This window comes from Chenopodium album, chromosome 8 (assembly GCF_948465745.1).
Source record: "Chenopodium album chromosome 8, dcCheAlbu1.1, whole genome shotgun sequence".
NCBI classification, from domain to species: Eukaryota; Viridiplantae; Streptophyta; class Magnoliopsida; order Caryophyllales; family Amaranthaceae; genus Chenopodium; species Chenopodium album.
This window is the reverse complement of record NC_137841.1, coordinates 42,796,598-42,868,686: the sequence shown is the minus strand read 5'-3', so window position 1 is coordinate 42,868,686 and position 72,089 is coordinate 42,796,598. Positions and strand designations below refer to the sequence as shown.

Below are 72,089 nucleotides of genomic sequence, written 5' to 3'. Positions count from 1 at the left end.
CTAAACATGCAAAGAGAAAAGATCTCCTCCAATAAACATGAAAAGACTCAGAAAATGGTCTACCAATGTAATGGCGTGCAAATAATTCTTTCAGATTTACTACAGTTCCGTCTACAATATTTGTTAGATCCCTGTCAATAGGAGTAAAGAAATGCTCAAAATCTTTCTAATAATATTCGCTCATATTCGGAATTACTGCAAGATCCATGGAAGGAAAGCCTAGAATAGCACCAAATTCTTTTGGTAAAGGACTAATTTCATCATAGCCTAGTCTAAAGCAATGAGTATCTGGATCCCAATATTCTAAGGCGGTATGAATAAAATCTATATCTATGTCTACCCCTTTAATACCATAAATACCTCACAGGTGAAAGAAATCAAGCGCTTTTTTCTCCTTAGCAGTCAAAGATCCGCACCACTCACGATTAAAATCACTAAAAATTTTAGACATGATTGTTGTAAGATAATTAAAGCTATAACTATTGTTTTGATCTGTTCGAAATATACAAAACTCGGCAGATTTGGGGGCTATTTATGCACAAAACTGACACAGTTTGTTTCCTGAAAGGGTTTGGAGAAAAAAGTGCAGCGCCAGACAATAAGAATAGCGTATGGCGACGAGGCCTATTGCCTGGCGACAAAAACCGCTTCTGGCGACATATGTCAGCGTTTGGCGACAAAGAGTCGGCTCGACGTCAGCTTTTCTCGCTGTGCAAGTCATGTGTTTTTTTAATTACGACTCGGTTTTGTGCATTGACTTTACATTTTTTTTCCCTTTCAAACAATTTTCGATTAATTTAAGCTTATTTTAGTAAAAGTTTAATTTTTTTTTTCTTTTGGGGGGAGAAAGTTGGATACCTCCATTAATAATAAAAATGACGGAAATTTTTTCCACAAAAATTAGCCACAATTTTTTCACTCACTCACATGCACATAAAATGAAAAATAAAAGGGCAAATATAAAATAAGCATAATAAGTTTGTATATACAATGTGTCTAACATAGAAGTCATATAATACTAGCTAGCAAAACCCAATAAGTCAAATAAAATAAATAAATGTACAACTAGGGTGCCGAAGGACGCAAATGGGGAGGAACTCCTAAAGTGTCAAAGAACAAAGTAGATCGTGGAGTATGTCTCTCACTGGCTCCAGAATCGCCGACAGTCGGGATCGACATAGTAAGGCCAACCCATCCAGGCTCACCTTGATGCTGAATATCCAACGGCTAAGGCTGCGGTGGCTGTTGCGACAACGAGCAAACCTTATACGTCCCACCAGCCCCTAAAGGAGTCGATGTCACGCCTCCTTGGCTTGTCGGCCTAGCTTATGCCCCCTCTGACAAAGAGCATGAATCCCCTGGTCTCTTAGCTGGAGTCGTCTCTAATCGGCCACCCTTACCTTTGGAAGAGGTATGATGACGCCTCGAGTCGAACTTGGACCTCTCTCTCTTAGCCTCAGGTCTCGTCCTAGTGTGCAGAGGAGGAACAGGCTGTCCCTGCAAAACTAAATCATGTCAGATGCTAAATGAGTAAATAAACCATGAGATAAGGATAAGAGAAATACCTTTACACTGTCGTCACAGTGACAAGAAGCTCGATCCCTTAATCTAACTAGCTTGTAGCAAAAGGCGTCCAAACCCCTCGCCATCCTCATTACTAGCATGCAAGAGAATTGTCATGAGAAGAGTTCGTAAAAATCAAAGATATATGTACAAGTAAAACGGTAAATAAATAACTCACTCAAGTCTGGTGTCGAGGTATCGACCGCTCAATAAATTAGTGATCTGAAGGAGGCAGAAGAATCATCTCCTCAACAGGGCCATACATCCCTTGATAGGTGATGGATATGATTGGAGCAACGAACTCCGCGTGCGCATCCTACAAAATAAACTAAGTAGTTAATACCTACTTGGGGGCTATACAAGAGACAAATGTAGAAGATGAAGAATACCTCCTTTGCTCACTCTAGCAAAGCAGGTTGTGCAGCCAAGAGTGGCAGCAATGCCTCTATGTAGCATAGCTCCGCACGGGCGTGAGTTTTCCAAGGTGTGCCCTCTGGTGACCTACTCGCCAACGTCCTCAATCTTGCCTTATCGAACATATGCCAAGTCGTCATCCCATAAGCTAAACACTTAATTAGTTTCCCCTATGATTGTTGTGGTTAGAGGTTTCCTTATGGGTGTGATATAGTTCAAAGGATTGAACGTATCACTTCCCATATGATCCTCAACAATGTGAAATATCTGTAATGGGGATACATTGTTGTTGGGTTTAGGCGTGGGAATTTTCCCATCGTGTACTAGATCTTGTATCTTGTGCTTTAATACATAGCAACGTTCAGTATCATGCCCCATGCCAGCGTGACAAGTACAATAGGCATTGCCATCCCATTGAGCGTATCTTCTTTCAGGCGGAGTGGGTGGCGCTAGCCCTGTTGGTGCAAGCAAATCTTTTTAACTTAATTTTTCTAACAACTCTTTGTAACTCACAGGAAATTGTGTAAATCTTCTTTCTTTTGTCCATCTTCTTCGAGGATCATTACTGTGATATTAGTTTGCACTATTATATTGTGTGGAAGTCGCAAATATATCAATAGAGGATGAAGTGTTGTCATTCCTCTTCTTGTAGTTATTCTTAGGTTGATGATGATGAGGCTTATTTGAATTTTGTTTAGCAAAATCATCTTCAATCCTTGTAGCTACGGAATAAACCTTTTGAAAAGTGCCAAATCCAAGGTAGCGTAGATGTTTGTTGTACTTTTCATGACAATTGTCAATGAAATTTTGTACTAACTTGAGGTCATGTGGCCATTAGGAAAGGTGGGCCGCCTTTTCTCTCCATCTACCATAGAAAGCAAGGAAACCTTCATCGTCGTCTTGCTTAAGCATCTCGAGTTCACGTAAAGTCGATTTGAACTCTACGTTACTCTCATATTGGGTGATGAAATCCAAAACTACATCTTCCCATGTTGTCTTGAATTTCGCATTTAGCCCATAGTACCACTCTCTTGCGGCTAGGTCTAGAGATAAATGGAAAGTTAAAGCGTAAAGCTTAGGATCAACTCTCTTTAATGCCATGCTTCCTGTAAAACACATTAAATGATTTTTTGGATTATTGGTCACCTTGAATATTGGCAAGTCCGTAGCTAGGAACGTTTCTAGTAAAGAATGTCCTGTCGGAGGAGCAAACTTTTCTGCGTCGAAGTACTTGTTCCCCATCGTAGAACGAAGGAAAAGCTTCTCCAACGACTTTTCTTTGATGGACAATTGTTCCATCTTTTGTTACAGGGATAAAGTTTCGGCATTTTTCTTTTTAGCCTTTTCAAGTTTCTTAATTCTTCTCTCCTCGGCTTCTTGAGCTTTTTGTTCTTACAAATGAGCAATCTTTTCTTGAAGTTCCTCTGTGGTTAACATTGTTATTGGACTATAATTAGTTGTTGAAGGAAGGTGGTTTGAAAGGAGTGGATTGTTTGATGGTAAATGTAGAATGCGAGCACCCGAGAATCTTCATTCCAAAGCTTGGAAACCGGCCCTAAAAGAAGTACGAAAGGATAAGTAAATCGATACGCTTGTTTAGAGACGAAAGAAGATGAAAGGAAGAAAAACGCAAGATGTATTTAAATGGATAACACCACCATTAAATAATTCTTTGATAAAGATATTGTTTGAACAAATCAATTTGTTTTTCGAAATAGTAAAAAGGTTCGTAACAATAGGCGCATGTAAGTAACCAGGTTGCACGCGGAAGGTGTGCGCATCCCTGGCTCTTGTGCTGGATGTGGTCGCGCAACCTGCTCGTGCAATGTTTTTAGTTCGAGTAGTTTTTTTTGTTTTGTATTTCATTTTTTCTCGATTTTTATATGTTTTTTTTTGTTATCCCTCGAATACGACTAGAAATGACGAATGGACAACTTCGTAATTGGGAACCTAATCCAAAATAAAAAATAAAAAAAAGAACAAGGCTATCCTAAACACGTCACTCATAGTCATGTAATCACATAAGAATACAATAAGCCAAGGTTCACACAATGCTTTTCTAAGGTCGTAAGCCTGGGTGTTCAAAGGTACCATATCTTAAGGAATGATGCATATATCAAACACTCAACGTTTTGACTCATGACATGGCCATTCCAACATTGTGTTGGCGATATGGGTGGGATGATTGTTATTTATTTCGGGATAGAATTCTAGTGTTGGAAACCCCTAGTCAATGAGCGAATTCCCAAAGGTTATAGTGTGCTATGATTATGGACGATGCAATGTTGTTTGTCTGGTTTTTAATTTTGTGAAAAAGGAAGGTATTCTGCTTTCAAGTCTCGCACTCTATCTTGAGATTATCCAAGTTAAGTCTCTTTACAACCCATAGGCAACCAAGTGTTGGAAACCTTGGTCCATAACTAAAAATTAATCTTGTAACCTCTAAGTCCCCAGTGGATTCGCTACTGTAAGGAAGGTGTAGACATCTACTTTTGGCCTCCTGTCCCGACAGGAAGTGCAATGACCACTTCGTGTTGGATCAAAGTGAAGAATACTTATGGATGACTAGTTAAGCCACAAAACACAAAAGACTAGCCCAAATAAAAAATAAAAGACAAAATAAAGGTCCAATTAACTAAACCCGATCATAATTAGGCTGAAGCCCGTGCTTAAAACCTAATAATGACGGATTTAGGAGCGCCTAGGTTAAATCTTAGTGCTGCCGCAGAAAAAGCCGCGCGCATCTCAAACACTTGTGCTGGGCTACCGCGCGCAACTATTTCAGTTGCGCGCGACACCCAGCGCAACCTCCTGAGTTGCACTACGGAAGATTCAGAATTATACGGAAAATATAAAATTGAATCTTACCATAAAGCCGCACGCAAGACAATTAGTTGCGCTGCCCATAGCAGCGCAACCCAATCACTTGCGCTGGGATGCCGCGCGCAACTCATCCTATTGCGCGCGACACCTGCTGCGGCAGAATGCTCGAAACCCTAAACCTAATCATTCCCTATAAATACGATCTTAGAACGAGGCTTAAACAGACAAAAAATAACCTAAAACTCTGGCGAAATACTTGTGAACTTGAGCAACCTAGCCCCTCTTCTCCTAAACACTCACCCTTTTGATACTTTGTTACTACGGTGGAGGTTCCCCAACAAGAAGGAGTCCATAAGTGTTCTAAACGGAGATCTAGCAAAGAGAAGTAGTAAATTCCCGAGCACTTAGTTAAATCACATTTATTATCTTGTTTAAAAGAACCTTAATTAATTAATTAGTGTTGTTTGATCACCTTTAAAATAATTTAATAATAAATTGCACATAGTATCTTGCATTAAATAATGATTAGAATTGAATTAAATAATTGTTGGTTGATCACTTAAGCCAAGACGAATATTGTTTATTTTCTTGTCCTTTTAAGGAATTTGATTAACTAAGAATAACGACATTATGATGAAATTCCTACCGGAATTAATGCTTGTAAATAAAATCAACTAACATAGTTTTAGGTATCGCGTTGCATATATTGTTTGGTGATGAAATTGTAAAAAAGAAAGAGCTAGTAGAGGCAGCACTAGGGCTAGGATAACGATTCCCCTCTAAAAGGAACGTTATGTTAGTACCCTCGCTCCCAAACTCATTTCTTGTTTATAGACCAATTTGGGCATGGGTAAACTTATGATTTGTGCTAATTATTCCATGTACTCCACATGGAAGAAAGGCATGAACGAGGTTTATGAGTTTTTCCTAAAACTCATTGGCGACTCCCTACTTGTTTCTTACAAAAAAGCATAATGATAGAATCAATTCTAATTCAAGGTCCCCCAAACAGTAAGGAATTCAAATCCTACGACACCCTAACAAGTGTAATGTCCAAGGCTTTTAAGTGGCCATGGGCATTTAAGGAGAGTATCCCTTACGATGGGAGCACCCTCCTTACAGTGGCGACTCCACCGGGACTTAGAGGTTACATGATTAATTTGTAGTTATGGTCCAAGGGTTCCAACATTAGGTTGCCTATGGGTTGTAACGAGAATTAACTTGGTTAATCTCTAGTTAGAGAGCGAGACTTGAACGCATAATATCTTCCTTTTTCACAAGAGTAAAAGCCAAACAAGCAACATTGCATCATGCATAAGCATAGCACACTTAAGCCATTTGGGATTGGCTCATTGACTAGGGGTTGCCAACATTAGGTTTCTATCCCGAAATCAATAACAATTATCCGACCCATATCACAAATAAAATGCTGGGAGGGCGATGTCATGAGGCAACACGTTGAGTGATTGATTTGTGCGTCGTTTCTTAAGATATGGTACCTTTGGACACCCAAGCCTTTTTGACCTTAGAACAACATTGCGTGAATCTTGACTTATGGCATGCTTATGTGATTATGTGACTATATGCAACGTGTTAGGATAGTCTTCTTTTTCTCTTTTTAGTTTGGTCTAGGTTCCCAATTACAAAGTTGTCTCGTTGTGATTTAGCGTCATATTCAAAGGATAACATAAAAAAAAAACTCAAATAAAAAAAAATCGAAGAAAAAAAACGCTCGAATTAAAAAAAAAATTCTACGAGCAGGTGGCGCGCACAACTCAGTTATTTGCGCGACCCCTCCCTGCGCAAGAGATTCCGTTGCGCGCAACAGCCGCGCGCAACTGAGTCACTTGCGCGTGCCCACTATAAGAGTCAATTCTGATTTCTTAAAAAAACAAATTGACTCGTCCGAACAATATCTTCATTGAAGAATTGTTAAGGGTGATGTCATCCGTTTTTATATATTTTGCGTCTTTTCTTTTTTTTTTTCCTTTTTAAACAAGCGTATCGATTTACTTATCCTTTCGTACTCCTTTAGGGCCGGTTTCCAAGCATGGGAAAGAGGACCCCCGGGCACTCGCATTCTACTTTTACCACCCAAAGATAAACCCCTTTCAAACCACTTTTCTTCGTTAAATAATCATAGTCCAACAACAATGCCAACAATCAAAGAACTTCAAGAAGAGATTATTCATTTGAGAGTGGAAAAAGCTCAAGAGGCCGAGGAGAGAAGAATTATAAAAATAAAAAAAGGCTAAAAGAAAAAATGCTAAAACCTTAGCTTTACAAGAAAAGATGGAACAATTATCCATCAAAGAAAAGTCGTTGGAGAAGCTAGTTCTTCGTTCTACAACGGGGAACAAGTACTTTGACGCAGAAACGTTTGCTCCTCCCCCAAGACTTGCTTTACCGAAAAAGTTCGTAGCTACGGACTTGCCAATATTTAAAGTTACCAATAATCCAAAAAATCATTTAATGTGTTTTACTGGCACCATGGCATTAAAGGGATTTGATCCTAAGCTTTATGCTTTGACTTTCCTTTTATCTCTAGACCCAACTGCGAGAGAGTGGTACTATGGGCTAGATAAAAAATTCAAAGCAACGTGGGAAGATGTAGTTCGGCTTTCATTACCCAATATGAGAGTAACGTAGAGTTTAAGTCAACTTTACGTGAACTCAAGATGCTTAAGCAAGGCGACGATGAAGGTTTCCTTGCTTTCTTTGGTAGATGGCGAGAAAAGGCGGCCCACCTTGCCCAAAGGCCACTTGAACTCGAGTTAGTACAAATTTTCATTGACAAATGTCATGAAAAGTACAACAAACATCTACATTACCTTGGTTTAGACACTTTTCAAAAGGTCAAATTTGTGGATACTAGGATTGAAGATGATCTTGCTTAAGAAAAAGCAAACAAAACTCATTATCATCATCAACCTAAGAATAACTACAAGAAAGGGAATGATAATGCATCATCCTTTATTGATGTATTTGCGACTTCCACGCAATATAATAACACAAATCGATATGAAGATGGACAAAAGAAAGAAAATTTACTCCATTTCCTGAAAGCTATAAAGAATTGTTAGAGAAATTAAATGAAAAAGGCTTACTTGCAACAATAGGGCCAACACCACCCACTCCACCAGAAAGAAGAGTTCCTCAATGGAATGGTAATGCTTGTCGTGCTTATCATAGAGGCGTTGGACATGATACTGAACGTTGCTATGTTTTAAAACACAAAATACAATATTTAGTAGACGATGGGAGAATTCTCACGCCTAAACATAACAATAAGGCATCCCCCTTAGGGGTGTTTCACATGGATGAGGACCATATGGGAAGTGATATGTTCAATCCTTTGGATTATATCACACCTATAGGAGAACCTCTATCCACAATACTCATAGGGGCAACTAATGAAGTATGTGGACTATGGGATGACGACTTTCAAGACTTATATGTCTCTAAGTATCCCACCGTCCCACCTTCATCTTGTTTACAAAATGAAACAAATGGAGTGCTTGATTGGGATCATTTCTTAGGGAAATCGCAAGATTTATCAAATCTCTCCTTGGATGAACAATGGCATCAAGCACAAATCATGGAACATCTTGAAATGGAGGCATATCCAAAGCCTCTAGAAGAAAGTTGGTTTATGAGTCCTACAACTAACCCAAATGATATAAATCATTTAACTCGTTATGGGCGAGTCTACCAAGCACCACCACCAAATGGATCTTTGACCACACAAAATCAAACTCAAGGTCAAGTACAAAATCCCCCTCCACTTGAGGTGGAAGATCCATTGGTCAAACAACTTTGCCCATCCAAGGCGAATGTTAGCATTTGGGAACTCCTAAGTAATTCTAAAGAACATAGGAATTCTCACATGAACACTTTAACAACTTTGTCTGTAAGCACAGACACAAACCCTCAGGATCTCGTTAGCTTGCTTATTAGCGAAAAATCTGACAAGTCAATCATTTTCACTAATGATGATTTGCCTTCAAAAGACATTACCCACAACAATGTATTATACTTAATTGTGGGATGCAAGGGATACAATATGCCTATAACTTTAGTAGGCAATGGGTCAGCTGTAAATGTATGCCCATTACGATTGGAAAAATACTTAGGCCTAAATCCAGAAAAAGATTTTCAATCAACAACACAAAGCATTAGGGCCTATGACAATTCGAGAAGATCAGTGTGTGGAACTGTTAAGTTACCAATTACCACAGGCCCAATGAAAAAGATGGTTGAATTCCATGTTATGGACATTAAACCCACATCCAACTTTTTGCTTGGACGTTCTTGGATATATGAGCTTGGTGCAATACCATCCTCACTTCATCAAAAGATTAGGTTGAACTATCAAGGGCTTCCTATGACTATACATGCATCTCCACTCAAAAGAGCAATAAATGATCAATCACTCTTAGAAATAAACCATGATAATGATGAAGAGGACATGTGGGGATTCGTTGTGGAGCCAATATTCACAATTGAAATGGAAGAAGACTTTGAAGAACCATTCAAGCTTGACCCATATTCCACTCGGATAGTAAACAACATCTTACTCAAGAGTAGTTACTTTCCTGGGATGCCTTTTGGAATAGGAATGGAAAAATCTCTTTTACTTCCATAGAAAAGCTTCTCCTTTGGATTGGGATATAAACCAACCAAAGAAGAATTGGAGTCTCACGATGAAAAAAACAAAGCACGTAGAGACGATAATAAGAAAGGGATAATCACCTTACTCCCATCCTATCAACAAACCCTTAATGGGCAATTCATTTGGGAGGGAGAAAATTACCCATGCTACGACTTTTCAAAACCCTTAGTTTTGGAAGGAATCAAGAAGCCCGGATTTGAAATATTTCATGATTGCTTCTTCTTGGATGACGATCTTAGTGTCGTTAAATCAAAACGTCCAATTCCAGGGTGCTATGATGGGCACGCATTTAACTTGCTATTTGGACTAGAGCAAAATCATGTTTCTACAATGAGCAATCAAAACTTTTGACCCAACTTCGTTGATCACCCTTTCAAAGAAAGCATGGATGGAGGAAATCTTTCAAATGGACCAATCACAAAGGCGATAAGCTGGAAATCGTCACAGGCGAAAAGAAGATGTTTGAAGAATCGGACAATGAATCTATTATAGAATCTAGGGAAGCTGAAAATCTAGGCCTTGTGGCCATTATTGATTCTTTATTTTCTAGTTCTAAGGAAGAAGATCCCAAAAAGGAATCTTCTCTTGATGTACTCTCTTTTGATTTTAGTAATATGAGCTCTATTTTCAAGTATATGACTTCTCTTGAATCTTTCAAATGTTATAACAATCAATCTAATGAAGATGATAACATTAATAAATTGGTTGAAATAATGAATGAACGACAACAAAAGAACCCTATCGTTGAAGAAACTGAAATAGTTAATATAGGAACTCACGAAAATAAAAGAGAAGTAAAAATTAGCTTAATCTAAATTCGGAAGAGCGATCGACCCTCATATCGATGCTCAAAGAATTCGAAGACGTGTTTGTTTGGTCATACAAGGACATGCCTGGAATAGATAGGGAAATTGCGGAACATACCATTCCCTTGAAACCTACCTCTAAACCAGCAAAACAAAAACTTTGACGAATGAAACCGGATGTCGCATTAAAAATAAAAGAAGAAGTACAAAAACAGTTAAACGTAGGTTTTATTTGCATATGTAATTCCCCAGAATGGGTAGCAAATATTGTCCCAGTCCCTAAAAAGGATGGACAAGTTCGCATGTGTGTCGACTTTAGGGACCTAAATAAAGCTAGCCCTAAAGACAATTTTCATCTACCAAATATTGATATATTGGTAGATAACACGGCTAAACATGCAATGTTATCCTTTATGGATGGATACGCAGGTTACAACCAAATTTTAATGGAAAGAGAAGACGAAGAAAAAACATGCGTTATTACCCCTTGGGGTACGTATTGCTGCACAGTCATGCCATTCGGTTTAAAAAATTCAAGAGCTACGTACCAAAGAATGGCTACGAATCTCTTGCATGATATGATGTATAAATAAATAGAAGTGTATGTGGATGATATGATCATGAAGTCCAAAGATAGAATGGGACATATAAAATCTTTACACAAATTTTTTCACTCGCATAAAAGAATACAAAATGCAATTGAATCCACAAAAATGCGTCTTCGGAGTAAATTCTGGCAAGTTACTCGGATACGTGGTAAACACAAGTGGCATAAAGATCGATCCCTCTAAAATAAAGGCAATTGTTGACATGCCTCCCCCTCAAACAGAAAAAGAAATTAGGGGATTCCTTGGCAAACTACAATACAATAGTCGATTTATCAACAAATTGACTATGACTTGTGAGCCAATATTAAAAAAATTGAAAAAAGAGGAGAAACATGAATAGGACGATCAATGCCAAAAGGCCTTTGAGAAAATCAAAGATTATCTCAAAAGCCCATTAATTTTAGCACCACCAGTACCCAAACTACCTCTTAGGCTATACATTACAGTTACAGACACACCCACATGTGCCATGTTAGCACAAGAGGTAGAAAAAGTCGAGCGTGCAATATATTTCATAAGTAAAAAATTCATCCAATATGAAACAAAATATAGCACCTTGGAAAAGACAAGCCTAGCATTAGAGTGGGCAACCAAAAAGCTACGACATTATATGTTACCACACACTACTCATTTAGAGAGAAAGTAGAGATTGTAATCTTTGGATTTAAATTATAATTCAACATTTTTTCATCAATCAAGTTTGTGATTGTTCTTCAATATCAATCAAAGTTAGTAAGATTTCTTTTTTTTTGAATTTACTTCAATTGCAATTTACTTTTATGTTTGAATGTTTGGTTTGGATTTTGATTTAGTTTTCAGAATTTGTTGATTGATTGTATTTCCTTTAGATTTAGATTGAGATGAATATTTTTGAGATTGAATTTGTTCTAGTTTTAGATATCACCGGCATTAGTGAGTAGATTAGTTGCTAGGGAGAAGGGGAAGCATGCTTGATTGATGATTTTTGTTATTTGATGATTCTTGATTGACTGATTGTTGCAATTAAATTGGTTAACATAGTTGTGCATGTGATTAATTAGACTAGGAGTGATCAACCTATAAGATTAATCTAGATTGCATTGCAAATTCCAATGACACAAACAATTGATTTAAGAATTGCTCTAATTAATTGAATTTGATTGTGATTCTCCTTGTTAATCATTCATAGTGAACCCTAGTTTGGTTTATAGGAGATAACCCTTGAATTCCTTTAATTTCAATTTTTGTTTGTCCTTTGCAACGTTTGAGTTAATCAGGTGATCTATCAACTAACATGATTTTTAAACTTGCATGTGGAACCTATATCCCTAGTGTTTAGCAATTTGATAGAATTCTTGATTCTTGTTATCCTAGGTACCATACTCAACCTTTGACAATTCTTCGAAATAGCTTAATGTTAGACTATAACATGGTTTTGATTCATTCCTTTGGGTTCGACCCTTAGCTTGCCATATACTCGTATAAGGTTTGTTAAGTGTTTAAAAATATAGTTTGACTTAGGGAGAATTAGATAATGACCTAGTTCCAACCCTTGTCAAAATGGCGCCTGCGGCTCTGAGAATAAGAGGAGAGCCCTCTCCGAGCCTTCTCCAAGCCATCTCCGTGAGACTTGAAGCTCCTTTGCTTGGCTTTTTTTGCTCCTCTTGAATCCTTTGCAAAGCTAAGTCTTTAGGCACCTACAAGAGAAACCAAGGAGAGATAATAGAAGAGAAAAAGTTCAATATAAAAGGAAAACACGAAGAAATTCACATAAAGGAAAGTAAAACATGAGAGAAGAAGAAATAGAGGAACTAGAGGAGAAATGATCTAAATGGCAAAAGAAAAGCATGAAAATAATAGAGAAAATATCCTAAAACACTACCTTACGAGTGCCATAAATGACACTTATCAAATTCCCCAAAGCTAGACTTTTGCTCGTCCCGAGCAAAACAAAAGCTACAAAATAATAAGGATGGCTTATTTAGAAAAGAGAAAGGGAAAAGAAGAATATACACTAAGACTCATTAACGTAGGAATCACAGTTGTTTTTAGCTACAACAAGCCCTTTAAACCCCAAAGTCGCCTATGAGGACGAGTGAGGTCTCATAAGGGTATCCTAAGAGCTTGACCCACAACTCTTTGAAATAAAATGTGGCAAAATCATTTAAAAAGAAATGAAAGTAAATAAAAAAAGTTCAAACAAATAGCTCTTTACAAGGACTTTCACAATTAGTCAAATGCAAATGCATGAAAACTTTTCTATAAGGAATGGGTATGCATGCTTTAAGATATTCACGGTTGATTGAAACATAAGGTATGCTAAGCTTAGAGAACTAATGATGCACCATCCACTTTAATCCCAAACAATCTAGCCGTGTTCTCCCTATGGTTTCAAATCTTCCACTAGTGAGCCTCCCTATGGTTCCTCGAAGGAACCAACAAAAAAAGAGTAGAATTTTCAGGGTTTCCCGACATCTTTACCTTGCATCCCTTTTCCTTAGGCTTTAATTCATAATACCCTCCCTCGGTATATGACTCAACCACTACGTCAAAAGGACTTTCCCAAAGGTTGGAACGTAAGGGAAAAAGGTTAGGGGTAGGCTAAAATTTTAAAATTTGGTGGTTTCCCTAAAAGTGAAGCAAAGAACGGGCCCTTTCTTAGAATCACAATCAAGTAATCACCCAACAAAAACAATCTAACACCCCCAAGCTTATTCAAAGCTATATCCATAAGTATATATACAAAAAGCGTAAACGCTTCTCCCCCAAGCTAAAAGGAAGCATTGTTCTTAATGCTTGAAAAGGGCAAAGAAATTACATCAAAGGATTTTTGAGATTTTCTCATTTTTCACTTTTTTCTTTTTTATTTTTATGTTTCCATTGCTTTCAAAGCAATTGTCCATGCCTCTTTAACTTTGGACGGCTTTTTCAATTTTGCATTTGCTTGTCCTTGCCTACTTTTTTTTAAAAGTTAGGATGGCTTTTTCATTTATTCATTTGCCATTATTCACACAAAAATACAAAACACAAGCTTGCTTACAAATATGAACCAATATCCAAACTCATAAACCACATACTCCAATAAAATCAACATTTGCTTCACAAAAACCAAAATTGGAACAAAAAGAAACAAAAGGCTCAAAGTTCTAAAGATGTGGCTTGAAAAGAAGGGGAAAGGCTTAAATGGTTTGCAAGAAGGCAAATGTAAACCCAAATGCACTAAAATTAAAGAAAGTTAACCTAGAAAAGAAAAATTACCACCCCAAAAAGATGGGTTTGTCCTCCTTAGTTAGTTCGGTCTCAAGTTTGAGAATTATGAGTCAAGATTCTAGAATAGGTCTGCAATAGTCAAGGATCCATGCTGCTCATGCAAATAAATGTTGAAAGCTTGACAAATAATGAAACTCACATGAATGTGGAAAAAACTCACTAAGGGCATCAAATCAACCAAAGGAAGCAACTCCGTCTTACCACAAACCCAACGGAATCCGGCTTCAAGGCCCCAAAAGGTCTAAATCACTGCCTTAGCATACCTTATCCTAGAGTCAACCGCAAATATTCTCAAAACATGCACACCAATTAAACATAGGAAAGAATACATGCAAAGGCAAAATTCCGAAATGTAGAATGTCCAAAGAAAATAGCTAAACAAGCAAAAAGAAGAAAAATAGCCTAAAAATTTTTGATTTGTAAATGATAGAAAGAAAAGTGCTAAAAATCAAAAGCTAGATTGAAAAGCACATGAATGCAAGCAAAGACAAGTAATACCCAATCGTTAAACAAGTGGTCATTCGGCAACAACGCCAATGACCCCAAACACGCTAGGTGTTACAAAGCAAACATGCTCAAAGCATTCAACTCATCCTAAAGCTAACCCTAAACTAAGCAACCAAGAAAAGAGAGAAAAGATATAGAAAGATCTCACTGAGCGCCTAAACTATGCTACAAAATCAAGGTGAAAGAGCACCTTATGCATCGTTGAAAACTAAAGCATAAACAATATAGCAAGGTGAGAGTATAAGAACTATATACAAAGAAAATAGTTAGTAACTTCCAAACAAAATCGAACAAAATAAAAGAAAGAAAATAAAATAAAGAAAAATTAAATAGAAATAGGAGTAGTATCCAATGAGATGTCAGACCGAAACAGTAGAAAAAAGCAAGATAGCAAATAATCATCATCATGAATCATATAACAGAGATATAGAGAAACACATCAGACAACGATCAGTGAACCAAACAAAAAATCCAAAGCATAGAATCATAATAAAGCCAAAGGACTCAGAGATCGATACCAGAAGCAAATGAGACCAGGAATGAACTACAAAGGCAAGGAAAAAAAACAACGAAACTCAACAACACACGACATATAATACCCCCAAGCTTAAAATGAGCCACCCCCCTAACTCTAAACCTAAAGACAAATAGGAAAAAGAGAAATATCATATATATATAAAGCACAAAAGAAAGAGGGTGGACCAACGTAGAATTGGTAAGGGGTAGAATGAGACCTCCACTCACCGGTCTCCATCAAATGAGAAGAGATTGCCATCTCGCTCACTTCCATGGGAGCCTTACCCCTCAACCGACTTTCCTTCCTAATTGTATCAAGATCAAAATAATGAGACCAGTCATCTACGATCGGCTCACCCGACCTACCCCACCTGCCAAAAGTCTCGGGATCCGGAAAAGGCGAAGGATTAGTCGGATAATACGCATAATCACAACCCCCGGGACGCTTATTGTCGTAAGTACCCCGGGTAGCGCCTATGATAGAACAAGGGTGAATATGGGGGTGCGGAGATGTTGGAGTGGGCACTCCGGATTAGAGAGATCGTGGCCCCTTGCTTCTTTAGGAAAAGGGCATTTTGTCGCGCCCTGTGCCGTGGGCGCGGGTGGCTATGTCGTGGGTGCGGGCTACAATACCCGCGGGCGCGGGTTTTGCTCAGACTGCCCGCGGAGGTTGTTATGGGTTTCGTAATCATTCCTCCGTTCCCGCAGGGTCTTTGAGGAGAGGGCGCGGGCGATCAGCTTTTGTTCTTTGCCTATATATACTCTTGTAAATCCTTTTGAAGGCTATTTTTTAGATAATATTTCATTTTCTTAGTTTTTGGAGAGAGAAACTAGAGAGAACTTAGAGAGAAATTAGAGATTGTAATCTTTTGATTTGAATTGTAATTCAACAATGATTCTTCAATCAAGTTTGTTATTCTTCTTCAATATCAATCAAAGTTAGTAAGATTTCTTTCCTTTGAATTTACTTCAAATGCAATTTACTTTTATGGTTGAATTTTTGGTTTGTATTTTGATTTAGTTTTGAGAATTTGTTAATTAATTGTATTTCCTTTTGATTTAGCTTGAGATGAATATGTTTGAGATTGAATTCGTTCTAGTTTTAGATTTCACCATGATTAGTGAGTGATTAGTTGCTAGGGAGAAGGGGAAGCATGCTTGATAGATGATTATTGTTAGTTGATGATCCTTGATTTATTGATTGTTGCAATTAAATTGGTAGACATAGTTGTGCATGTGATTAATTAGACTAGGACTGATCAACCTATAAGATTAATCTAGATTGCATTGCAAATTCCAATGACACGAACAATTGATTTTGGAATTTCTCTAATTAATTGAATTTGATTGCGATTCTCTTTGTTAATCATTCATAGTGAACCCTAGTTTGGTTTATAGGAGATAACCCTTGAATTCCCTTATTTGCGATTTATGTTTGTCTTTTGCAACGTTTGAGTCAATCGGGTGATCTATCAACTAGCATGATTGTTAAACTTGCATGTTGAACCTATATCCTTAGTGTTTAGCAATTTGATTGAATTCTTGATTCATGTTATCCTACTTACCATACTCAACCTTTGACAATTCTTCGAAATAGCTTAACGTTAGACTATAACATGGTTTTTATTCATTCCTTTGGGTTCGACCCTTAGCTTGCCCTATACTCGTGTAAGGTTTGCTAATTGTTTACAAATATAGTTTGACTTAGGGAGAATTAGATAACGACCTAGTTCCAATCCTTGTCATCAACAACATCATCCCTCTCCTTATAGACCTCAAGCAAATGGAACAATTGAGGCGGCTAAAAAAAAATTAAAGACTATATTGGAGAAAATGACAGAAAATTACAAGGATTGGCTTGACAAACTCCAATTCGCATTTTAGGGTTATCGCACGTCAATTCGTACATTAAAAAAAATACGCCATTCTCCTTGGTTTATTGAATGGATGTCGTACAACCTGTAGAGCTAGAGATACCTTCTCTATGCATTGCATTGGAAAGTAAACTCGATGAAGTCGAATAGACTAGGGCAAGATATGAACAACTAATTCTACTCGATGAAAAGCGATTAGAAGCACTACTACAAAACTTAGAAAAAAGACCCCTAAATGCAGACCCAATTTCTCAACTAACGGGTCTGATTGATGTAAGAGATCTAAAAACAATGATAACAAGTCTATTATGTGCATTAGGACCCACTACGTTTTGTGGTAAAAGAAAAATAGAGAAATAACATACCCGTTGTTAATCTAACGGGTCTTTTATGTACGCGAGGGCCCACTTCTCTCGTTGGGAAAATCTAGAGAAATATAGAAAGCCATATTTACAAATCAAATGTCTCCTTTACTTTCCTTTATTTATGAATAAAAATTCCTTACTAGTGCTATCTCCATCACCTTTAATTACCTTGATACTCCAGCCGTTTCTATTCCTCTTCCTCACTTTATAATTCACTTTAACTTTTATATCCTCTTAATCTTTGATATTATCTTTTGCTCCTTTGATTTTTTTTTTTCAAATAAACCAATTCTACTTCATTGGATTTGGACTATTCTGTCTTGAGTCGGTAATCAGCGTAGGGGTTCTTCAGGTCTACCTCTTCACTCCCCTATTTCTTCCTTCTCATTGCAAAATTCTAAAGGTTTTTTATAGTAATAAAAAAATGAAGCAACAACCACCTTCCCTCTAGTGTCGTTCGATGCAACTTCACGCCTCTTAATGGGTCAATTTGAGTGTCTAAATTGCAAGATTAGAAGCATAATAATACTTTGTATGTTTTAAGAGTATACTTTTTTCATGAATTTTTTCTTTTCTTTTTGCTTGGATATTGACTTTGAATGATAACTCATTTCCGAATTCAACAGATTCAGGTCAGTTTTTATATGTTATTCATTACTTTTAATTTTTTGTTTTGATTTCTTCTATAATTTTAAAACTTTTGTTTGATTTATATTTTGATGTAGTACTTTTAGATCTATTGTTTTCATTTTTTATTATCTTTATGTACTCCAATTATTGTCAGATTACTTTCAATTTTGATTTATTTTGAATATGTGTTTGCTTGTTCTTACTGTGTATATTTTGATCTGATTTCAAATGTTCTCTTTGTTATTGATTATTGCAGAGATTGAATTGGAAGAAGATGGCAAATAAAAGTTCGATTGTGAGAAGAAAGATATAGATAATTTTATGTAATCATCTTAAGTTAGTTTTGTGTAACCAAAGAATTACAAGTTTATAAATTGCAAATATGTGGTATATTTGAATGCTGTATTTGTTATAATTTTACGAAGTGTGATTGTATAACTTGTTGAAGCAAGTATGAAAAGTTGTATATTCTTGTAAATATCGTATGTATATAGATGTTATTTTATTCAATCTTGAATTGTACTTTTGCAATATAATTTTATAATTTCAAAAATTTTAATGGAGCGCTAAAAATAAAACTTTCAAAATTTAAATTTTAAAATTTAAATAAACATTACATAATTTTTTTTAAAAAAAAGAAAGGGATCAAAAAGGCCCGTTACTTAATATAACATGTCTTTTTGAATCCTATTTATAAGACCACACATTCCGAAAAATGGGTCTTTTTAATTTCCCTTTCAATATGTCTATCATACACCATATCTAAAAGTCCCCCAATCTCTAATAAAAGGTTTTTTAGTTTTATCAAACAAACCCTCCATAATAAGGGGTGTCTTTATCAAACAGACCCCCGAGATAGAGACCCGTTGTAAAGGGGTCTCTAAGGCCAATTTGAACGGGTCTGTTAGCCTATTTTTGTAGTAGTGAAGCTCTACATCATACTCAATGTTATCAAACCCGTATGGCTAGACACTTTAATAAGAAGGTCAAGATAAGAAACGTCAAAGTCGGATACTTGGTGTTAAAAGCGCTAAGGAAAAATATTTTGGATCCAAGATGCAAATTTAGGCCTAATTGGTCCGGACCATATATCGTCAAAACCATCCTATCAGGAGGTGCAGCAAAACTAACTGATATGGATGGTAATGAGCTCTCAAACATGACGAACCTTGACCAAATTAAAAAGTACTACCCATAATTACTTGAGTAGAATACTCAAGAAAGCTACGTTTGGCCTAATTCCTTAGGAAAGGATACATAGGCAACCCTTTACAAGGTGCGGCCACTTTAAAATTTCGCAAAACTCGCATCTCAACATCAATAAAAACTCGACGCAACATCAGTGCAATAGAAGAAAGTCTGCCGCCAGACGACAGACTGCAGCGCAAGGCGACGAAGCCTGTCGCTTGGCGACATAAGCAACTTCTGGCGAAAGACATAAAATTGCGGCGCCGATTTTCTGCAAATATCTGGGAAAATTTCGGTGTATTTCGAAAAATTTTCGACTTTCGTACTCGAGAAATTTTCTGGAAAATAACTTAAGTTGTTTTCATTGCTTTAATAAATTAAAGGAAATTTTAGATTTTAACACCTCACAAAAACGCAAAAATTGATTTTAACACCTCCATAAAAAAAATGGATTTTAACAGCAGATAAATTTCTACAAATTTGGTATTACCACCACTTAACTGATTCTGTTTAGTAATCCGTTAAGTGGGTCTATAAGCCACGTGTCATGTTATTATTGGCCAAAAAAAGAAAAAAAAAGAAAAAAAATTAAAAAAAAAAAAGAAAAATAAATAAAAACCTAAAACTACCCAGCCACCACCACAGCACCACCCCCGCGCCACCGCCTCCTTCCCCCCAACTCACCATAGCCCTCCCCGAAACCACCACCCATGTCGCACCACCACCCCCAACCCACCTGAACCCTCCCCCTCCCTTTCCCGCAACTGTAACGCCCCCAAAACCACCAAACCCAAAACCCTCGTCCCCCCTAAACGGCCACGAATCCGGCCTTAAAAGGCCGAAATCGGCCGGTTAAGGCCACTAATCCCCAAAACCGGTCGATTTCGGCCTTTTAAGGCCGGATTCGTGGCCGTTTAGGGGGGACGAGGGTTTTGGGTTTAGTGGTTTTGGGGGCGTTACGGTTGCGGGAAAGTGAGGGGGAGGGGGAGGGTTCAGGTGGGTTAGGCGTGGTGGTGTGACACGAATGGTGGTTTTGGGGAGGGCTGTGGTGAGTTGGGGGGAAGGCGGCGGTGGCGGGGGGGTGGTGCTGTGGTGGTGGCTGGGTAGTTTTGGTTTATATTTTTTATTTTTTTAATTTCTCTTTTTTTGTAACAAATAAAATGCTGACACGTGTTATTGTGGGCCACACTTAATGGAATTTTCGGATGGAAACCGTTAAGTGGTGATAATACCAATTGTTTAGAAATTTATCTGGTGTTAAAATCCAATTTTTTTTATGGGGGTTTTAAAATCAATTTTCGCGTTTTTGTGAGGTGTTAAAATCTAAAATATCCTAAATTAAATGTAAAGTTAATTTAATTAAAAAAGCTGAAAATGCATTAATAAAATAAAGTAAAAATATATTATTGATGAAATTTAAATAAAAGCTTAATAAAATAAATTGACTTTAAAATTAAACTAGCCTAATAAATTAGAAGTTAAGCAATGCTTTAATCTTTCTTCTCTTTCTTTGCTCTTTTCCGATTTTTTGTCACCATCTTCTTCATTATCCATGACTTTTGCTAGTAGGCATCCTTTAGAGAACCTACATTCAATATACTATTAAATGGTTTCTCCTTTAGCTAGGACTCCATGTTTCTTTTTCACCCAAACTTTCTTTTCTAAAGTGTCAGCTTTTCTTTTCTCTTTGTCCTTAGTAGTGTCTTTCATCTTAGGCATCATAGGTATTTTGAATTCAACTATTTCACCCAAACGTTCCTTAAAAGGTATTACCTTGTCACTTAGACGGTTCTTCACATTGGTTCTACTCTGATCTTTCTTTTCGCCCTTTTTAGGCTTATTAAGAAGCCAATTCTTCACATTATTGGGCAAGGAAGGAGAAACCTTTTGGGTAATCAATTTCCATAAAGGCCTAGCAGTCCAATATGTGTCAAACTTATATACTTCTTGTGAAACAGGGAATTCATAGGGTCGACGAAGATCCCCAGAAGGAATGGTTTGAAGAAGAACATACTTCCTTTTTACTTTGCAGGGTTAATAAAAAGTCATCTTTGTTAAGCTTGGAAGACGGCAAAAGGGTTACTTGTTGACACCAACCATCTTCTCAATTTTCCACCATGGGACGACCCATTTGATAGCAAAGTTACAAGAGGCAAATATTTTACTCCACTCATGGCGACCCATTTTAGAGAAACGCTTCTTCCGCCTTACAAAGCAGTTTGGAGTGTATTTTTCAATGCAAATAATTAGTATTACTATACAAAAATATTTTTTGATTTATGTAATTAAAAATATTATTTTTCTACCTTTAATAAAATTGGAGAGACCTGAAAAGGTGCTTTTGGATTTTTCTTTAATTCATCTAGACTAAGCATAGTCTCTCCAATAGTTAATGGCATTGGATTCCTTCCAGACTCAATTTGTTCGAGACATATATTATAATTTCTTGACCCTCATTACTTCAACCACTAGTGAGAAGATATTTGTTAAGCATACAAAAGAGGAAAGCCCTTCTTCTATAAACATGAAAAGACTCAGAATATGGTCTATCAAAGTAGTGGCGTGCAAATTCATTTAGATTAACTATGCTACCATCTACAATATTTGTTAAATCTCTGTCTTTTAAATTAAAGAAGCACTCACAATCTTTATAATAATACTCATTCACTCTAGGAATTACCGCAATATCTAAGGAAGGGAAGCCTAGAATGGCACCAAATTCTTCAGGTAAAGGGCTAATTTCATCACAGCCTAGTCTAAAGCAATGCTTGTCTGTATCCAATATTCTAAGGCGGTATGAATAAAATCTATGTCAAGATCTACCACCTTAATACCATAAATACCTCCCATGTGAAAAAAGTCAAGTTCTTTTCTCTTTTTAGCAGTTAAAGACCGACACCACTCACGAGTAAAATCGATAAAACTCTTAGTGAATAAAGACATGATTACTTGTTGAGAAGCTAAAGTTTTAACTAATGTTTGATCTGTTCAGAAATCGGCAAATTTGGGGGCTATTTATGCACAAAACTGGTGTAGTTCGACTCTTGAAAGGATTTGAAGGCAACGCACTGCAGCGCCAGACGACAAATTTGTCGCTTGACGACGAAAGCAGCGCTTGGCGACAAAATGTAGCGTGTCGCGACAAATGACGCTGCCACGCCAGCTCAGCGCACTATACAAACCACGTTTTTCTGACTATGATTCGAATTCGTACAATGACTTTGCAATTATGCCCTTTGTTCAATCACCCTATACATAAAATTCAAAATATTTTTCATGTTTTGGATTTATTCGAGCTTAATTAAATTTAGGAATATTTTAGTCCAAAATATTTTTCAATTTTTTTCTTTTTTTGGGGAGAAAGTCGGATACCCTCCATAAATAACAAAAATGACGGAAATTTTTGCGCAAAGTAAATCACAAATTTTGTGCACACGCATATGCACATAAAAGGAAATATAAAAATGCAAAGATAATAGAGTCATAATCGATTATAGTTTGTATATAAAAATGTGTCTAAAATATGAGTCATATAATACAAATCAACAAAGTTCTATAAAAGTCAAAATAAAGAAAAAAACACACAGGTATAACTATGATGCTAGAGGACGCAGATGATAAGGAATGTTCAACATATCGAAGAACATTGCAGACCGAGGAGTATGCTCCTCACTAGCTGCAGACTCGCAGGGAGGCGGGAACCTCAACATAGGGCCAGTCCACCCAGGCTCATCCTGATATAAAATTGACAAAGCCTTAGGCAGTTGTGACTGCTGCGACGACGAGCCAAACTCGTACGTCCCACCACCCACCAGAGGGGCCGATGTCGCGCCTCCTTGGCCATTGGCCCGGTCTGTACACCCTCAGATGAAGAACCCGAACCCTCCAGTGTCTCGATCCGAGCAGCATTAGATCGGACACCTCGACCACCAGGAGTAGTGCGACGACGCCTTGAGCCAGACCTAGACGGCTCCCTCCTAGCCTTGAGTCTCGCCCGAGTACGTGAAGGAATAGGATGTCCCTGCAAAAATTAAACAAAGTCAGATGCAAAGAAAACATGAGGATAAACAATATAAAATAAAGGAAAAAAAGATACCTCCTCATCAACGTCGTTGCGACGACCGGAAGCTACGTTCCTCTTCCTCACCAGCTGACTCCGAAAGTCTTTTATGCACCTCGCCATCGCTGTCACCACCTAGCGCGAGAACTATCAAATACCAAGTTAGTAACAATATAAGACTAGTATAAATAAATAGCACTCAGGTGACTCACCCGAGTCTGGTGACGAGGAATAGACCGCTCGATGAAGTGCTGATCCTCAGGAGCCGGAGAAATCATCTCCCCAACGGGGCCGTACGTCCCCTAGTAGCTGATTGATATTTGAGGAGGAACAAACTCAAAAGGCGCAGCCTGGTAAAAATCAAATCTAAGTGATTAAAGTCCACTTGGGGGCTATCTGGCAAGGAACAAAAGATAGAAAGCATACCGCGTCCACCTCGAATAAAATAGGGGTCGGAGCTAGCAGTGGCTACAAGTCCTCCTCGTAGCACCGCCCCGAACGGGCATAAGACCACAAATGGGTACCATCAGGCGACCTCTCCGCCTGGTTCATCATCATCGCCTCGTAGAACATGTGTCGAGGCAGAGGAGCAGGGACGAAAAAATCTCTGAAGAGTGCTTAACACCCACCCTCCCACCGAGGTTCACCACGGCCTCCTATGTCCCCTGAAAGTTGCAATGCTTGGTGATGTATTGTGCAGCCAGCGTAGGAATAGCTAGATCGGCCCATGGTCGATACACTATCTCAGGCTCCTGCAAAAACATGTCTGTGAGATAAAAGTCTATTAAAAGGCAATACAAAAAGGACAAGCGTCCAAAAAGAACATACCGAGAGGATCAACTCTCAGACATGGGCAGTAGTTGTCTTATCACTGATGCGACCTCCCCAACAGCTGCCAATAGAGAGCTCACGTGGAGATGGTCTCGACGGCGCTAGCGACGAAAAATACTCGTATAACCAAGTCTACTAAAACAAAAGAAGATCAGCAAATGCTAGTAAAGAATCTAGAGCTAAATTTGAAAAGGGATAAAGTATAACACTATGATACTCTAGAAACTAGAGAGTGCGATATCTACTGTAAAAGCTCTGTGATGACAAGAGCGTCGCAAGCCCAGCAAGAAATCAGCATAGGCCAAGCTGGCCCAGTCATAGGTCCCGACTAGCTGCACGTCGTAGAGAGCAGGGAGGTAATAGAGAAGTACTCGGCTACCTTTGTCAGAAGAAAAAGTCCCTGGCAGAAAGATAAGAACGAAGATGTGCACCCCCTGCTCACTGGTAGTCGCATCATCCTCAAAAGCCATCGTCAAAGTACACTGGCGCATACACCAAGAAATAAGTCGTGCCGGCTCAACCTCGGCACGGGCTAGAATTGTAATCAAACCCAAAAGCTCCTCAACGATCGGAGAAAGGACAGTAATCCTACTGTCAAATGGTAGTGCAGTAGAGTTGAACTCCAGTCCCGAGATAAAGCTAAAGTCGGCGGGGGTGACGATCACCTCGCCCTAGGGAAAGTGAAAGGTGTTGGTGATGTCCCAGAAGAAGGACTCCACCAAAGCTCAAACCACGTGGTGGCTCACGTTGAAAGAGTATATGGTCTAAGTGGCCCGAAATAAGGCAGTCAGCCCACAAGACTCCTAAAGGCGTCGCAATCCCTCATCATTGCGAAAATATTTGTCTGGACTTGTTGCAAGAGCCGTTGCTACGAGTCCTCCCACAAACGATCCCGCGACGCACCCGTTCATAAATGTGGAGCTCAGTAGATAAAAACAGAGTCCGCTCATCCCGCTCATCCAACATGCCTCAGCAGCTTTCTGTGCTCAATAAAATCATCCAGTTTCGCGTGGTGTTATTTCAGTCCTAGTTGTGAAAGACATTTCTCAAATTTCCTACGTGTAAAATCCTATGTTTTTGACTCATTACGGATGGTCTTTCCAATGAGAACCTTTTTATGCATATGACAATAATGTTAATCAAAATTACGCACATGAAATACTTAGAACTTTTCGAGTCTCATCCACTCATTCTAAATCATTGCCGAAACAAATTCAGGAATTAAAATAGAAATCCTCCCCAACAGAGTCGCCAAAAACTGTAGGGAATAGTTTCAAGCCTTTAAAAATCCCACTAGCTTGAACCCCACTGTGATCATACACTAAAGTACGGTGGCATCCAAAAGGGAAGAAGATAGAGCAAAAGAGTCGCCAACAAGTTTTTAAGGAACTTATAAACCGTTCACGAGGTGAAGGTTACACCCCTTAACGATCCAAGAGATCGTCAACTCCATAAGGTCATGAACCAAATACGGGTTCGAGGATGATGGTACAAATCCAACCTAAAAGAGATTGAACCTGCCCTAATAATAGGCCTCTACTTTATTCTGATCGTATTCATGTGCGCTTTCTGATTAACATGCAATCAATAGGTTAACCCTAAACCTGTTTAATCTATGTTGGTTGAATTTAATGCACAAATAAACTATTATTGGCGATCACTTGAAATTATAATCACATTTAACCCTAACAAGATTATTAAATATCTTATTAAGCGTGATTGCAAGTACCAATTCCATTTAAACATGCAATAAAGGTGATCAAGCAATAACAATAAAAATAATGTATATCAATCAACATAATAAATAATAATCATGAATAAAAATAATCATCATCAAAATAATCACAATCACCATGATAATCATAAATTATAATTATAATCATGTTAAAGCATAATAAATATAGCAAGATCCTAGGCATGATACTAACAAGATTAATAACAAACCCTAGCATGTCACTAAGCAATAAAAATCCAATCTTTATCCCTAACATGAATAAATATTAGGAAGAGAATAAAAGGCATCATAACAATCATATTTAATATTAAAATTACCCTAGACATGATACTAGGAATCATAATAACAATCTAAACATTATATCTACATCATAATATCAATTAAAACCATTAAAGTACTTACTTGGATGCCTCGTATCTCTTTCTAATAAAAAAATACACGCGTTAGTAACTTCAAGAAAAATAATAATCAAACAATTAAATTAAATAATTGAAAGAGAGATTTGGGACCAAACCCTCAGAAATTAAAACCTTTCACGTCTAGGGCGAAGGCAACTTCGAATATGGCTAGGTGCTTCTAGATCTTGTGAATGCAGAATTTTGTATGAAAAAGCAAGAAATAATTGAATGAATGAAAGAAAGAATGCTAAAGAATTAATGATTGTTGATGAAAGCTTGAGAATGAAGAGAATTGGTGAATGTTGGTGAAAATAAAGAGAATTGACGAATGAATTGTAGATTAAAATTGGAGAATAAAGAGAGTTCATGAATGAAAACGGAGTTTTTGATACGATATTTATAGAGAAAATCATCCAAAAAAGATAATTTAACAAAACAGAGTCTAAAGATCGAAAATCAACATTGGCGCCAGCCCTGGCTAGTTGGCGTCAGCACCAGTGACTAGCGTCAGGCGCCAATGGCTAGCGCCTGGCGCCAATCCTGGTTCCAGGCGCCAAGGCCTGGGGTTGGACGCCAAACTGGTTTTCAACGCGTTTTCGAAAATCTGATAAATTTTCCGTACTGGAAGATAAAATAATATAATTCAATCGAAAATGCTATTTGATCTTGATTAAAACTCTGAAAAGTCCTAATCGAATTAGGAATGAAAAGAACCTTCTAGAAGATTCTAGAAGACTAAAACCATTCCTAATTGCATTAGGAATGATAAATTATATTAGGCCCTCCCCTAGATCATTGGGCCGTACATAAAGCTCAAACCGGACCTAGTTTAGTAAATTAGCCATAACTTCCTCAATATTCATCGGAATTGGGCTTATAATATATCGTTGGAAAGGTCTTTGCAAGCCCCATCCAACTACACTACTATTGGACCCATATCATGGACCAACCAAAATGAATCGGCTGTTTTCTTAAAATAAAGTTTTCAAAAAACAGGGAGAAAAGAAAAGAAATAAAACTTTCCACAACACTAGACCTTTCCACACTTTCGTTTCATTCGATTATGATTCGACGTGAAAGGCACTCATCACCGGGTTTGGTTTTGGGGAGACACAAATGGGTGTCTACAGAAGCCCCCACTTTGACTGAGTTTGGAGAAACGCAAGTTTCGAAAACAAAAGTCAAAGTATCGATAGGGACGGAGAATGATTCAGAACGTTCTGCGATCCTAAATCAATCTTGTAACGCCGATACCTGCAAACTAGCGTTAGCTAAACAGATAAAAGAGTTAAGAAACGCGTATCTTGCACCGTCGAGCACACGTCTCTGAAAGTAACCGATTTGTTTTGATGACCTCCTGCAAGCTAGAGAATGCCATCCCACTTGAAAACCGCTACGCCTGTAACTGCTTCCAAATTAGAAGATTGCTTCCCCTGAAACTATCCTCCTCCGCAATGATAATATTCCGCGTCCAAGGGAATACCATCGAAGATTATTTCTCTTGAAACAAACTCCATCCACATTGATAATATTCCGCGTCCAAGGGAATACTATCGAAGATTATTTGTCTCGAAATAATTCTCATTCGCATTATGATCATCTTCCATGCCTCAGGGATTATGATCGAAGACAACTTCGCCCGAAATCACCTTCAGTTGTTTGTGACAACTTTCCGCAAGCCAGGGAATGATGTCGAAGACATCTTCTCTTGAAGTCATCCTCATTTGATGCGATAATCTTCCAAAGGAAATTACCGAAGATCCACGCATGTCGATCTTTAAAAGTTCGCCTGAACTTGCCTTTGCTATGCCTGTACGTCGGCGCTCTTTTGCTTTGAACCTGTATGTCGGTGCCCTTTGTTCTGATGACAATCCTCTTTTCTTTGGGAATAGTTGCCAACACAACTTTTGTATGATGTATGACAATCCGATTTAGGGAAAGTTGTCAATGCTTCGTAACAATCCATCCTTGGAAATGTTGCCACGATGAAGCGACAATCCGTACCTCGGAAAATTTGCCAAAATCCAATTTTTGGAAAAGTTGCCAATGCTTCGTAACAATCTTTCATAAGAACTTTGCTACGATCGACAATCCACATCTTGGAAATTTGCCAACGCTATGCGACAATCCTTTTGGGAAAATATTGCCACTATTGAAATGAATGACAATCCACGTTGAGGAACTTTTGCCGATATTTATGATGAATAGAAACCTACAACAATCCTTTGGGAAATTTTGCTATGGGGAACTGGGTGTATGACAATCCAATTTCGGAAAACTTGCCAGCGATCCGATGAATGTATGACAATCCGAACTTGGAAAAACTTGCCAATAAAAGAAGGAGCACGAAAATCCACGCTTGGAAACTTTGCCAGAGATGACAATCCAATCTTGGAAAAATTGTCGTTGAAGAAAATGCACGACAATCCGTTTTTGGAAATACTGTCAGTTGGGGATGACAATCCAATTTTTGGAAAAATTTGTCGTTTAATAAGAATGCGCGACAATCCATATTTGGAAATATTGTCGTTTAAGTGCTTGCTTTTGAACCGATTGTAATGAGCCAGTGTTTTAGGCGCTTAAGCTAAGTGAGACGATCTTTCGTCAGGTCGATCACTTATTACGATTGTAATCGAGCCGACTACTAATCATGTCAAATTGCTTATAAGGGCTAACTGGCGTACCAAGGAACCCGAAATTGCTGTATAAAGTCGAAATCACCTTTCTGAGAGGCTTCGAGCTCTGTCGTTGCTGAGATATCTCTGGCGCCAAGAATTGGAGTAGGGTCTTCCCTATTCTGCTGCACCTGTATTTATTTTGACTATAGAACTTTGCCAATTTCTTTAATTATCTTAGGGTTGACCTAAGGTTTAGCATTTCTTGACTCAATAACTTGACACGACTCAAGGTATAAACTTGACTCGCTGTGATTGACTGACTCGAGGTTGACTCGACTCAAATCAAAGTGATATGACACGACATGACTCAATGTGTACATGACTCGTATGTGCATTGTAATGTGATCGTGCGACTCGAAAATGTAGAAAAGCAAAAATTTCCGTCAATTTTGTGGAGGGTACCGACTTTCTCCCGAAAAAGAAAGACGTGAAAAAGAAAATCAAAAGTTTAAAGATGCATGTTGAATGAGCTTAGTCAAATGTTGTTTAATACTATCTCTCAAGGTTCAAGGATTAATTCATCCTAGGCTATCTCAACTGTTGACTCCATGATGAAAGTATTTGGGTAACTTAGGCACGGAGGCTAAGCACTTCATACTTCGTGATGCAATGACAATTATGAGTGATTTTGACGAAGCATGCTTCAGTGTTAAGATTTCATGACAAAGGGTTCCTAAGGGAAAGTATATTTGGTCATGTATGTGTGCAGTGTGTGAAAGTGACACTAAAGTTAGGCCGCAAGAGCTAAATGTGTGGAAAAATATATTGAAAAGAGTCAAATGGTGGTGACTCTTAGGCTAGGTAAGCTAATAATATAGGGATCAAGCCCCCAAGTCTAGCTCTAAATGAAAAGGGAAGAGCATAGGAGATCCCTTGATATGATCATGGTGCAAGTGTGTGAATGTGAATATGAATGCATGTTTATTACGGCCGCACCTCGATGTGAGGTTGCCTACGTATCCGTTAGGAATCAGGCCGAACGTAGCTCTAGCCAAACCTCGCACAAGTGTGTATACCTCAAAAAAGGTCTTTTTAAGGGTTGTAACGTGGTTAGGCTAAAGGTTTAAAGAAGAAGGGATAAAGGCTCAAGACCCTAGATAAGCCCCCAAGGTGTGCAACCTTGATTTTGAATATTTGTATTTTTATGCTTGAGGTTTTCTACTCTTTTTTTTTAGCTCTTTTTGCTTTAGCATTTATTTTATTTTAATGAGTGTGGGCAATCCCGGTAATGCGGTCTATCACTCACTTGGCATTCATGTTTCTCAGGCACGGTACCGAGCACTCGATAAGAGACGCAATCTAAGACGTGTTCTTATCGAAGATATTTTCATATCAAAGACATTGGAACACATGCCCTTTTGTACACTTGTTTTCGTTTTTTATTATTGCTTATTTTTTGCTATTGCTTTCTTTTGAATTTGCTCAAGCTTTCTTTAGAATTGCATAAGTTACACACCATCCCATCCCAAGGTTAGGTAGATGTAGGTTGAAAAAAGAAGGGTCTATCGTTAGACGAGGCTCAAAGTGGTTTATGAAGAAAGGATTGCATATTTGAAAGGTGAAAGAAGATATGATGTGGCTACAAGGGGTGCCTCAAATCATTAGTATACCTTGTGCGTAATTCGACATAGATTTTTTTTTTTTTTTAATGCAATGTGATGATCATATGCAAGGAAATAAATGCTCATTTTATTAAAAAAGAAAAAGAAAAAAAACCTATAAAATTAATCTAAAAGAAAAGAAAAGGTGTCTATGCTAGACTTATTGGGGAAAGGAAAAAATGAAGAAGAAATAGAAAAAGAGGTCACGAAATCTTGTCGTTGAAGCTCGCCTCTTCTCTTGTGTTGTTTCATCATTACCCTCATTTTTTGTTTGTCAATCACATGACTCAAACTCGATTCAACACACATGGATGGAGGAGGTGAAGAAAGATGGAAGAATGTGAAGAAGAATGAGGTGGAGGGATATGAAGAATTAGGAGTAGAATGTACCCCAACTCAAATGACGGAAAGATCGACTCATGCATGGACCTAAGACATGGCCATGGTGATGTGTACTCAAAGTGTGTGCTAAGACTAGTGAGTGTAGGTGACATATTAAGACTCGTGGCATGACCATGTGGCTAAACTATGTGACCAAGACTCGATTAATGACTTGACAAGGTGTTATTGACAGCGGAAATTAACCGAATTAATTAGCAAACTGGTTAATTAGACCCTAGGTGATGACTCGACAAATAATCCGAACTGTCGGCCAAGCGACAGGACTGGCGTCACAATATAGTGATTGGCGCCAGACAATTTAGTTAATGTATGGCGCTACACACTATAATGTGGCGCTACAGCTCAGACTTTGGCGCCAATATTGGAGCTTCGGTCCGGGACTATTTTCGGTATTATTAGTCAAATGGGGTATGCCTAAAGTCGTACTAGGTCAATTTCGATTAAAAAAAAAAAACTTTATTGACTCAAATTAATTAATTAATTAATTAGGCAAAGTTCTTTAAGTCATTAATTTTAGTCTCAACACAAATCAACAAACGGTTAAGAGAAACATAGAATATATATGCACAACAAATAATGCACAATTAGCCAAGTAGGCACAATATGATGCAATGAGTTCGCAACCTAACCATGGCTCTAGTTCTCTAAAGTTCGGGATATGGTTTAGTCAATAGGGTCCATGGTTAATTGTCCGGATGCACCGCGTAGAAGCCTAACCGTGAAGGGTTAACGCGTGTGGATGGGACACCGCGAGTTTTTAGGAAAAAACTCACTTCCATGGTTTGGTGAATTCAACATCTCAGATGTACCCTTTGTTGCCAGGAGCGTTCAATCGGGTAGATAGAGCATGAATTCCCAGAGGGTTATGTCCATATGTAGAACACATATGGGTTTCAGAAAAGTGAGAAAAAATTCAATCAGGAAGTAGGATCGAGCAAACAATACGAAAAACCGGTCGAAATTAGAACGCATATTTCTGGCTCGGTATTGGGGGAAATTGGCGCCAGCAAACAGAGACTTGCGCCAACTTTTAACTGTAGCGCCTGGCACCAATACTGGCGTCTGGCGCTACGGCTAAAATTATGGCGCCAAGCTCTGGCCCCTGACGCTACTTCCAACATGCCTCAGCAGCTTTCTGTGCTCAATAAAATCATCCAGTTTCGCGTGGTGTTATTTCAGTCCTAGTTGTGAAAGACATTTCTCAAATTTCCTACGTGTAAAATCCTATGTTTTTGACTCATTACGGATGGTCTTTCCAATGAGAACCTTTTTATGCATATGACAATAATGTTAATCAAAATTACGCACATGAAATACTTAGAACTTTTCGAGTCTCATCCACTCATTCTAAATCATTGCCGAAACAAATTCAGGAATTAAAATAGAAATCCTCCCCAACAGAGTCGCCAAAAACTGTAGGGAATAGTTTCAAGCCTTTAAAAATCCCACTAGCTTGAACCCCACTGTGATCATACACTAAAGTACGGTGGCATCCAAAAGGGAAGAAGATAGAGCAAAAGAGTCGCCAACAAGTTTTTAAGGAACTTGTAAACCGTTCACGAGGTGAAGGTTACACCCCTTAACGATCCAAGAGATCGTCAACTCCATAAGGTCATGAACCAAATACGGGTTCGAGGATGATGGTACAAATCCAACCTAAAAGAGATTGAACCTGCCCTAATAATAGGCCTCTACTTTATTCTGATCGTATTCATGTGCGCTTTCTGATTAACATGCAATCAATAGGTTAACCCTAAACCTGTTTAATCTATGTTGGTTGAATTTAATGCACAAATAAACTATTATTGGCGATCACTTGAAATTATAATCACATTTAACCCTAACAAGATTATTAAATATCTTATTAAGCGTGATTGCAAGTACCAATTCCCTTTAAACATGCAATAAAGGTGATCAAGCAATAACAATAAAAATAATGTATATCAATCAACATAATAAATAATAATCATGAATAAAAATAATCATCATCAAAATAATCACAATCACCATGATAATCATAAATTATAATTATAATCATGTTAAAGCATAATAAACATAGCAAGATCCTAGGCATGATACTAACAAGATTAATAACAAACCCTAGCATGTCACTAAGCAATAAAAATCAAATCTTTATCCCTAACATGAATAAATATTAGGAAGAGAATAAAAGGCATCATAACAATCATATTTAATATTAAAATTACCCTAGACATGATACTAGGAATCATAATAACAATCTAAACATGATATCTACATCATAATATCAATTAAAACCATTAAAGTACTTACTTGGATGCCTCGTATCTCTTTCTAATAAAAAAATACACGCGTTAGTAACTTCAAGAAAAATAATAATCAAACAATTAAATTAAATAATTGAAAGAGAGATTTGGGACCAAACCCTCAGAAATTAAAACCTTTCACGTCTAGGGCGAAGGCAACTTCGAATATGGCTAGGTGCTTCTAGATCTTGTGAATGCAGAATTTTTTATGAAAAAGCAAGAAAGAATTGAATGAATGAAAGAATGCTAAAGAATTAATGATTGTTGATGAAAGCTTGAGAATGAAGAGAATTGGTGAATGTTGGTGAAAATAAAGAGAATTGACGAATGAATTATAGATTAAAATTGGAGAATAAAGAGAGTTCATGAATGAAAACGGAGTTTTTGATACGATATTTATAGAGAAAATCATCCAAAAAAGATAATTTAACAAAACAGAGTCCGAAGATCGAAAATCAACATTGGCGCCAGCACTGGCTAATTGGCGCCATCACCAGTGACTAGCGCCTGGCGCCAATCCTGGTTCCAGGCGCCAAGGCCTGGGGTTGGACGCCAAACTGGTTTTCAACGCGTTTTCGAAAATCTGATAAATTTCCCGTACTGGAAGATAAAATAATATAATTCAATCGAAAATGCTATTTGATCTTGATTAAAACTCTAAAAAGTCCTAATCGAATTAGGAATGAAAAGAACCTTCTAGAAGATTATAGAAGACTAAAACCATTCCTAATTGCATTAGGAATGATAAATTATATTAGGCCCTCCCCTAGATCATTGGGTCGTACATAAAGCTCAAACCGGGCCTAGTTTAGTAAATTGGCCATAACTTCCTCAATATTCATCGGAATTGGGCTTATAATATATCGTTGGAAAGGTCTTTGCAAGCCCCATTCAACTACACCACTATTGGACCCATATCATGGACCAACAAAACTGGATCGGCTGTTTTTTTAAAATAAAGTTTTCAAAAAACAGGGAGAAAAGAAAAGAAATAAAACTCTCCACAACACTAGACCTTTCCACACTTTCGTTTCATTCAATTATGAAAAAAACTTACATAGATCGGTAAACTAGATGAACTAAGCTTTGATTTGCAAAAACTTTGAGCGAATTTGGTTAAGAAATGAGCAAGAACAAGTAAGTTGAAGTTTGGAGCGATTTGCGAACAAAGGTAGCAGTAGAGCAGAAATAAAGAAGAAAGGGGATTTATTCGAAAATCCCGAGTACAGCGCCAGACGACGAATTTGTCGCGTGGCGACAAAGTCTGTCGTCTGGCAACAAGCAAAGAGTGCAACGACAAGACATTTCAACGGGCCAGGTGCAGCGAAAAGGTGTGTGGCCCCGTAATATGGTTGTGTGGACCTCGTGCAGTAGTTTGGGTTCTTTGGTATGCTAGTTAGCCCCTCCAAGAAATTTGACATGATTTAGTAATTGGTTCGATTACAATCACAAAAAGGGATTGACCTGATAAATGATCGTCTCACTTAGCTTAAAGCGCCTAAACATTGGCTCATTGTAGAGGCACCAACATAATGGTTCACAAGAAGCAAAAAGTGCCGACGTACTGGCATAGCAAAAGCATAGTTCAAGTAAGCTTTAAAGGATCGACAAGCGTTGTTCTTCGGTAATTTTCTTCGGAATATTATTGTAACAAATGAGGATGACTTCAAGCGAAGATATCTTTCACAAAGTTCCCTAGCTTGCGGAGGGTTGTCATAAACAACAAAGGATGATTTCAAGCAAAGTTATGTTCTACCATGTTCCCTAGCTTTCGGAAAATGGTCACAAGGTAGTAGAAGATCGTTTCAAGCGAAGCAATCTTCGATAGTGTTCTCTAGCTTTCAGAAGACTATCACAGCGGAAAATGGAGGCGATCACAAGCGTAGAAGTCTTCAGGCGGTATCCCCTAGCTTGAGGAAGATCGTCACAACAAATCGGTTACCTTTAGAGACGTGTGCTCGACGGTGCAAGATACACATTTCTTAACTCACTTATTTGTTTAACTAACGCTAGTTTGCAGGTATCGGCGTTACAATAATGATTTAGGATCGCAGAACGTTCTGAATCATTCTCCGTTCCAATCGCTACTTTGACTTTTGTTTTCGAAACATAAGATTCTCCAAACTCAGTCAAAACGGGGGCTTCTGTAGACACCCATTTGTGTCTCCCCAAAATAAACCCCAATGATGAATACCTTTCGCATCGAATCATAATCGAATGAAGTGAAAGTGTGGAAAGTCTAATGTTGTGATTGTTTTTTTTATTAAAAATCCTTCTTTCTATTTTTGAAAACCTACTCTATTTTATTAAAAATAGCCAATCCAGTTTTGTTTGATCCATAAATTTGGTCCAATAATGATGTAGTTAGATTGGGATCGAAAAGAGCTTTTCAACGATATATTAAAGCCCAATTCCGATGAATAATGAGGAAGTTATGGCCTAAATATTAAACTAGGCACGGTTTGGTTCTTATATGCGACCCAATGATCTAGAGGGCCTATTATGAATTATCATTGATAATGCAATTAAGATTGATTGTAGACTTCTAGAATCTTCTAGAAGGTTCTTCGAAATCCTATTTGGATAAGGACTGATAATTATGTTTTATGAGTTTTATTTGGAATAAAAGAAGTGTTTTAAATGAAATTACGATTTTACCCTTCGTACGGACTTTACAACATAATTTTTTTGAACAATATATTACACGTTGAAAACGCGTGGAAAACTTTCTGCATCGCCAAGCGACAGGTTCGTCGCCTGGCGACAAGTCCTGTCGTTGGCGACAGAGGCGTGTTTTATTCCTTTTTTGAACTCTAATTCGTTTTTCTTAGTATGATGTTTAGGGTAATAGCTAAAATTTCTAATATCAAGAATTATTGTTATGATGCTTCCTATTTCTTTCCTATTGTCATTTTAGTATCATGTTAGTGTTAGAGCTTTGACCTTTGATGTTTAGTGACATACCAGGGTTTGTTATTAATCTTGTTAGTATCATGCATAGGGTCTTGCTATTATGCTTTATTTTTAACATGATTATTTTAATTATTATTATTATTATTATAATGATTATGATTATGATTATTATTATGTTGCTTGATTATATTTATTGTTATTGCTTGATCATGCCTTTTATGCATGTTTAAAGGCAATTTGTACTTGTAATCACGCTTAATAAGATAATTAATAATCTTATTGTTTAGGGTTAATTTAATTATAATTCAAGTGATCACCAATTATAGATTTTTTTTTTGTTCATTAATATTCAACCAACATAGATTAAACGGGTTTAGGGTTAATCCAATGATTGCGTGTTAGTCACAAACCTCACATGAATACGGGAAAAATAAAGTAGAGGCCTATTATTAGGGCAAGTTCTTTCTCTTTTAGATTGGATTTGTACATTCATCCCCGAACTTCCAGTCTTGGTTCAAGACCTATTGGAGTCACTACCACAAAATAAGGATTAGAGAACGCCTAAAATAGGGAATAGAGAGCGCCTATGAGGCGCTCTTCTGAGGGGGTGCCCTATAACATTTATAGAGCGCGTCTTTCAGGCGTTCTATATCAAGCACAATATAGAGCGCCTGTATAAGATAACAACTCTCTATTTTGTGTAAAAAAAGGAATAAAAAACAAGGAAAACAGAACGGTTAACTAGTGATAGGCGCTCTATATATATTAATAAAAAAAAACGCCTATCTTAGATAGGTGTTCTCTAGCTTTTTCTCATTTTTTAATTAAAATGATTATTGATTTATTTTTGTTTACGAAATAGGGCATCGATCTTTTTGTTTTTTTAAATTAAAAAAATAATGAATATAATAAAATTGGTTTCCCATTTTTGGGTAAATTTTTAAATGCAATATTGCCCTGTATACACCCTGTTTCGGGGGTTTTTGTCCCTTGGGAGAGTTACAACACTGAAACTGGATTCGACTGAGGATGCCTGTACCTGCAAAGCAAACGGACCGCCGGATGGTCGGTGGTCCGCCTCCGAAGATTAAGTTAGTAACCGTTCGGTAATAAAACGTGCGGAAGTAAAGTTTATCTGCTCGGATTCCAAGCTCAGGTAAAGTGTTGTGCGTTCCTTGAAAACGACAGCTCTGTGGTAAGTGACGTGTTGTCTCGTATTGCGTGTATAATTCTCTCTCGTCATAAATGACAGAATGTCCCTATTTATAGGGTCCTTTTGAAAAGTGTGCCCCTCCTAGGATCTGGTGACCTAGGAATTAGGTCATCCCGTTTTGCGGCGCCTCGGGATTTGGGCCTTTGAAGGCCGCCATCCCAAGGCCAAAGCCTGAGTGACACGTGTCACTGAGCCCAAAAGGATTCTGAGGCACCTTTTATGTGACACGTGTCGCCACCTGAATGGTCCCCGATGGATCTTCAGTCTGCGTAGGACAGAGAAGAGTCCACCCTCCACGTGTCATCATTCCATAGGTCCGAATGGCACCTATATGGAGGACACGTGGCGCTTTTTGATTGGGCCACCTGGCCGGGTATAAAATACCCAAATCATTTGCCCCTCACAGGGGTCACGTGCATTGCACGTGACTCCTGTGACAAGTGTCAGTATCTGAGTGATCAGATTCAAAAATTACTGGAGGGAAAAAATTAGGGTTTTACCCTCCTTTAAATAGTGAGGTTTGACCCCCCCCCTTGGATTCACACCTTTGCGAATCTTTGGAGAATCTTGGACTTTTTGACTTAAAGAATCTCAAAATTCCCTAAGCGTTTATCAAGCATCAGACACTCGGCCAACAGTCCGACCGTTCTTTAGTCAACCAGGCGTCTTTCTCCCTTCTTCTAAAGGTAACGCCTGTATTTTCTTTTACTCTTCATTTTTTCTTTGTTTTCGAAAAAATGGTTCCCCAATTGCATGCGGCACGGCGTAGGATAGTGTTCAGCCGGTCACCGGGGACGGCTGAATCTAGAACTAGCAGTGCCGAATGCTTGGCCAAAGACCCTGCTTTGCGAACTTCTCCGAATCCGACCGTTTCCGTGTCTGTGCAGGACACTATGGCCAGAATCAAAAGAACAGCAAGGCAGTGTAGCTCCGATGGAGTTTTCTACCATTCGGACGGGTCGACTGTTTATTCAGACGGCTCAATAAGAGTGCCTCGAAGTGAGCTGTCGGAACACCCTGACAGCCCTTCTTATCTTCCTCCAACCCCCACCTATTACCATTCGCCCACATCTAGTGGAACTCCCAGTGATAGAATCCTGGGGGAGGCGGATGAAGAATATCAACCCGGGCCTTCTAGATAGGCGCCGGAAGAGAGTCTAGGGGAGGACCCCGCTGGCACCAGTCGGCGGTCCCTAGCTCTGATGAGAGCTCTGATGACGAGTCGGCCTCGTCATCTTCTTCAGAGAATGCCTCCATAACTTCAGAGGAGACTAGATCAAAAATAGATTCTGCCAGAGAGTCCCTGGCAGTAGATAAGGGGGAAAGCTGGGCCGAGCCGAGCGCTTCCAGGCGCTTGGAAAGAGCCCCCTATTATCAGCATGTTCCGCCCGGCAGGCGGAGCTCCATGGCATCCGGCCTTGCCAATTTTAGGCGCAAGGTCGTCCTAGGCTATGGCTATTCTTTGTCGGTCCCTAACGAGGGCGACACCATAACCTGGCCGAGCCTGGCCAGCTATCAGGACAGAGCATTCAGCTGCTATGAAGCGGCCTTCCAAGCTGGCCTCCGCTTCCCTCTCCATCCGGCCGTGGAGAGGATCTTGGACGGATACCAACTGGGTATCTGGCAACTTGTACCCAACTCCTGGATTAATATTCTGGGGTACGTTGCCGCCTGTGAGATGCTGCAGGTGGAGGCGAGCTTTGAAGCGTTTGCCCACATGCACTATCTGAGCAGGGCGCCTGCTAGGGGCGGTGAGGGCTGGTACCTTGACCACTTGCAAGGGGTACATGATGGTTGTTGGCAAAGAGAACAAGTGGAAAGACTGGAGGACTAAGTTTTACATAGTCAAGTCTGCCGACAGCCGCCTGAACCAAAAGTATAACAGGTGGAATAAGAATCCACCTCTCCTAGCAGGCACAAGCGCATTGCCGCCTATTCCCAGGCGGGTAAAGGAGGAGATCATGGACGCGGGGTTGTTTACCGTGTCCGTGTGGAAGAATGATGAGGGGGACAAGGAGGTCACCTCTCAATGCTATCTCCCTTTGTACAAATGGTTCGAAGAAGGAACATTCTTAGCCGCCTGTGGGCTAAGTTCTGAAATGCCGAGAGGTAGTCGGTCGTCTGTTTTATATGCAATTTACTTTTGCTTTCCAGTACTTGTTTAATGGTGTTAACACTTGTTCATTTTTGCAGACAAAGCAATGGAGAAGCTCTCGGCCACAAGGAAGCCGGCTGTATCTGCTGCTCGATACAGGTCGAATGTCCTAAATAGGGCAGAGGCAGCCACCCATACCAAGGTGGATGAGCAGAAAACTGGCGGCACCCCCAAGGTAGGAAATTGTTATACTTTCATTTCTGACCAATATTAAATTTGCCCGAATGATTTCTAACTTGCGTTTATCTTGTGTTGATGTAGGGTGCGCCTTCCAAATCTCCTTCAAAACCATCCGACCCTAAGGTCCAAAAGACAAGGGTGGGTGATGTGAGCGCATCCGGCAAGGGCGGCCGGAAGCACATTGCTCATAAGCCCAAGAAGGGCCCAGACGCCTCTTCTCTCGAAGCTGAAAAGGAGATCAGCAAACCGGATGCCCAGAGGGCATCGAAGGGTGGCTTCAAGCAACCCACCGCTGCTGTCGGCTCAGCAGGAGAGAAGAGGAGTCTGGGGACAGAGGAGGAACCGAAGGATGACGGTAAAAACCATTCGTCTTTATTGTTCTTCCATTTAGATATACTTGTGTTATTTTTCTAACTTTCTTTCCTTCTCAGTTCCTGTGCAGAGGCCGACTGTAATCCAGATGGCCAAGTCCATGCTGAGGGTGGTTGATCCCGACGACAAGGCGTCTGTCAGAGGAGTCGGCACCCTGGACTTGGATGGCATCCTGGGGAACCTCTGCGAGGTATGAGTCTTGACTTAAGCAATTCTCTTTCTTTTTTTTTTTTTTTTTTTTACTCAAGTCTTTATCCGCCTGGTTTTAACCATTCGGCTATTTTTGCAGGCCATGCTGCGCGTCCAAGGGCTCAGGCAACCCCTCAAGGAGAAATCCAAAGAGGTAACAGCCGCTAAAGCTCGGGCCGAGTCCGCCTTGGATCGAGCTCAATTTGATATTGCTCAGAATGAGTATTTGACGCTTGATATGATGTATTCGCAGGCGGAAGCCAATATGAAGGTGAAGAAGGACCTAGACTCGGCCCGCCTGCGCATCACTTCCCTTAAGAAAGAGATTACAACTCTTAAGGAGAAGCTCGAGCCTCTTCAAGATGCCAAAGAAGAGGCCGAGAGAGCCAAGCAGAAGGTGGGCCGCCTGGAGCAGCGCCTCAACAACCAGGAGCACCAGCTGAAGTCCAAGTTTGAGTCAGTGGCTGAGCAAGAGAGAGAGGCTCTTGTTAAGCAAATGATGAGAGATTATGATGCCATCATGCGGGACACTTGGGTGGCTGTGCAGCCGGACTCAGACTATCAGACTTGGAAATCCAAGTTTGATGAAGCCAGCAAAGCATTCGACGCTCGTCTTATTGAAGAGGCTGAGAATGTTGTGGCCGAGGAAAGCTCTGGGTCCGACTCCTCTGGGGAGTCGTCCTCTGGTGGTGAGGAGGAAGATCAGGCGGAGGAGCAAGAGAAAAATGATGAAGAGCAGCCGAAGGACAACAGGCCGGCTGCCAATGAAGAGGCTCTCCCCTGATCACTTAAGCTTTTTATTTTTTCTGTTTCTGCGGCCGAATGGCCAAGTACTTTGTTTTTCCGGCCTGCGTGCCGAGTATTTGTATTTTTACCGACCGAGGGGTCGGGTAATTTTACAATCTTTCTGGCTTTGCCAGATAACAATCTTAACCAATCGTCTGGTGACGATTGGTCTTTTTTAATTTGAATCATTCGGCCATTTGGCTGAAGTTATCCATATTCTGTCCTTTGAATTTTTTGAATTTTTCATTGCATGTTTTTGGCTAAGTATTATAACCTGTATAACATGCGAATGTTCTTGCCCCTGGACGGATGTCGAGTGGTTTCGGTTTATTGGATTGATTGACTTAGAAATTGTTGATACTTAGAAGAGTATTTATGGTTTCTAAGTCAATAAATCACTATGGTGATTGCCCCAAACCACGCTGCAGACGTCCATCCAGAATTGGCAAACATAAGTGTTCATTCGGCCATTGGCTAGAACTTAACTCAAATTTCCAACTTAGCTAATTTGCTAAGGGGAAATCTCCGCCTGTTCTGCCCCATAAGATAAAACAGGCGCCTCCGGCCATAGGCCTCTTTGAGATTAAATGCTAAGTTTGTAACTTAACCAATTTTCTTTAAAAATAATTGTCCGCCTGTCTTGCCCCATAGGCAAGGATCAGGCGTCATCCAGCCAGTAGCCTCAATAAGTGCTAAGTAGTTAACTTAACTCGTATATTAATCAAATATTCCGCTTGTTTTTCCCCTGAGCAATAACAGGCGCATCCAGCTTCATGTCTCGCTTAGCCTCTACTTATGAAACAGTGACCATTCCTGAACTGCGCTAGGACAGATAGAAAATTCGGGTCTTTTAGATTTCACTTTCGATTAAAACAAACGACTGCGAATGTTGCCTTAGCATTCGGTAGGGCCGCTTGATATATTCGTAGAGCAATGTGCCACCCAAATGGGAGATGCTTCTCCTCGACGAATTTGCCCGAATGGACGTCGCCGGTTATCTGACTCATGTTGGAGCAGAAGGTCATACTCATGTTGGAGCAGACTGTGACCATTCGGTCTCTTTTTGTTTATTAACATCCGGCCATGGGCCTCATCATGATTTTATCTGGCCTTAGGCCTCTTAAATGATTAAGTCAAGTGTTTGGTATAAACTTAATGAATTTCGTAGGAACGACTGTTCTAAAACAATCGGCTCCTTCAGAAGGATTGGAGCGTCTACTGTTGGGACAGACGCTCTACAAACGTATTGGCCGTCTGTATTCAGGCGACACTAAAAAACTTAAATAAAAAGATAAGTTGGGAAATGAAGGCATATTCCCATTAACAAAACTTGAGATAACAAAATTGAGGTATTTACATTCGTACTTAGAAGTAGTACTTTTTCAAGTTGTCTACGTTCCAAGTTCTAGGCAGCTGCCTGCCGTCTGGATCTTCCAGGCGGTAGGTGCCGTTTCTTACTTCCTCATAGATTCGGTAGGGGCCTTCCCAATTTGGGGTTAGCTTTCCCTGTTCATTCGCCCTACCGACTGCCTCCATTTTCCGTAGCACAAAGTCCCCTACTTTGAGAGGACGCTTGTGTACTCTTTTGTTGTAAGCCCGAGTCATTCTCAGACGGTATATCTCATGGCGCAAGGCAGCATTGCCCCTGCGCTCTGGTAGTGAGTCCAATGCTAGGCGCATGGCCTCCCAATTCGCCTCTTCATCATACAACATGATTCGAAGAGTCGGCTCATAGTGCTCAATGGGAAGAACAGCTTCTGCTCCATACACCATAAGGAATGGGGTTTATCCAGTTTCCCCTTTAGCAGTCGTTCTGATGGACCAGAGGACGTGTGGTAATTCATCCGCCCAAAGGCCACAAGCCTGCTCAATTTTCTTTTTAATCCCGTCTGAGATTAACTTGTTGAAGGCTTCGACCTGGCCGTTTGCTTGAGGTCGGCCGACTGATGCAAAGAAGCTAGAGACCCCTTGGTCTCCCAGCCAAGTCTTGAGTTGAGGCATCTCAAATTGAGGACCATTGTCAAAAACCATAGACATGGGCACCCCGAAACGAGTGATTATGTTCCTCCAGATGAAGGAAATGACGTCTTTAGTCTTGATGTTTTTGACTGCCTCCGCCTCTACCCACTTGGTAAAGTAATCCACAGCCACCAATATATAGCGCTTGCCACCTGGTGCAGTCGTATATGGCCCAAGAATGTCCATGCCCCATTTGGCAAAGGGTATTGGGTTGTGGATGGCCGTCAGGTCTGTAGCCGGACGATGGATGAGTTTGCCAAACTTTTGGCACTTGTCACATTTTTTCACCATTTCCATGGCATCCGACTCCAGGGTTGGCCAGAAGTAAAGCCGTCTGGCCTTGGCCGCGAGGGATCTGCCGCCTATATGGGAGGCGCAGAATCCAGAATGCAACTCTTCGAGGACTTCCTTACCCTTTTCATGGGTAACACACTTCAACAGGAGTTTCAAAAAGCCAGCCCTGAAGAGTTCTCCTTGTCGCAACTCGAAGTTAGCTGCTCGTTTTTTCAGAACAGCCGCCTCCTGTGGTGAGTCAGGGAGCGTGCCGTCTGCAAGATAGGCCCGGATGCTGTCCATCCAGGTTGAGCTTCGGTCAAGAATTCCAATGGGGTTTTCCTCAGATATACTTCTTTTTTCCATGACCTCCCAGAAAACTAACCGAGGCGTTTCACAGGAGGCGGATGATGCCAGTTTAGACAGAGCATCCGCCTGATTGTTTGAAGACCTGGGCACTTGAGTTAGATGAAATTCTTCAAGTGACCCAACTTCATTCTTGACCGCCTGCAAATATTTTATCATGGCCGGATGAGTGGCCTCATACGTTCCATTAACCTGGAGTACGACCAGTTGAGAATCAGAGCAGGCGGATATCTTCTTTGCCCCTGCCGCCTTGCAGTACCGGATGCCGGCCAGCAGGGCCTCATACTCGGCCTCATTGTTAGAGACCTGGAACTTGAACCGTAGTGCGTATTCGTACTTATCTCCTTCAGGAGACTGACAGATAATCCCTGCACCACAGCCGTTCACAGTGGAGCTCCCATCCACATACACTTTCCAAACCTGGTCTGTATTGTCCGAAACAACCGGCCTTGTCATTTCGACAATAAAGTCAGCGAATGCTTGTCCCTTTATTGCCTTCCTTGGTTCGTAAGTGATCTCTAGTCCTTGCATTTCAATCGCCCATTTGAGCATTCGTCCAGAAGAATCCAAGGTTGTGAGTGGCCGCTTGATCGGCTGGTCAGTATAGACCACTACCGCATGTGCCAAGAAGTAGGGTTTCAATTTCTTGATGGCCATGTAAAGAGAGAGACCAAATTTTTCAACCATGAGGTACCGAAGCTCAGCGTTCCTGAGAACATGGCTGATGAAATAGACCAGGAGCTGAGTGCCGTCTCTTTCAGCTAAGAGAACAGCGCTGAGGGCATGATCGGAGACGGGCAAGTACATGAAGAGCGTTTCTTTGGGCAGAGGGCTAACAAGCCTCGGCAAAGAGTGCAAATGAGTCTTTAACTTTTGAAAGGCCGCCTCTGCGTCATCCCCCCATTCAAAGTTTGTCTTCTTTTTTATTGCCTGGAAAAAGTAGAGGCACTTGTCGCTTGACCGACTGAGGAATCTCCCCAGGGCCGCCAGACAACCTGTTAGTTTTTGCACTTCCTTCACAGTACGGGGCGACTGCATGTCGATCACCGCCTGTATTTTCTTAGGGTTGGCCTCTATTCCCCTTTGGTCAATCAAAAATCCGAGAAACTTCCCAGACTCAACACCAAAGACACACTTTTTTGGGTTAAGCATGACCTTGTGCCGCCTGAGTGTGGCGAATGTTTCTCAGAGATCAGCAAGGTGATCCGCCTGTTGTTTGGATTTGACTATCATGTCATCGATGTACGCCTCTACATTCCTTCCGATTTGATTAATGAAGACCGTATTAATCATTCGTTGGAAGGTAGCAGGCGCATTCTTCAAACCAAACGACATCACCGTATAACAGAACAACCCCTGATCAGTGACGAATGTCGTCTTTTCTTGATCTTTTTTCCACAGGGGGATCTGATGGAAACCTGAATAGGCGTCCATGAAACTCATCAGGGCATGTCCGGCTGTTGAGTCAACCAGACTGTCGATCTTAGGCAATGGATAGCTATCCTTTGGACATGCCTTGTTGAGGTCTGTGTAGTCAACACACATCCGCCAAGTTCCATTCGGCTTTTTTACTAACACAACGTTAGCTACCCAATCAGGGAAATTGCACGGTCGAATGAACTTGGCGTCTAACAGCTTTTTTACTTCGGCAGCTGCCGCCTGACTTCTTTCTTCGCCGTGGTTTATTTTCTTTTGCCGGATGGGCTTCTTTTTAGGATCCACGGCGAGTTTGTGGACAGCGAGATCCGGGCTGATGCCTGGCATCTCCTCCACTTCAAAGGCAAAGATGTCTTTGAATTCCCTTAGCAGCTGGTGAAGGCTTTCACCCAGCTTTGCAAAAGCAATCGTCCCCACCTTAACAGTCCGCTCTGGACGGCTGTCGTCCAGAGGGATATCAATGTGTTCACCAGCAGGCTGGAGACGAAGATCATCCGACCGTTCCCCGGTCAGTGATTGCTATTGCTTTTCTTTTTTGACCACCACCAGCTGATCAGTCTTTCTTTTCTTTCCGGCTGGTGGGGCCGACTGATCTTCCTTGACATCGTCGAGGTCGATTGTTTGCTTGCCCCGACCGGATGCTACGGCCGCGGGCTTGACGTCCGAGAGGTAACACTCTCGAGCCGTCTTTTGGTCCCCATTAAGGGAACCGACTGTTCCATCATCCTTCTCATACTTGAGTAGCATAAGAGCAGGGATGATGACGGCCTTACACTCATTAAGAGTGGGACGGCCAAAGATGAGGTTGTAAGCTGTGAGCTCTTCAACCACTAGGAAACGGATGGTCATGTTCTGACCGTCTCCCCTGCTTCCCAGGCGGACAGGTAGGTCAATTCGTCCGACTGGGTGCACAAGTCCTCCCCCAAACCCATTAAGGGTGTGGGTGACCTCCATCATGCTATCCGATTTGTACTTGAGATTGGATAAGCATTTGAGGCTGATGAGGTCAGAGGAGCTTCCTGTGTCAATCAGAATTCGGCCAACCAGCTGGTTGGCGACCTTGCACTCAATGACAACAGGGTCATCATGCGGCCGACGGACTTTGCCTCTGTCCTGCTCGGTGATGACAATTTTAGGGAAGGTGGATGCGCTTGCTGCATCCCCATCCTCAACAGAGTTGACCATCTTTCTCAGATGGTCCTTGTTACCCCGAATGGTTGGGCCACCACCGGCAAATCCGCCTGCTATGGTGTACACCGGTTCTTCATCAGTTTCGGCACTCACAGCAGGCTGGGGAGTCTTTTTCTTGGACTGCCCCGGATTTGCTTTTGAAGTCACTTTGGACTTCACATAGGACTTTAGCTGTCCTTTGTCGGCCAGACGGTCAAGCTCCCGCTTGAGACTAAAGCAGTCGTTCGTGTCATGGCCAACATCTTCATGGAAATGGCAATGCTTGTTTTTGTTCTGATTTTCAGCGGAACCTTTCATAGGATTCGGCTTTTCAAGAGTTAGCCGATCCTTAATTTCCAAGAGGATGGAGCAGCAGTCCTTGAATTCGTATCTTTGGACGTACGGTTTCCACTCCTTTTTCTTCTTCTGGGCCGGTTGATCTGAGTTATCAATGGCCTAGACTTGCTTTTTCTTTTTGCTCTCTTCCGGCTTAGGAGCCGGCTGAGCAGGCCGACTCTCTTTCTGCCGGTCGGACTTCTTATGGTCCGACTGCTTATTGGAGGAGCAGAGTTCGGTCGCCTGTATATAGGCTTCCGCCTCTCGCAAGGCTCCTTGCAGAGTAAGGATTTGTTTGCGGACGAGTTCGTACTTAAAAGTAGACCCGTCCTTCAAACCCTTGAAGAAGTCTGTGAAGGCGACCTCATCAGACAGCCCATGAATCTGGATTCGGACCAGATTGAACCGCCTGACGTAGGAACACAAGCCTTCTCTATCTCCCTGCTGTACATTGCCCAAGTCAAGACTTGTCTTTTTGGCAGGGATGTTCATAGAGAAGTTTGAAGCAAAAAAGAACGCAAGCGTCTTGAAGTTATTTATGCATCCAGCCGGCAGGTTGCCAAACCACTGCTGGGCTATGCCCTTCAGGGTGGCTGGAAAGCAACGACACCATGCGGCATCATCCAACCCCTGTAAATACATGAGGTGGGTGTATGCTAGCAGGTGGTCTTCTGGGTTGGAGGTCCCGTCATAGGCTCCAACCAGAACGTTTTTAACTTTAGCCGGCTGTACGGCTTCACTTATTTCCCTGGAGAAAGCAGAGGGTTGATCTCCAAGGTGTTGCAGCCTAAGCTGCCAGTCCATCGGCTGATAGCCGTATGCCGCTTGTCCTCCATAGAGGGTAGGTTGCATGTAAGGTACAACTGGCGCTTGGTACAGTGGTTGTGCCATGTACTGGGCGGACTGAATCACATGAGGCCCAGACTGAACTCGTTGGCTGCTTGCTGGGGTCTCATGTACAGACTGGGAACACCGCACAGAGGTATTCCGAAAGCTATCATTATAAGTCGACGTTGAAGCCGACTCTGATTGCTGGGTTCTCCTCTCCTTAATGTATTGCCGAGCGTCAGAGAACGTTTTCTTGCTACCATCCGGCTGTATGTGCCGGATGGGTTTTCTTGCGCCCGTTTCTGGGAAACGGAGCCGAGAAAGGTCAAATTGGGGCCAGGCCTTCTCCTTAGGAGCAGGATGAGGAGTCGGCTGACGGTCCCTGACCGACTTCTGTTTGCCAGCTTGGGCTGGCTTCTTGGCCGACTGCTCCTTTCTAGGAGCAGGCGACTTCTTCGAGGCGAGATGCTTGATTTCACCCCTGAGGCTGCTCAGGAGTGACATTAGCTCATCCCGAGTGACGGGAGTTGATCCTGCCGCCTAGGAAGGATCAACCGGCCGCTCCGAGGGCTTCTTTGGCTGACCAGCAGTTTTGCTTGGCCCTGCCTGGTCATGGTGGCGCTCCCGCCTCTCCTTATCGCGGATGCGCTTAGAGATGAGGGATCCATTTGGATCCACATAGGTTTCGACGTCAGCGTCGTCCCCTGAGTCATGGTCCGTTTGGACCAGTATATCATTTGGAGGTCGAATGGCCTTTGGATTTGGTATAGGTTCTTGTGAAGCCATTTCAGAGGTACTCTCCCCATAGACGGCGCCAAATGTTTCGGGGGTTTTTGTCCCTTGGGAGAGTTACAACACTGAAACTGGATTCGACTGAGGATGCCTGTACCTGCAAAGCAAACGGACCGCCGGATGGTCGGTGGTCCACCTCCGAAGATTAAGTTAGTAAACGTTCGGTAATAAAACGTGCGGAAGTAAAGTTATCTGCTCGGATTCCAAGCTCAGGTAAAGTGTTGTGTGTTCCTTGAAAACGACAGTTTTGTGGTAATTGACGTGTTGTCTCGTATTACGTGTATAATTCTCTCTCTCGTCATAAATGACAGAATGTCCCTATTTATAGGGTCCTTTTGAAAAGTGTGCCCCTCCTAGGATCTGGTGACCTAGGAATTAGGTCACGCCGTTTTGCGGCGCCTCGGGATTTGGGCCTTTGAAGGCCGTCATCCCAGGGCCAAAGCCTGAGTGACACGTGTCACTGAGCCCAAAAGGATTCTGAGGCACCTTTTGAGTGACACGTGTCCCCACCTGAATGGTCCCTGCTGGATCTTCAGTCTGCGTAGGACAGAGAAGAGTCCACCCTCCACGTGTCATCATTCCATAGGTCCGAATGGCACCTATATGGAGGACACGTGGCGCTTTCTGATTGGGCCACCTGGCCGGGTATAAAATACCCAAATCACACCCTGCTTTGCATAAACCTGCTTTGCATAAAAATAAAATACAACCTGCTATGTTTAAAAACAAATACAACCTGCTTCTTATAGAATAAATACAACTGTACAACTTTCCCAAAAAAAAAAAAAAAATTTCATTCATCAGAAATATTTACATGGTTAAAAGTTTCATTCTAGTTTTTTCAAAAAAATGTCCATTCTAGTTCCATTCCAAATCTAATTAACACATACAAGATATCCAAAATATATTCCAAAATATATACAAGATATCCAAGGTACTTAATATGTACTGCCCACTTACAACTCACGCTGATCATCATCGTCCTCCTCGGCTGGTTGATGTCTTGTAACAAATAAGATCCACATGTCTCAAATCTCGTCGATTGTTTGTTGAGAATATTTGACAAGAGCTTTGTCAAAATACTACATGTAAAAAAAATATATATATATAAATATAAATGAGATATATAGTGGTAGTCCTGATTTCTACCCTATAAAACCATCAGATTATAACAGATACTTATATTATCCTTAGGAACTGGAACAACCAGAGAAAAATTAGGAGGCTTCTTCCATAACATTATCCTTACATGTATACACATTGCTAGGACACAATGTATAAAATCACGATTAGGAGTCTTGGTTGCTTCCGTGCATAATGTTTGTTATAAGGACTGTATTATATGCTATATAAGCTGAAATGGGTTGATACATTTATTGCCCTTGGTGAAGCCTATGGACTGATGGAAACCTTGGTGGGAGCCACTTCATTAAATTTTATGAGCTTGGTTTTTGTTGCATGTTGTTGCTTTGTATCAGCCACTTCACACACCTCATAAAGGGTAATATACTGATTGCTAACTTTTAGTTCATAAGTTTTGCCAGAGTCATGTCAAAAGCATTGGCTCTATTGTAGGCTATCATCTTCTTGCTTGATAGGTGAGGGGTTTTGTTTGGTGGTGATCTAGAGTTTTTGTTAGGATTCTAAGTAGATCACAAATATCCACCCTCCTCTCTCCCCTCTGGCCCCTTCCTCGTCTGGTAAAAAAGCAAAAAAAAAAAATTTGGGAGAAAAAAGCTCTGAAATCATTGCATGTGTTTGTGTTTGTCTTAGTCAAGCTTTTAGTGCCTGGCTCAAGTGTTATCAGGCTGCTTCATTTCTTTCTGCTTTAAGCATAATGTGTTAGCAGCTAGACAGGCAAGTAGGTGGGCTAACTGTCCACTTGGGTAATGGGTATACACTTTTATTAGTCTAGCAGACTTATAACTTGGTACCTAATAAGCTTCATAGAAAATATGAGTGGTAGCATAGATTATTATACTCTGAATTAAAAGGAAAGCTATAGAACTTGTTGAAAACTGTTAGTTTTGTTAAATTTAACTGATTGTGAATCCTGTAGAAATTGTGAATCAAAGATTGCATATCCAGTGAAGTGATAGTTTTCTGGGTGATAGTTTGTACTCTGAATATTCTGCTTGATTGCCAAAAATCCTTCAATCAAGCAGTCAAGTGATAGTTTTCTGGGTGATAGTTTTCCAGTCAAGATTATATAGAAAAGTGAGCTAAATATAGCTTTGTTACACTCTTATATAGAGTAAAGATTCTTAATATAGCAGCAAACTAATATTATTTAGGTAACCAATACAAATGTAGATTTTTATAACATATATAATAAGCAATATAATGCAGGTCCTTAATGAATTCACAAGAAGAATGCTCTATGATTTTACATAATGAGATAAGAATTATAGTAGTTGAAAATAAAACAGGAAAATGAACAAGAAATTACCGGTTAAACCTTGAAATAAATCACATTAAATTGCTAGAAACTACCAGTAGGTTGTCTAAATTTGCAAGACCTAAAGCTCACCTCTGCATACAATTAAGGAAGAGTAATACCTTGTCTGGTACATATGACTTTCTAGATTGAATTGTCTCTAGCATGTAACGACAAACATAATATCCACAATCGAAGTCGAAATCTTAACGAGGGCACTATTATAATAATAAATTTGAGTTATACAATTATACTTATAAATTGTAATCACAATACATAGATAAGTGAACCCAAAAGATAAAGTAAAGATCAATTACCTCTACTTGTTTCCATTTAATGGCTGAATTCTTATTCCACTTAATTTCTGCTCGGTACTCCAAGTTAAATCTCAAAATTGCCCTGTATTGCCACAAGGACTGGTTTAGTTTTTTTTTTTTCCTTCTAATATCAGAACTAATGACCTAATAAGATTACAATATAACAATTAAAAGCTCATGCATATACTTATTGATGATATCTTGAGCAAATTGATGAGGTTGAAATTCTGCTCCTGCTGGATCTAGCCAATGTACTAATCCAACCCATGGACAAATCACCGCCAACATCCAGTGCATGCTACACATAAAGTTAGTTGAATAACATGAAATCATAAGAGTCATAAAATCATGATAACATAATAAGCACATTAAAAAAATTACTTACTTATCAGTGTATAGAGCAAAGAATATTTGGTTTCGATTTTGTGCATTATTGCGAGCAAAGACTCTAACCAAATAGTCACATCGATCATTTTCATTTTCTTGCGTTGGAGTTTCAGGGGATATGAAATTAGAATCACAAAATGCAAAGATTCCTGAGATACCTAGTGAATGAACCATTTCACTCAAGTGCCTTTCAAAAAAAAAAATTAATAATAATAATAATAAAAACAAAAACAAAAAATCAATTAGAACAGTAAAAAAAATCAACTAAGTAAAGTGAAATTCACCATTTATATTATCACCACACTTACATCATAAAAGTATACATGCGACTTGTTCCTATCTTTCTTTGAAAGCACCAATCACGCATATCTTCATAATCAATGGTAATTTCCTGCTCATTATAAAACACATTCTTCGGGACTTTGATAGGTATGGTTTTTTCACTCTTTTTCATTTCAATAGCTAACTTCCTACAAACGCGCACCAAACTGGTGGTCAACTTCAATTTCTCCTCAGGAGTGATCACGTACTTGGTGGATAATGATTGTGATAGTATAGAATGATTAGAAGGTGTGATTGGTTCTTACCCTATTCACCAACTATTTGCCTATCACCTGATCCATCTAAACCATGGCTGCTAAGTAATTCACCAAATGTAGCACTGTACACATCCCGGTTGACACTAAATCCCCCAAATTGGGCACTTGAACTACCAAGTTGAATTTGTTGGAATTGTTCCGGAGTCAATTGAAAATTAGACATAATAAAAGACATCAGAAAATTTTGATTGTTTGTCACATTTTCTAACTTTGTTTTGACTTGCTTGAGCTCTGATTGCACTTGGTTAGCGGGTGTAGGCTTCTTTTACCCGAAATACTCCTTGTTTGTGACACCTCCAACGACCCTCACACAACCACCATGTTCAGAAGTGTTTAATGCTCTTGCCAATAAATCATTGCGCCCTGATGCATCAATTTCTCCTTGATTATGTACGTTGAGCCTCTAATTCTTTCTGAAATTTATAGATATTAGCCTGGTTGTGTTAGAATGATTAAAGATACTATCAGTTTGAGGTCTATTACTATGCAACATATATATGGATACATAATCTTACAATTTCTTGAGCTATTTCCAAATTTGCCAGATTGTCAAATTTTAGGACTCCTCCCTCTTCTCTAGAATGAGCTCTAATCCAAACCAAATGCCGAGGTACATCTACAACTTGAATTCCTTGATTCTGCAATTCCTTAGTCTGAAAAAAGTACATAGTTGAAAAGTCATAATCTTATTTGTATAGTATTTATTGTTCGAGAAGCATGGAGTATTGTAAACTTACAATCTCGTCCTCATAATAAGAGTACCCTTTTCGACCCCCACGATAAGAGGTCTTCCTCTTTTTAGCCCTTTCTCGATTCAGTTCACTCAATTCCTTCAGTACGATATACATAATGTTAGTAAATAGCTTAGCTAATTCTTATATGACTTCATAATATTTATGTGACGAATATAAGATTACCTTAAACTTATCATCAATACTTGTTTCAACGAACTTTTTCCAATCATCTACGGTTATCCATGGATACAAACTCGGTGGTGTCCAGATAATGACATCTATAGTATTTCCCTCCTCGTCACACTCGTAAATAAAATCTTTTCTTAATCTAGCCTTGAATGCTCTCCACCTCTTTGATGCTTGTTTTATCACATATCCTTTACGATCTTCAGGAACAGTGAAACCTTTATGCAAAAATTAAAATAAGCACACTATTAAGTTTAATAGAATTTACAACCAGCAGAAAAGAAAGGTTCTAAATATACAATAATTAACAAAAGTAAAAATTTATGAAAGGAAGAGAAAAATCAGACCGCGGGTAGGTCGCAACCTACTTAACTATTTCACAACCTGGTCACAACAATGCAACATGGGGTCTATACAACTTTATTTAATAAAAAAAAAAAAGCAAACACTTAATTAAAAATTTAATGAAAGTGTGCAGCTAATTAATGTACGCTCTTACCGTAATAAAGTCTAGAACTTCATTGATAACTTCTTTTGGTACTTCTTCCCACTCCTTATAATTAATACTTACTCGGATGCGAACAACAACACCAATGTAAGTAGAAAAGTCAATTTTATGATCTCCACAAGACTATTTTTTGTGATTCCATTGTAAAGGGATTTATTGCCACTTTGAATTGCTCTTCCAACTGCTGAACGGACTGTACGACGACCCCTGTGATTCTCACGTGTAGAAGCCTCTTGAGAGGAACTTATTTGTTTTCTTTTATTTGCTATCAACCTAATAAACAAAATTTTTTATTAATGATTACACAATTGGTCAGCATAGATAAATAAAGAAATAGAAACAAAAAAATGCAAGCAATAAAAAAGATATACACAAAGTTCCAATGCATCATTTTATGCAGCAATCAGAACCTAATTGCAAATTAAGAAGGGTGAAGGGTTAAGGTTATTACAAAAGAAGTTATGTTGCCACTATGTTTGTAGCATTGTTTGCTGCCTTTTTACTATTCTTTTTTTGATGCTTTTGAGGTCTCTTACAAGTATCATCTTTGTTTTCAACCCAAATTCCTTCTTCATGGTCATTTCGAATATAGGTTGATGTATCATCAACATCTTCCATAACTTGGATGTCATTCAACCCAGACCTTTCCTCAAACAAAGCATTATATTCATGTTCATCAATGGAATATCGAGGTCTTGGTGTTATAACAACAGACCTCCTCTTATCTGATGGGTCAGTCATGTAAAAGACTTGTTTTGCTTGGCTAGCTAAAATATAAGGATCTTCCTTATGACCAATTCTATCAAAGTTCACTAAAGTATGCCCCATGTCATCATATGTAACGTTATTGCTATCAGCCCATTTGCAACAAAAAACAGGTAGCGAAAAATCAGAGTAATGAATCTCACATATCTCTTCAATTACCCCATAATATTGCATTTTACACAAAACAGGACGAGTGTCTTTCGCACTAGCAAAATGCATTGCTTCAGTTTATAAAGATATCCCACTATTTTGCATTGTACTCTTCTTATCTTGGTCCTTTGTATAAAAAGTCCATCCATTAATGACATAACCAGAGTAAAAAGTGGCTGAAAAATCTAGTCAGTATGCCAAACTCTTTAGACAATCCGAAATGGCATGTGATGAACCTTGAAGCTCTTTCATTACCTCATTTTTGAACCAAATACCAAATGATTTATTATGCTCAGCAGCAATTGCTTTCGGATTAGCCTTTCGAATCATCCTTATTAAAAAAGACATGTGTCGCTCAACATAAGGAGCTACTTCGTCTTCATTATGAAGAATATATGTGTGTGCCATACGCCATTTCTCTCGAGTCAAGTTCCTATCTCTACGAACTATTGTCCCTTTACCATCAAGTCGGCCACAATGTCGAGATTTAGGAACCCCTAAGGTCTTCATATCTCCTAGAAGATCCATGCTGAATTCAATAGCTGATTCATAAACCATTCTCTCCGCGATACAAGCTTCTGGACGAGAAAAATTCTTAACATAATCTTTATAAATTTTCATTTGCCCTTTAAAAGGCCATGAACTCCTCATATGCACCGAACCACAATATTTAATCTCTCTCACCAAATGAATAGGGGGATGAACCATGATATCAAAAAAGGCGGGTGGAAAATACATCTCAAGCTGACACAAAATAACAACAATATCTGTTTCCATAGAATCCAAATCGCTTGGTCTGAAGACTTTGCTGTATATTGCATTAAAGAATAAACATAATCTAATAATGGAATATCGCACGTTTTTTGGCAAAATGGAACGAATAGCAACAGGCAAAAGATATTGCATCAAAACATGACAGTCATGAGACTTAAGACCCACAAGTTTCAGATTTTGCATTGAAACTAGAGAAGAGATATTAGAAGAAAAGCCCTCAGGCACTTTTACCCCAGATAAAGATGCATAAACTTCTGCCTTTTCTTTCCTAGAAAGTGTATAGGCAACAAGGGGCAGATATTTTCTATTTCCAGACTTAACAGCATGGAGTTCATTTCTGATTTTCATTTTTTTCAAATAAAGTCGAGCCCCTTTACCATCTTTTGTCTTTCCAAGAATATCTAGTAAAGTCCCTATCAAACAATCACAGACATTTTTTTCAATGTGCATCACATCTAGACAATGTCGCACAAACAGATGTTTCCAATATGAAAGGCGCCAAAACTCTGAACACTTCTTATAACCTTGTTTGGGGAGGGCGTTTCTATTTTTCTTCAACTTGCCAAACGTAGTTTGAATTTCTTTTACCCTTTCATACACTTCAAGGCCGGTAGAGACATGTGGCTGGCAATTAAACTCTTGTTTCCCATTAAAAGCCTTTTTCATTCTACGATAGCAGTGATCACATGGAAGAAATGGACGATGGTCAAAGTACACTGTCTTATGAGATCCTTTCATATACTCTCCCTTCCAATTGTCTTCACAGATAGGACAAGGGGCAGTTCCTTTTACACTATACCCCGAAATATTACCATATGAAGGAAAATCTTGTATTATGCAGAACAACAATGCTCTTAAATTGAAAGTTTCCTTTCGATTAGCATCAAACACTTCAACTCCACTTTCCCACAACAATAACAAATCATCAATAAGAGGTGCTAAGTACACACAACTATCATTTCTTGGTTGTGTTGGTCCAGGAATTATCAATGAGAGAATAATGTATTTTCTTTTCATGAACAAGGAGGGGGGGCAAGTTGTAAATGGCCAACATAACTGGCCAAGTACTATAGCAGCTACTGAGAGAGCGGTATGGATTCATACCATCTGTAGACATTGCAAGGCATAGGTTTCATTCTTCTCGACTGAAATCACTCCATTTCTCATCGACAAGTCTCCACTAAGGAGAATCGGCTGGATGTCTAAGTAACCCATCATTCTTTCGCCCAAATTTATGCCATGTCAACTTCTTAGCTTCATCTGGATTTGAATACATCCTTTTAAACCTAGGGATAATGGGAAAATACCATAAAACCTTGGCTGGAACTCCTTCAAATTTGTACCTTGAGACCTTACATTCTGGGCAACTATCAAGAGATTCATATTTTTTTCGAAAAAGTATGCAATCATTCGGACATGCGTGAATCTTTTCATAATGCAAGCCCATTGTACACAATATTTTTTTTGCCTCATATGTACTACTTGGCAAAACATTGTCAGGAGGAAGAACATCATACAAAAACTCAAGTAATGCGCTAAAACTCGTATTTGTCCAACCATGGCCTACTTTTAAATTGTACAGCTTAAGTACACTTGACAATCTTGTGTACTTTTTACAACCTGGATATAACGGCTTCTCAAAATCACTAATTAATTCCTGTACGGTCACATCAGGATCATCCTCAACCCAATCCTCAAACCCATCTATCATGTCCTCTAAGTTATCACCTTCATAATCAATATCACCATCATCCATTCTTTTACCCATTGGTGATGTTCCTTCTCTACTTTCTCCATGGAGATACCAATAAGTATATGTTCGATCAAATTCCCATTTACTCAAATGAGAAAGTATAACATCGACTTTGTGATAACTAAGATTATGGCAAGTATAACAAGGACATGGCATAGTATCAAGACCTTCATTATTCGTTACAGCAAATTTAATAAAATCCACAACTTCCTGATCATATTTTGGGTCCACGGGTTTGGTAGTTGTAATCCAACTTTTATCCATTCAAAACACTAGTAGATAAAAAGAAGAATATAAAAATAAATATTATAAGTTATAATAACAATATATATTAATAAATATGCAGCCAAAGGCATTGGGTATAATAACACTTAGCTTAACTCACTAATATTCTAATAAGATCATGTAATATGAGCCAAAATCCCTATGTTTATCTATATATTTATAAACGATATTATCTACCTAAGGTCCTAATTCCTAAGCATATATATCCATAATTCCAATAATCAAGCAATCTGCCAAACTTTAAATTCACAACAAAAAATTGTATATACACCAAACTCTAGAATATATATATATATATATATATATATATATATATATATATATATATATATATATATATATATATATATATATATATATATATATATATATATATATATATAGAAATGGGATCATATGAGACCACATCCCTTATGTGAGAACCCTATTATATGTGAGAACTAATTATAACCGTTGGATCAATTACATCCAACGGCCACAATTAAATCCCGGTCAAACAAAACTCCTGCATTTTTTCCCTCTTCTCCTTCTTCTTTCACGCGGTATTTTCTCTCTCCTCACAATTTCTCTATTTTCTACTCTCTTTCTCTCTGCTATTCTCTCTGATTTTTCATCACTACTCCTTCAATCTTCATCAATTCTTTGTCAAGGTGAGTTTATTGTTTATATTTTCGTGTTTTTCAATTGATTTTAGGTCACATTCACTTACATTTGTTGATTTTCGTTTTGATTTTTGTTTGATTTTCGCTGATTTCAGCTCACATTGTTTATCAATTTGTGTCGATAATGTTTTACTTTGTTTTTTCATTGATTTTAGTTTTATTTTCGTTTTTTTGAGTAGTTATCAAGTTGATTTGCTTATTTTCGTTATTGTCCAGTTTTTTCGTTTTTTTGGTAACCTAGAAATCACTGATAATTTGTGCTATTATGTTGATTTTAGCTTGATTTTAGGTGTTTAATTATTTTGTGTATTTTAATTTGATTTTTGTTTACTTTAGTTCTCAATTATGTTTTATTTTCTGGTTTTATCTTATTTTTTTGTTTGATTATAGCTTTATTTGAGTATTTATTAGTTGATTTTAGTTTTAATTTTGCTTCATATGAGTAATTATCTTACCTTTTCTTTGTTTTTTTTGGAAACCTAGAAGTAATTGCTATGGATTCTGCAAATGTTCCTCAAGAAAATACAATGTATGTGTTTCTGCTCATTTTATTTTTATTATTTGAGTTATTATTATTTTTGTTGTTGTTGTAGATTAGTTGATGAGTTGTATTACTTGTATGGGAGTTCTTGTAGATTAGTTGATGAGTTGTATTACTTGTATGGGAGTTCTTGTAGATTAGTAGATATCAGTAAGAAAGAATTTGAGTTTAAAAACAAGTTCTCTAACTTCTTCACAACTTTGAAAGTAGTTGATAACTTGTTCATTTTATGTTTTGTTGTTCATTTTAGCACTAAGTATTTGCTCATTTGACAAATGAGCAATTAACTATTTGCTCATTTGAGAAATGAGCAATTAACTATTTGCTCATTTGAGAAATGAGCATTTAAGTTTTTGTTCATTTTGTTAAATTAGTAGCTAAGTATTTGCTCATTTGACATCAAGGATACCCATTTTGTTGAGCAGGACATCTGTTGAGACAGATTTTGCTGTTAATGTTGGTGAGCAAGATGCAGCAGGGGCAGGACAATTAAGAGTTATTGGTGGTGACCAAGATGCAGCAGGGGCAGCACAGTTAAGAGTTGGTGGTGACCAAGATGCAGCAGGGGCATCACAGTTAGGAGTTGTTGGTGGTGACGAAGATGCACCAGGGCCAGCACAATTAGGAGTTGTTGGTCGTTCTACACAGCCACAATATAAAGGAATGAGTTTCAAGACAAGATCTTCTAATGACAAAGGAAAAATGGTTTTAAAGGACACATTAAAGAAAGAAAAACAAATGATTAATGTAGTGGAGATGAAATCCAGCAATGAATTGCAAGGTTTGAAGTCAGGCAATGAAGTGGAAGGTTTGAAGTCTCACATTCATGGGACATTGCATAGTCGGATGTCACCCTCATCCATTGTTCAAGTTATGGAATCAGTTTTAGTTTCACAAAATCAGTTGAAAGCAGTTAGAGATATAGGATTTGGGTCGATGGAGTTTTTGAAGGTGACCCAACTGCCTTTGCGGTTGGGTTTATGGTTGGTGCAGCACTTTGATGCTAAGACGTGCTCATTAAATATTCCTGATTCTGATCCTTTCCGTATTACTGAAGACCATGTACATGAAGTTCTTGGGTTGCCAATAGGGGGCATAGAGATTGATAAAAATAATTTTTCCAGAAATAAAAAAGTCATTCAGCAATGGAAAAAGCAATTCCAAAGCAACTCACTCTCTATCAAAATAGGGGAGCTTAAAGAGTTTTTGAAGGAGCATAAGTCAGCTGGTGCTATGTTCAAACGGAACTTTGTAGTTCTTTGTGTGTCTACACTGATGGATGGTAGTCTTCTTATTTTTATTATGCTCATTTTACTTTCAATTTGCTCATTTTCAATTTAGTTTGCTCATTTCTATTTTAATTTTCTCACTTAAATTTCTATCTGCTCATTTCTCTTTTGTTTTGCTCATTTTTTTGTCAGGGAAACAAAACATGAATATTAATTCTGATATTCTTACATTTCTTTCTGATGTTGATAAAATCAAGGACTTGAATTGGTCAAAGTATATCCTTGATTCTCTCGTGAAGGGCAAGCTTTTATGGGAAGAACGTCCAACTCGTTCTTTTCCTGGGTCTTTATTGTTTCTTATGGTATTACTTTAATTTTTGTTTATTTTTAATGTAGTATTTCTTACTTATTTTTTATTTTTAATTACTAATTTTTCTTTTCTTACTTGTTTGTAGTTATTATATGTTGATCAATTTGTACTTGAGGAAGTTCGAGCTGCACGTGAAATTCCAATCTTGAAAGGGTGGACAACAGCTATGCTGTCAACACGTGAGAAATTGGAACTCTTTAAAGGGAGGCTTGGAAATATTCGTGCTAAAAAGCTTGATGCTGGTTCTTTTAGCATGATACAGCCTAAAATGGTGTTTAACTATAATTTTCTGTTTTATTCTTTTCCTTTTTATCCTACTTTTTTTAACTTTTTTGTTTTTTATTTAGGAAAAATTCATTCCTTTTGAAGTGGAAACTCAAGTAATTGCCAATAAGGTAACCATATATACTGTAATATTCTATGTTCTTTTTGGAAATGACCAACTAAATTTTTGCTCATTTGTCTAATGAGTAAGCAATTACTTGCTCATATTTGAAATGAGCAAATAATTTTTTGCTCATTTGACAGATGAGCAAATTATGCAATTGGTTATGTGTTATAAGTAAGATTGGTTTATATTTGTTAAGATATTTGCTTTCAAACTTGTTCTAACTTTCTTTTTTTGTTTGTTTGTCTTTAGGAACAATCTGATCCAATTCGTACAAAAAATGAAGAAAGTGAACAAGATCCAAAGAAGGTATTTATATGAGTTTTCTGGAAACCAATATTAATTTTTTGTTCATTTGTCAAATGAGCAAAAACTTCAATGCTCATATAAAGTTCAATTTGCTCATTTTTATATGACTTTGCTCATTCCATATCCACTTTGCTCATTTCATTTCCACTTTGCTCATTTCATATTTACTCTTCTCATTTATATTTATCTTATTTATGTATTTTTTATTTTTATTTTTTTTTTACAGAAATGCCTTATGGAGCTTGCAACAGCATCTACAAACCTGGTCTTGGCATACATGCATTTCAGTCAAAAACATGAAACTGCCATCAAGTATTTTCCAAACAACGAGAAGATACAAAAGTTGAAGGAAGATGCCATGGGCATTTGTGATGAGTATAAGATGAGCTCCAAAACTTTGACTGAAGATAATACTCTTTCATTTAGCCAAGATGAAGGGTATTGGCAAGATCCAGCAGTAATTGAAGCTTGGGATAGGTTTTCTGAGATTTCAAGCAACAAAAAGCATGCTGAATCTTCAATCAATGCAATGGTTGTTCATCCAAATGAATCGGAACCCATTGATGTTACTAAGATTGCTTCTGAAAGTGTTCAGATAGCAAGTTGTATCCCAGATGTTGGATGTTCAGATAGGGCTGCTGAAAATGTGTTCAAAAAAATTGGAGATTCAAGTTTCAAATCTGCTTCAGGACGTTCACTTGCCAAAGAATCTGGAACTCCTACATTCAGTTTAGGAGTCTTTTCTCAAGAAACTGATTCTCCCCCTAGCAATGCGCCTACTGAACCTGTAGTTGCTTCTGTCAGTGCACAAGTTGGTGCTTCTGTTGCTGATGCTTCTCAAGCTGTTGGTGATGCTCTGATTGCTAATCCTCAAGATCTCATTTCTGATGCTCAAGAAGCTTTAATTGTGCATAAGAGAAAAGGTGATACTGAAAAGAAGAGTTCTATTCCAAAGAAACGCAAACCTCAGCCATCAGTGCTTCTTAGATCACCTTTTAAGTCCCGCATTATGATAATTTACAATCCATTATCACCAGTTCAGATGAGTGTCTTGAAGGCAATGTTTGCTGATGATAAAAATCGTTTGTAAGTATTTTTTTTATCTATAGAATTTATTATCTTGTACATTAACTTCCATTTGTTTTAGACATACTAACTTTCTTTATTCTTTTTATGCAGTGAACCAGTATTTAATGGAGAGAATGGTCTTGAAATTTTGAGAGTACATCTTGAGAATCTTTATAATAAATATAAAGTTGATACAGAGATCATTAATGCTTGGTGTAGCATTCTGAATTATAATGAGCAGTTTAGAGATCCAAATTCTCCTGCTCGTTTCTTTTTTGACCTTAGTGCTACCGTAAGTTCAAATTCTTTCATTTATTTTGTTTTATTGAATTATTTTGTTTTTTTGTTGTAATTAATTTTTTTTTCTTTAACATGTAGGACTGTCTTATTCACTATGAGATAGATTCTGTTGCCCATCGGAATAAGATGTTTTTTGAGGTTGCTGAGAATTTGTACATAAAATCACTTGTACCACACAAGGATATTTAACTTTTTTTCTTCCCAGTTTATGAAGAAGATCATTACTATTTGGTATGTTTTAACACTACCACACTAAATGGTAATATCGAGCTTTTTGATTATAACGAAGATGCTGGAGATCATAAACAGCTTTTAAAACATTTGGTATGGCTTAAAAGTTAATCTTTATTCACATTATGTTTGTTTCTTTTACTTGAATGATCAGATTTTATTATGTTTGCTTATTTGATGTTTTAATTTTCAGAGAACTGCTTTTTCAAACTTTATTCAATGTGAAGGAAATGTACAGAGTTCTATTTTGGCAAATGATATCAAGCGGATGGAAATTTCTGTGATTAATGGTTCATGGAAGTCTTCGGATAAAAATCATTTGCATTGTGGAGTTGCAGTGATGAGACTCATGGAAACATACATGGGTTGTGCAAAGTGGGATCCTGGTTTGAAGAAAAATAATGTAAGTTTTTTAGATTAGTCTCATTAATAATAAGATGTTTTGGTCTATTTGCTTACTTTAAAGAAATGTTTGCTCATTTCACAAATGAGCAACTAATTCTTTGCTCATTTGAGAAATGAGCAATTAACTTTTTGATTATTTGCTAAATGAGCAAGAAATTATTTGCTCATTTGACAAATGAGCAAGGATTTACTTGTTCATTTCATAAATGAACAAAGAAATGTTAGCTCATTTCACAAATGAGCAACTAATTCTTTGCTCATTTGAGAAATGAGCAATTAACTTTTTGATTATTTGCTAAATGAGCAAGAAATTATTTGCTCATTTGACAAATGAGCAAGGATTTACTTGTTCATTTCATAAATGAACAAAGAAATGTTTGCTCATTTCACAAATGAGCAACTAATTCTTTGCTCATTTAAGAAATGAGCAATTAACTTTTTGATTATGTTATTTGTTTTGCAGCTGATAATCTTGACTAAACTTCGTGAAAAGTACACCCTGGGAATAATTACAAGTGAAGTGAACACTATTCAATCTGTTAAAGAAATTGCTCAGAAGAAGAAAAAGCAAAGTAAAGTTTCTGTTGCTGACAAAGAAGAAAATGCTGAAAAAGAAGAGCCTGAAGAAGAAAAAGTTCAAGGAAGAAAGAGCAAAAGACTGAAGAAAGCTGAATGTTAGGGAATTAAATAGTTAGTAGTGATGATTTGTCTTTTTTGGTTTAGGGAATTGGGTAAATTAAGATTTTATCTACTTTTAAGTAGTCTTTGAATGATGTAAAACTGATTTATAAACAGATTTTCTCAATAGAAGCCTACCCTTTTTTTACTATAGTGATGATTATATTTGAATTAAAATTCAATTTTTTATTTGTTTTTACTTCACATACCTTGTTATATACATCCAGTGTTCATTTGAAATATTCGTTCATTTGTTAAATGAGCAAACAATGAGCAAACAGATGTTTGCTCATTAAATGATAGATCAATGAATTCTTGCTCATTTGATAAATGTTCAAAGAATTTCTTGCTCATTTGATAAATGAATAAAGAAATGTTTGCTCACTTCACAAATGAGCAACTATTTTTGCTCATTTAAGAAATGAGCTTTTACCTTTTTTGATTATTTGCTAAGTGAGCAAGGAATTACTTGCTCATTTGATGATTAAGAAAAGATATGTTTGCTCATTTGACCCAAGGAGAGCTGATTTTGGACTGGGAGATGAAACAAGAGTGCAATTGTTCCAAGTTCATATAATAGCTAATTTGCTCACTTGCCAAATGAGCAAATAATTATTTGCTCATTTGACAAAATGAGTAGTTAACTATTTGCTCATTTGATTAATGAGCAAGGAATTATTGCTCATTTGAGAAATGTTCAAAGAATTTCTTGCTCATTTGATAAATGAATAAAGAAATGTTTGCTCATTTCACAAATGAGCAACTATTTTTTCTCATTTAAGAAATGAGCTTTTACCTTTTTTGATTATTTGCTAAGTGAGCAAGGAATTACTTGCTCATTTGATGATTGAGAAAAGATATGTTTGCTCATTTGACCCAAGGAGAGCTGATTTTGGACTTGGAGATGAAACAAGAGTGTAATTGTTCCAAGTTCATATAATAGCTAATTTGCTCACTTACCAAATGAGCAAATAATTATTTGCTCATTTGATTAATGAGCAAGGAATTATTGCTCATTTGAGAAATGAACAAATATTTAGTCACTCATTTGAATATGTTCTATTTACAATTCAACAATATTGCAAAGCATTAAACTATGATTAGTACAAAATTAATAATATATTATTAAATATAAAAATTCAACAAAATCTTATATGTATATAAAAGTACCATTACACTTTTTTTGGACAATTTCTAATATCAGGATGACTCAATTCACCACAACCTCTACATAATCTCTTCTTTTTTTGGTTTTGTTCTACAGCCTTTTCTTTTTCTCCCTTAAGCCTTTTTGCACTTCTACCTCTTGTTTCAACATTTGACACATCAGTCTCAGTCGCTTTCTTTTTTGATGTCTCTTCATTTGATACATGAACTCCAGTCCCTTTATTCTTTGAAACTTTTGGAGGTTTGACAATTATTTCAGTTGGCACACTAGCTCCAATCAATAGCTCAATGTCTTGCTCTTTGTTTTTTGCACTTCCAGCTGTTGTTTCATTATTTCTTGCAATCCTCTTTGCTTCCAAATCCTTTCTTATTCCTTGAAGATTTATCACAAGGTCTTGAATATCTTCATCTTTGCCTTCTGCCAAACTTACACAAGTGTGTATCTCTGACCATAAATCATTTAACAATTTTTTCTTGTCTATTATATTAGCACATTGCTCCAACAGGTTTCCTCCCAAGTCAAAAATAGGTTTCTTTAATGCCATAGTAGTCCACCTGTGTAGCATATACTGCCCGGGAATGGTTTCAAACCTTTTTGCTTTCCAAACCCAAATCATATGTCTACATGGAATTCCTTGCCTATAAAATAGCTTGCAAGAACATGTGGTGTCATAGTTAGTTGGATTAAAGACAACATCAAATGTTCTAGTCCGATTTCCTTCACTTACTGTTGCAACTTCCAATTCATTTTCTTTCTTCAATTCATCAACACCACAAGAAAAACAAGCAATTTCAACCTCGTATTGAAATTCATAAAACACAGAGTTAGTATATAAATGTGAGGCATGCTTTTCTATCCCTAGTGGTGTTTTGCACTCAGGATATTTGTGCTTTGAATCATTATCATTCTGACCTTGAGTGTGTCTCTGGGCATCAATTGCAGCTTCATATCTCAAGTAAAACTCAACAAGTGACACATGAGGATTGATAAAGGAGCAGAAAAAGTTGTTTTCACTTTCGAATCTTGATGTTGTACGCATTATTCCTCCAAGGAACACATCTCTGAAATAGGCCGGAATCCACTTGTCTCTTATCTTGTACATATAACCTAACCATTCATGTTGTTCCAAGTGGTATTCAATCATCACCTTGTTCCACCTTTCTTCAAACTCAGCAGGTTCAATTTCAAGGTGCCAAACGCAAGCACATAATTTTTTTAGGAAACCAGTTTCTTCTTGCATGATTGATTTCTCCACCTTATCTGGTAACTTTTTCATTATGTGCCACATACAGAACCGATGTTCAGTCTTCTTAAACACACTTTTAATAGCAATTTTCATTGCTGGATCCTGATCTGTGATCATACAATTAGGTTCATTCCCACCCATTGCCTTGAGGAATGATCTGAACAGCCATTCAAATGACACGATATCTTCCTTTGCTATGAAACCAGCAGCAAAATTAATGCAATTCTTATGATGGTCAACGCCTGTAAATGGAGTAAACACCATATTGTACCTGTTTACACATACAAAATATAGTTTAAATGATCAAATAATTTAATACTCATTTGAAATATTATCAAATAATCAATTGCTCATTTGTCAAATGAGCAAATAACTCAATGCTTATTTGTGAAATAAGCAAACAATTCTTTGCTCTTTTGTCAAATGTGCAAATAATTGAATGCTCATTTGTCATATGAGCAAATAACTCAATGCTCATTTGTGAAATGAGCAAACAATTCAATGCTCATTTGTCAAATGAGCAAACAATTCAATGCTCATTTGTCAAATGAACATGTAATTCAATGCCCATATACATACTCTTATCAAAGAATATTAGACTTATGGGGATATTCAATTTTCACATAGAAGTAATGAGCAATTAAACTAATTTTATTTAAAACAAAGTCATTAATTTCAGTAAAACTAGTAATAACACATAAATGAATTACCTATTGGTTTGGTATGTGGTATCAAAGGATACCATATCACCAAATAGAGCATAACTCTTTTTACAAAGGGGGTCTGCCCACAATGCTCTACAAAGACAATAATCTTCATCCATCTCAAAATCAAAGAAAAAAGCGCTCCACATTAGCTTTTTGTTGGTAAAGTTATCCACGAACATTTGAGCATCGCTTCCTTGAATGTATGCTTTTAAATCTCTATGAAAATTTTTGAAATCTTCCTTAGATGCACCAATGTTTTCATATCCTCCAACAATTTCCTTCATCATTCGAAAAGTTGTAACGGGACCAATATTCACCTATTTAAAGAACAAAACAGTTTGTCACATGAGCAAATAATTCAATGCTCATTTTTAAAATGAGCAAACAATTCAATGCTCATTTGTCAAATGAGAAAAAAATTATTTGCCCATTTGTCAAATGAGCAAACAGCTTTTATTAGAACATACAGAGAATTCATGAAACATAAGAGAATTCATGAAACAATTCAATGCTCATTTGACAAATGAGCAAAAAATTATTTGCTCATTTGTCAAATGAGCTAACAACTTTTATTAGAACATACATAGAATTCATGAAACATAAGAGAATTTGAAAGTGTTACCTTAGAATTATTCACAATTATTTTTTTGTGTAAAATGTTCATTTTCCTTCCTTCTTTTTGGAATAGATTGCAGCTAGGTGTATAAAGTGCATGAGTATGTCCCTCATGAAATTTTGTCACTATGAATGTGTTATCATCACAATGCTTTAGGACAATATGTGCCTTGCACCCAACACGAGTAACGAGTCTCTTCCTTTTGATTGAAGATTTTTCTTCATTGTTTTCCCCTTCCTTGTTATTTAAATCTTTTTCTACAGTAGTCTTTCTTTTTTCTTTGTATCCTTCCTTATTGCACAAGATATACTGATATTTTAATTCTTTGCTTCTTCTTTGTCTTTTAGTTGTAGACTTCCTTGTATTGAAACCAAAAGCAAATGCATAGCCTTTATAAAATTCAAGGCCCTCTTCAAGATTATTAAACTTCATCCCTATAGCTGGTTTCAACTCATTGGGGCATATTGGATGCCATTCTTTTGTTCCTCCAGGAGTGATCAAAGGTGCTACTTTAGGAGAAACTACTATTGTAGGAGTAGTTGGCACATTTGTGATGGTACTTGATTCACTCTCAACTTGTTCGTTGTTGCTCATCATTTGTGAATATGCACCTCCTTAAACACACTTAAACACACACATACACTCTTAATAATTAGAACTGAAATCAAATTCTTAAACAAACTTACACACACACACACATAGATACACACTTACACACACACAAACACACACACACACACACACACACACACACTCAATAATTTCATAATCTATAATTATAAGTGAAATCAGTTTCTGAAATCAGAATTGCAAGCAGAAAGAGGAGGGGGCAGGGGGGGGATAGGTTTGCTCATTTGTCAAATGAACATGCAATTCAATGCCCACATATATAAACTCTTACACTCAATCACACTTACACTCACACTCACACTCACACTCACACTCACACTCACACTCACACTCACACACAGACACACTGTTACACTCACTCACACACACACACACACTCTCTCTCACACACACACACACACATACATACACAATTCTGTATACTTAGTGTTTTTACAAGCTAATATTTGCAAAACTTATAGATCCTTGAATTACTTATGAATGTCATTAATATTTGCTCATTTTAATTGTAGTTACCTCATTTTAAATGTTCTATTATACATATTTAGGTTTGCTCATTTTAATTTATTTGCTCATTTTGAATTTGATTGAAAATAAGAACATAATAACAACAAAGTTCAATTTGCTCATTTTTATATGACTTTGCTCATTCCATATCCACTTTGCTCATTTCATATCCACTTTGTTCTATTATACATATTTAGGTTTGCTCATTTTAATTTATTTGCTCATTTTGAATTTGATTGAAAATAAGAACATAAATAATTGATTCAATCACTATAAAGTTTAATCTGATATTATTAAAATTTCTATCAAATTAATCAAACCTAAATAATTGATTCAATTCAATCAAATAATTGATGCAATTAAACATTCAATTCGATTAATGTAATTCGAAAATTAACATGTAATTCAATTCGAAAATTAACATGCAATTCCAAATTTTTCAGAGATGTAAAATCAAAATATATTGAATATTCAGATTAACATGCAATTCAAAATTAAAATTACGAACAAACCTCAATGGTGGATGAAATTGCGACCGTTGAAATTTGCAAAAAGAAACCGTTGAAAATTGCAGAAAGAAACCGCTGAAATTTGCCGAAAGAAGAGCATACTCAGTGAATCGCCATTGATAAGTAAATCGCCATTGATGAGCTTTGAATTGCAGACATAATAGAGGGGAGAGATAAATTAGATGCTGAAAGTTAGCTTGTAGGCATGCTTATAATCTCAGCAGTTGGATTTCATCTAATCTAGCGGCTGAGATTTGTTCTCACATAAGGTGTGGGTTCTCACATAAAGGGTGGTTCTCACCGGATCCCGACCCTATATATATATATATATATATATATATATATATATATATATATATATATATATATATGCATGTCAGAGTAGTTTACCAAAAGCAAGCTTCTAAATTCACACAAAGTTCTAAATTGTAAAAATCAAGAACATAACAGAAATTGTGGAGTATCAAAACCGTCAACCTTCAGCAAAAATTAAAATTTAACACAAAATACCAAAATTCGTCTATATCTAGCAAGAATTCCATCACTAGAAACCGAAATTGACAAAGATTCAAATAGATTACATGAAAAGACATACTTAGGGTTCATCTTTGAAAAATTAAAATTGTAATTAATTAGATTAAAACAAACCTAACGTTGAGTAGTAGCGTCGGCTTCATAGCAACGTTTCTCTTAGTTCTTCTTGGAGGTGGAAGCTATGGAGATTCAATTGGAGAGGCGGTGGAGAAGAAGCAGTAGCATTTTTGGGTTCTAACTTTTTTTTGGTTTGAAAGATTTTTAGGTTCTTTTGAAAATATAAAATTAATTTACTTATTCCTTCCGCTGGATTTAGCGCGCCTCGTGTAATTTTCACTTGGTCAAAATCATATAGATCGGTTAAGTCTGACAGGCGCTCTATATTGTATGGTAATGTTTAAAAAATATAGAAAAATCTATTAGTGACATATAGAACGGTTAACAAAGAGAGGTGCTCTATATAATTTAACCTACAAAACGTTCCTCTAAGATAGGCGTTCTATATAATTCTAGAGATAGCATTTCCAACTTCACCGTTGTGTATTATGCGTTATTTATTCTCCATTTTGTTGTAGTGAGTTAACAATCTCTTGGACCATTAAGGGGTGTAACCTTTGGACGCCACCATGCTTAAGTGTATGATCATAGCGGGGTTCAAGTTTTGGGTAATGCTTAAAATATTCCCTACATCAGCCGAGCCTCCCTATCCTCTTTCTTACTCCTTCCTTTCCCTTATTTCCCTTTAACCCTCAACCTAGCACGCACCACTCCCTTTATCACTTAAGAAAACCAAAACCCTAACCCTTGTTCATCAAATTTGCATCTTCAATCATAAAAAATCCATCAAAAATCATTAATTTCCTTCTACAAATTCATCTTTAACAACAAAAACCGTACTACTTTCTTCAATTATCAACCTCTAATCTCTCTCCTCCATTGAAGACTAATTTGTGGTTTTTTTTACTTAGTGGGAATTGGTGGCTTGTTCTTGATCAATCTTGCTTCAAGTGTGGTATAATCTTCTTCTTTAACTCAATTTTACATAATTATATCATATTGTTGCAAGTATTTGGTAGTTAAAGCTTATGAATAGTAGTAGTATGTGTTTTGATGATTTTAATGATTCAATATGGTTTTTGGTTGATTGTTTGTGTTAGTTGATGATTTATTTTTCTTAACATTGTGTTGTTCTATGTTTTTGTTAGCAATTTTGGTTCATTTGGTTGTGACTGGGACAAGTTGTAAATTTGGATTTTTTGTAGTGAGTTGTTATTTGTATGATAGGTGTCATTGATCAAGGATTTGTGATTTTGGTGTTTGGAAGTGTTTTGTGGTGTTATTGTTGTGTTTGTTGAGTTGATTGATTAGATTTTAAATCGGTTAATTTGGAGGAAGCGTTAAGTCAAAGTTTGTTCATGCCCTTACCTCCAACAAACGAAAAAACCACCATCACCATCGAAGAATTTTCTTCAAACCCATCTACTTCTCAACCACAAAAACCTACTCCTCTACCCAAAAAAAAAAATCCGTGACCCAATACAAAAAGATCGATATGCCAAGCTCAACAAGAATTGTTCCCTCAAGCCCTCTCATCAGTACTTTCAACCGGATATGATCAAATTGGGGATTGATGAGAATCTAAGGAAGCTGTTCAACAATCTTCGAATGAGCACCGTCATGAACACATGTTACCGTACTTACTTTGAGCAACCTTTGGAGTTATGCTACAGTAAAATGTGAGTGGTAGAAGGTGGCAACTATCGGGTCCATTTTCAGCTCTTCAACATTCACCATGATCTTTCTCTCGCTGAGTAAAATGTGGCGCTTGATCATAATCTGTGGGTGGATTTCATGGACCCAAAATTTTTCTTTGATGAATATGACTAAAACTCTTGGTGGATTATATTTTGAGGGAAGGTGACTCTATTACTCGGTATGCTTCGATAAGCAGTGTTCCAACCATATCTACGAGCTCTTCATCAGCTTTTGGAATATTCGATAATCCCATAGATTCTAGGTTGGCTACTAGGGAGGAGTACCGAGGTCGTTCGAACTTATGGTTCATGTTTTTGAGACATTGCAAGGGGTTGCAATCTAGGGAGTCCGAAGAGATCCCTTGTGGTAGTATGGTTACGAGGCTCGTAACCTATCTTCACATTTGCCACTATTTGCCCTTTTGTACTCCAATGGGTAGTCAGAGCACCCTCTACCTCAACATTGCACAATTGAAGCCATTGCAATTTTTCGCAAAGAATGATGGTGATGAGGTGTTCAATTGGCTTAGGGAGAACAAGCATTGGTGCTATCTCACGAACCCCTCCTTGACTTCTATCCATCGTGAGGATGTGCTTAATGTATGGCATGTTCCCCTAAACAGCCGCCTTCCCCATAGTGTTTATGAGGAAATAGGAGAAGAGGAAAATGAAGAGGAAGAAGTGGCTCGATAACAACAACAACATTCACAACAACATAATCAACAACAACCACAACCAAAACAACAACATCAAAAGCAACAACAACACAAGTTTGCTGACCCTGATATGGATGCTCTTAGTGTGTAAATGAATGGGATGCAAATTTGTTTGGAAGGCATGTATGATTAAGATTTTGAAGCAATATATAAACAAATGAGAGGCATTTCGGAGATGCAACAAGGTATATTTCTCTAACAACAACATTTGTATCATGCAAGTGTTAACCGTGGGGAGATCTCCCCCACGGTTAACTACCCTTACTTTCTACCCTATCTTGGTCCAATTCCATCAAGTTGGTATCCTTATTGGCAAGGACCCCCGGAGTCCAACGCCAAGACTCGCTAATTCCTCGATGAGCACGGTAACTATGAATATCGTGTTTTTGGTG

The 72,089-nt window shown here is 38.2% G+C and overlaps 4 protein-coding genes and 2 long non-coding RNA genes across 6 annotated transcripts; 2 read left to right on the top strand and 4 right to left on the bottom strand.

Moving 5' to 3' along the window:
• The first annotated feature begins 17,561 nt into the window (after positions 1-17,561).
• LOC145556066 (uncharacterized) lies at positions 17,562-18,537 on the top strand. The gene is made up of 2 exons (XR_014091707.1): positions 17,562-18,029; positions 18,284-18,537. It is a non-coding gene; the product is annotated as an uncharacterized LOC145556066 (long non-coding RNA).
• A 32,081-nt stretch (positions 18,538-50,618) lies between these two features.
• Positions 50,619-52,315, bottom strand: LOC145556065 (uncharacterized). The gene is made up of 5 exons (XM_081617741.1): positions 52,199-52,315; positions 51,374-52,084; positions 51,176-51,286; positions 50,989-51,070; positions 50,619-50,889 (listed from the first exon to the last, which is right to left on the bottom strand). Exons 2-5 carry the CDS (start codon positions 51,547-51,549, stop codon positions 50,878-50,880), a joined length of 381 nt encoding a protein of 126 aa, XP_081473867.1. The 5' UTR covers positions 51,550-52,084; positions 52,199-52,315; the 3' UTR covers positions 50,619-50,877.
• A 190-nt stretch (positions 52,316-52,505) lies between these two features.
• On the bottom strand, positions 52,506-53,280 carry LOC145556064 (uncharacterized). The gene is made up of 3 exons (XR_014091706.1): positions 52,892-53,280; positions 52,712-52,804; positions 52,506-52,627 (listed from the first exon to the last, which is right to left on the bottom strand). It is a non-coding gene; the product is annotated as an uncharacterized LOC145556064 (long non-coding RNA).
• Positions 53,281-54,506: 1,226 nt separating this feature from the next.
• On the bottom strand, positions 54,507-56,108 carry LOC145642970 (uncharacterized). The gene has a single exon (XM_081694127.1). The coding sequence runs from the start codon at positions 56,106-56,108 to the stop codon at positions 54,507-54,509; it is 1,602 nt and encodes a 533-aa protein (XP_081550253.1).
• A 163-nt stretch (positions 56,109-56,271) lies between these two features.
• On the bottom strand, positions 56,272-57,108 carry LOC145642969 (uncharacterized). The gene has a single exon (XM_081694126.1). It carries the CDS (start codon positions 57,106-57,108, stop codon positions 56,272-56,274), a length of 837 nt encoding a protein of 278 aa, XP_081550252.1.
• A 4,592-nt stretch (positions 57,109-61,700) lies between these two features.
• Positions 61,701-63,360, top strand: LOC145556063 (uncharacterized). Its single transcript, XM_081617740.1, has 3 exons — positions 61,701-62,320; positions 62,421-62,630; positions 63,096-63,360. Exons 2-3 carry the CDS (start codon positions 62,496-62,498, stop codon positions 63,309-63,311), a joined length of 351 nt encoding a protein of 116 aa, XP_081473866.1. The 5' UTR covers positions 61,701-62,320; positions 62,421-62,495; the 3' UTR covers positions 63,312-63,360.
• The last annotated feature ends 8,729 nt before the right edge of the window (positions 63,361-72,089 follow it).

Coding starts and splice junctions, on each gene's coding strand:
- LOC145556065 (XM_081617741.1), bottom strand. CDS start 51,549: ATGGTTCATTCACTAGGTATCTCAGGAATCTTTGCATTTTGTGATTCT. Junction 51,287..51,373: donor TTTGCTCTATACACTGATAA/GTAAGTAATTTT, acceptor CTTTATGTGTAG/CATGCACTGGATGTTGGCGG. Junction 51,071..51,175: donor GCTCAAGATATCATCAATAA/GTATATGCATGA, acceptor GTGGCAATACAG/GGCAATTTTGAGATTTAACT.
- LOC145642970 (XM_081694127.1), bottom strand. CDS start 56,108: ATGAAAAGAAAATACATTATTCTCTCATTGATAATTCCTGGACCAACA.
- LOC145642969 (XM_081694126.1), bottom strand. CDS start 57,108: ATGGATAAAAGTTGGATTACAACTACCAAACCCGTGGACCCAAAATAT.
- LOC145556063 (XM_081617740.1), top strand. CDS start 62,496: ATGGAAATTTCTGTGATTAATGGTTCATGGAAGTCTTCGGATAAAAAT. Junction 62,631..63,095: donor CTGGTTTGAAGAAAAATAAT/GTAAGTTTTTTA, acceptor TTTGTTTTGCAG/CTGATAATCTTGACTAAACT.